Source organism: Phragmites australis, chromosome 5, assembly GCF_958298935.1.
Source record: "Phragmites australis chromosome 5, lpPhrAust1.1, whole genome shotgun sequence".
NCBI classification, from domain to species: Eukaryota; Viridiplantae; Streptophyta; class Magnoliopsida; order Poales; family Poaceae; genus Phragmites; species Phragmites australis.
In genome coordinates this window covers 6,340,478-6,411,941 of record NC_084925.1, presented here as the reverse complement: position 1 = coordinate 6,411,941, position 71,464 = coordinate 6,340,478, and the positions used below count along the sequence as shown (strand labels likewise).

Below are 71,464 nucleotides of genomic sequence, written 5' to 3'. Positions count from 1 at the left end.
TCCACAGGCAACAAATCTCATCGAGCCACCAACCGGGGTTTATGCATTTCACTAGTGGATCGATGACTTTGTATCCTCCAATGACCAGGAAAGGGTGGATATCAGGAAGACGTGGGATGAGGACGAGCTTAATTGGAGGTGTGAGAAAGAAGTCCGCACACAATCATGTAAAAAAGAGGCATAAAGTGACGATGATTGACTATGGTGCGACTTCACCATAGGCCGGATATTTACTTTTCCTAAGGCGTGGCTACATGTTATGATTACATTTTGTATGCACCATGATACCTAACGCCACAAAAATTGTAAATTTTTCTATGTGTATCGTATGGCAGTGCAACTGTGTTATGTAACCATACTCGAATGAATTATCATAGGCCGCTATTCTACAAATATTTTTCACCTCAAAAAATAACGATGAAACAAGGACCCAAGACCTTATCCCTGCTACAAAGTTAATTCACCACTCCGTTTATACAAGGAACCACTCTATGTTGTCATAGAAGATGCTCGAACGCGTGATGCATCACATCCAAGCTCTTTGTATGAACCTCATAAGCGTGGGATCCTCTCATTTTTCCTTCTATTAGCATCCTCCTTTTTCTTGTCCCCTCCCCCTTTGTCAAAGTGACCCCTAATTCTCTTAACTCTCCCTCTAGAGTGCATCTTATTTGGTAGCAATATGTTTATTTGGGAAGGAATAGCACAGCCAATGAAACCTTCAATTTCTTTAGCTTTGCTTTGTTGATTTGCAGGAATCTCTTGTTTGATTTTATTAATAAACTTTCAAAATTTATTTCTGATAATATGCATGGTGTCAATGGAACCTCCGGATTGTTGGAAGATTTGTTCCATTTTCTTGTGCATCTCTGAAGCCATCATTTTAAATTCAGTATCCTTACAAGTTCTCTCCTTTTATTCTAGCAAATTTCCATCTGCATCATATACAATCTCTCACTTGCAATTTTTCGTCCACCTTTTTAGGACATAGTGACTGGGTAGCTCATTCAGTTTTGCACCGTGTAGTACATATACAATGTGGTGGCAAGGATAACCAAGTCTTTGAAATAACATGCAAGAGCAGTGAGCAATCATGGTGGTTAAATCAAGGTTGACTTCTCTTACCTTAGGACCATCATCGACTATGGAATATATTTTGAACAACCATCATGCCTCATGCTATCAACAATACGTCCCTGGAAGCCAACACATCCTTCTGAAACTGCAAAAATATCTCATATGTCAGCACTTCACTTCCATGCTTCTCAATTGACCATCCAGTTTTCAATATTGGTTCTGTATGGAGGCTAGCGTTTTCTTGTATCAACTCTTTTTGTTGTTGTTCTTTGACTGCAGTATCGAACTGAACCTAGAACTCGATCAAGGTATGTTTGTAACCAATAAACATTTGAAAAGAGTTAGCACTCTCTGACCTTGAAGTTGTTCTAAGAATTTCACCCAAGAATGTGTCTCTGAAGTAAGCTGGTATCCATGATGCATGAATATGATACCGGTGAGCTAGCCATTCATTGCCTTCCAGTTCGTACTCCATAATCATTTTAGCCCATTCTGACTCAAACTCCTCAGCTGTTTCAGAGGAATATACGCAATGGTTCACACGCTTATAAAACTCTTTATCCTCCCTCACAGGTGAACTGACCTGTCGGAAACTTCATCAATATGTGCCACATGCATAATCTATGTACAGTAGTTGGGAACACCTTGGTGATGGCCGCCTTCATGCTAGCATCCTCATCTGTTATGATAAGTGTGGGTGCAGACCCCCCCCCCATTGCTTTCAAGAATGTATTGAACAACCGTATATATGATTCTATTGTCTCATTAGAAATCAATGCAGCACTAAATAATACACAACTTCCATGGTGGTTAACTCCAGTGAATGGTGTAAACTTCATGCTGTACTCATTTGTGTTGTATGTAGCATCAAAAGAGATCAACTCCCCAAAATGTGAGTAGTTCTTCCTGCAAGTAGTATCTGCCCAAATTATGTGTACCAACTTACCCTCTTCATCAACAACATAGTCAAAATAAAACCCTGAATTGATGGAGTTCTTTTTACCAAGAGTGTCAACAAACATCTGTGCATCCCTTGTCTTTATCAAATTTCTCATGCTACTGTGATAATTCTGCAGGTCTTTCTTCATACATCCTACATTCTCAAAACCCCATCACTGACACGAAGATATCTATATGCTAAGGAGGTTTCGATGCTAGCTTTATGGCAATCAAATAATGCCATCTTAGGTTTCTCACTTACTTGCCTATTTGATCTTAACAAGTGGCACCAGCAAGGTGAGACAAGTATGTGTGTATGGATAGGTTGGAACATCTCAACCCTGTATCTATTCTCCGTGGTACGTTTCAGGACAATCATGGCCTCACAACCACACCTAGTCAAATTACGCATGTGCTTCCTCTTCTTATTCTTATCAACCATTTGGAGTGGTGCATCCAACTTTTTCTCACCTTCACATCAAAATCCTTTTCTCGAGCAATAAATCGCTTCCACATTAGGTCATTGTTGACCTTTTTCTGTTGTCCAATCCGAACTGAAAATCCAGCTTCATGAGCATATTCTTTGTAAAACTTCTCAGCTGATTCTACATCAGCAAACTCCATCCCAATAGCTAGAACGAAGTGATCGGGCACTTACGGTGTGCATGTTACTTCCTACAATATGACACATGTATTGCGATCAGCTATGCACCAAATATACAAATCACAAATGATGGAATTATGATGCACATATTGCGATCAATTACTATGCTCATGTTAATTGCACTTACACGCTATGGAATTATGTGCTTTTGTGGAGTGTTGCACCCATCATCCTTGATTGGAAAACCATCTAGTGTCGATGCGGACAACATGGATGTGAATGGCATTGATGTGGCAAGGTGTTCATCACCGAGGTGATGTTCAGGCAAGGATGGCGGTGACAAGGTTGACGTCCAGTGTGTCATCGCTGTCGAGGCCGTCGTCGTCCAAGGGGTCACCGCCAAGCCTGTCTCTGCAGAGGTCGTTGCCTTCCACGATGTCGCTACCCAGGGCGTATACATCGACGCGCTTGAGGCTACCGAGGCCGTCGTGCCTGTGTAGCCAAGGCCAAAGCGCGTGTGGACGCCTAGGCCGTTGCACCATGCCCATCACCGTCGCGCCTCCATCAGCCGAGGCAGATGCGCCTGTGGCCGTCGAGTCCTCCGTCACCTTGCCCATTGCGATCCAATCCATCGTCATGACCAAAGCCGTCTAGGGTGTCGCCGTCGACGTCCAGGTTGTTGTCACGCCCATCCTCATTGAGCCCATCGCGATCAGGCACCACGCTGCCTAGGGCGTGTCCGTCGATGCACTTGTGGAAGCCGAGGCCGTTGCGCCTGTGGCCGCCAAGGCCGATGGCCTATGTTCGTCGAGGCCGTCTCCACCATGCCAGCCTCCGTAGTCATGCCCATCCTCGTGCCCAACGCTGTCCAATCCATCGCCGCCTCAAATCAGGACCAAATCATGAATAGTTGAAAAGGCGTGAGGGGTTTTCTACAAAAATACCGCGGCGGGTTGGTTGGATCGCCCGGAGCCGCTAGATGTGGATCGCATGATCCATATATGGAGTTTGTACACAGCAGCGAATTTGCACCAAATTTTTTGCATGTTTATGCGACTCTAGCAAAACTCTTCTTATCTTATTAATATGGGCATATCTAAAAACTGTACGGGCATGATTTAGACTTGTGGCATGTACACCAATTTTTAGTAAAAAAATGTTAGAATATAAGTATTTTATTTCATTTTGGGATTTTTTGCATCTAGACTTACAATATTTATCTGTGTCCTACTTCAATGTATGGCAAAAAACAGAGAATACATTTGATAAAAAAAAATCTGTTTGTTTGCTTTAAATGCGGTTATGTAAGTATTTTTGTGAAAAATTGTAAGTAAATTATAATATATTTATGAGCAATTTAAAAAACAGGTTAAGGCAATTCAGATCAAATATTCAACAAGTTTTGTGAGTAAATTAAAACAACTGAAACACAATATCAAATCTAGCTCCGATATATTTTTAATAAAAAAATGAGAATAATTTTGCTGTAAGCAAATTTCAAAAAAAACAAATTGATTCAAACTCGCAACTAATTTGGTATACTTTCAACTGCAAAATAGATATATATACCATAAGACTAAAACATATATGTGTAATTTTTAGATTTTACCTATTAATATATGCCGGTAATGTTTCGAATATTTTTTTAAAAAAAAGAAGAAGTGGATCCGCCAGGGCGCGTTGGACGGGTCGAGGATGCAGCCAGCGGCAAACCACCAGAACCCACGGTGCCGAGGGAGATCGGAAAGGCCCGCGGCGGTGCGTGCGTTATTCGTGCTGCCTGCGCGCGGTGGGTGCGTAAGGCGGGGACGCGCGGGTCAATTCAAGCGCTCTTGCATGCAGAGTTGCAACTTGCAAGGCGCCTGGACCTGAAAACAACTTGTCTTGCTCCATAGTACTATCATCATTCATCGTCCTCGACGCGAATTGCACCGAGTACCGAGCCTGCCCTGCTCGCAACCTTCTGCGTCGGGCGGGTAGCTAGTACCACCACCACTGGACAAGCGTTCCTACTCCAAAGGAAAGGAAGCCTTCTTGTCAAACGCTCGAGTTGCCGGCCCGTCCTCGCTGTCCTGATCCTCTCCGTGCAACGCGTCGTCATGTTCTTCCTCGCAAACGGCTCGGGCTAGCTAGCTGGTCAAAGGTTCCAGTACCTGTTTCTAGAACGGCGGCGACTCGCCTCCACGCGCGCGTCAACACCCAACGCTTCGACGTTTCCTCCTACTAGAAGGATCGCTTGCTGCTTCCCAACTGCTGTGCCGATCGACGTGATCTGCTATGCTCCGGTCGCCGAGCGCTGACGGTACGAAGTACTCACGCGCGATTGACAATAACCTGGTCGGATCATACAAAGCGAACGTCTGGAAGCTCGGATCTGGTTCTGGAAGACCTGAGCTGGGGCTAGTCAAAGTCTTCCTCCCTGCTTCCGAAAGGGACTTCACGGAAGAAGCTATGCACCGCTGATACGGATAGTGTATCGATACCGAGGTAATACTTGAATACTTTATTTTTTCAGAAAATCTAATACTTAATACGTTTTACTATTTTATTTAAAAAACAATAATAAATTACGTTCATGTTCTACTTAAGTTATATCATACAGGACATCAGGGTTGGCCCTGGAGGAGGGCAAGCGGCGCCCGCCCCGGGCCCCTCCTATATTCTAAGATCTAGGGGTTCCTCCCATATATGTATACTATTTATGATTTAACAAAATATAGCAATCTAAACTTTTAATTGACTGGCGAACGCAATTACATAATTGTGCATAGGCTTTGGTCTTTGGCCAGTTCAAAAGAAGCAGTTTTGCTGCTTTGGTTCCTTCGCAGCAGGTTAGCGGCAATTCAAATTAGCAATCCTCTCGTACGCAGAGAGGTCTATGAGATCATTTACTCTCGTGCAGTCATGTTTGTTTTGTTCAACGACAATCAGATTCAGCAACAAACACAGCAACATAAGCGACTCAGCGTAAGCTGTAAGTGTCATAATTGGTGACTTGATGATTGGCGTTACCCTAATTCACCTATTTGCATCCTTCTTTTCCTCCTAATATTTCTAGTTTCATAGCTGAATGTTGGAGTTTTTACGAATATTGGTGTTTCATAGCTGAAGAGTACACCTCTTTAGGACATGAAAAATCGTAGCACAAGACTTGTCTGACACTGACAGAGGATGATGGATGCCACCGATCATAGCTCATGCTTCAGCTCTAGATTTTTGTCTCTGCTTGATCTCACATACTAGGAAAGGCCAAATTGACACCTGTCTTTTCTCGTTTCTCCGTATTACTAGTCCAGCTAGTCCTAAAACAAAGCGACCAGTTCAAAGCAGTGCACGTCTCACAAGACAGCTAGTCACATTTTCCTCGATTCGTCCGAAGCATCCATTGCAACTAGGCAGCCAACATCAGTTTCTTCATCCTGTGAAGTTTCTGCAGTCAAAACTCAAACGCTGACTCTTCCTGCAGACAAAACCCCGTTCACTCCCACCACGATCTCTCCACCCCCACCATCTATCAACGGCAATGCTACGCATCTTCCTATTGAAGCAATCACGCCCCCCCCCCCCCCCCGACACCACACAAATTATTATTCTCTCCCAAAAAAATCCCCTCCTCTTCTCTTCTTGATCTGCCTGATCCCGGTGACTCCATGTCCTCGAGTGCCTCTCTCTCTGCCCCTACACACTCCCCCAACAGACCGGCGGTCGTCATTGGCGCTGTCTAGGTGCTGCTAGTTACTAAGCGTATTAGCGTATTTATATCCAAAAGTAAATAAATCGAAAAACTGCGACATCTTCGTGCACAAGTACGTGCATATTTGTCTTAATCCTCTCCCTTCCATGAGCCCCATAGTTCCATGTATATATATTGGGATATAAATCATGACAAGGTGAATATGTATTTTTTATATCAACTATTTATGACATCTCATCAATGGATTGGAGTATTTATAGCTATACCCTAACCACACAAGTTCACATTACAAGTCGGCGCGCCTGGAGGAGGTTTGGGGGGCGGCCACAGGTGAGGCGAAGGTGACGCGCGGGGAGGCAGCTAAGGCCAGGTGGTGGGAGCGCCACCGGCCGGGCGGTGGAGGACCGTCGGTGGGCGGCATTGGCGGTGAGGGTGTGAAAGCAATAGCCCGGTAACATCATGTTGGTGTAACATCCTGAGTTTTAGCATATTAAATAATAATAAGATTCACTACAAATGAAAAAATTATAGTTAATTAAACCAATTAAAATCAAAAATATATATATATATTTATATGTATATGTATGTATGTATATATACATACTCAAATGTATTACCCGGCTAAGTGTTCTAAAAATGCACTAGAATTATTTCCAAAATATTTCCTATATTAAAATGATTTTTATGCATTGATTTATGGTTTTTATGGTTCTTTGTGTGAAGATTTGAAATTGAATACCTCTCAATTTCAAATTTACTCTTAGTTTTCTCTCAGCTCAAATAGTTGGATTCAAATCCCTTGAATTCAAGTCCTCTTCCGAAGATCTTGATCCAAATCCAAATCAAAGTTTGAATATGTTCGTTTGAGTTTATCTTAACCCAAAGTCAAAAGCAAATTGAAATACCTCATTTGAATTCATCCTAAAATTCTTTCTATTTTTCTTTTCCATTTTCTCTCATGGGCTCAATCTCCCCTTCCTTCTCACTTGCGCGGCCCATGGCAGCCGGCCCAGCTTTCCTTTCCTTTCCCCCTTCCTTCCCACGTGCTGGGTCACAACCGTGTTGCCGGCCCACCTCACATGCGTGCTCGCCAGCCCTCACTCGCCCTCGCCCTCGCCCACACGCACATGGTCATCCACGTGTCGTGTATCGGCCACCCACCTGCGCCTCTTCATCCTCCTCCAGCACGACACCATGCCACATCATTCACTAGCACGATAGTCGCCTCCTCCTCCAAGAAATATCGTCGTGACGCCCCTCACACTCTCGCTCTCTCTCTCTCTCTCTCTCTTCTCTCTCTACCCTCTCAGCTTGTTGCCCATGCGCTTGCAGCCGCGTGACTTTCACGCCCACGCACGCGCATGGACGGCGTAGTGCGCCCATGCCACGGGAAATGAGATGGGCGCCACCTCACCACCGCGCTGCTCACCGATGACCGCACGGCGTCATGAGCACCACACCGCCTCACTGCTCCCTCTCCCTCTATAAATAGCATAGCCCCGGTCCCTCTCCTTCACTTTTTCCCCATTCCACTACCGCCGTCATTGCACGCCACTGCAGCTCATCGTCGTCAATCTGTCGTTCACATGCTGCACAGGAGCTCGAAGGGGACGCCGCCGACCCCTTGCCGCTTTCCATCGACTAGGAGCCCGACGGAGCCCGTCTGCGCTGGGAGCCGAGCCACTCTGCCGCCAACGCATCAACATATCGTCGATCACCATCCAGAAGATCGTCATTTCCGATCTTAGTGAGCTTCTCATCCCCTCACGCAACCCTCCTAGGTAGCATATCATCGCCTCCGTGCTTCTCTCCCTGCGTAGCAGCATGCAACCCCATGTTCTGCTCTGCCGTTGTGCGATTGCTCACCGCCAGTGTGCTTGTGTCCGTGTGTGTGGTCCAGCTTTCATGTCGAGTATCCCAGGGAGCTACAGGCCCCTTTTCTATGCAGGTTGACCGCATGTAGTTGAGTGGAGGTGTTATCCGATTCTTTGCCGTCGCCTCGACCCTCTCTGGCTATTGTCTGGCACCGCTCCAGCCCCAGCCTATCGTCGATAAGCCCTTAGCTGAGTTCCCCGTAATGCATAGGTAGTTGGCGTTAGAATCTAGTCAAGAAACCCCGGTGGAAACCTGTTTCCGGTGAGCTTGTCGGCACGGTGGATTGCACGCCGTTGTTTCCCCCTTCATCGTCAGTTCAGCTGGCGCGCTCGTGCGCTTGCATGCATCTGGCTGGGTCCGCTCGTGTGTCGTGCAGCCCACCCTAGCAGGCCACCGCTTAGCCCGCGCATCGCCGGCCTGCCAGGCCAATAATAACTGTTTCCAGACTAGCCTGAAGATGTCACCGTTTGAGGCATTGTATGGACGAAAATGTAGAACACCTTTGCTATGGTCAGAAGTAGGAGAGCAATCACTCTTTGGATCTAGACAGAAAGGTTATGCAAATAACCAAAGGAGGAACCTTCAAAGTTGGGGACTACGTCTACCTCAAGGTGTCCCCAATAAAAGGCACCTGGAGATTTTAGGTTCACGGAAAATTAGCACCTAGATATATGGGACTATATGAGATACTCAAAAAGATCAGAGCAGTGGCTTACAGGTTAGCACTTCCTGCAAAAATATCTGATGTGCACAATGTGTTTCATATTTCATAGTTAAAGAAGTGTTTGAGGGTTCCATAGGAACATGTTCCCCTAGAAATTATGAATCTACAACAAGATCTGCAATATAAGGAGAGACTCATCCGAATCTTGGACATGGCAACTTGTCAAACCAGAAGGATAACAGTTAGGTTCTGCTAAGTACAATAAAGTAATCATACGAAGGAAGAAGCTACATGGGAACGCGAAGATGATCTTATGAAGGAGTTTCCAAACCTCTTCGACGAGCTTTTCGAATCTCGAGGTCGAGATTCTATTTAAGTGTGGTAGGTTTGTAACATCCCGAATTTTAGCATATTAAATAATAGCAAGATTCACTACAAATTAAAAAATTTATAGTTAATTAAAGGGACAATTGCAAAGAAATCACTACTCTTGGTGTTATTACAAGCTTGCCACTGAAAAATTACAAAAATACCATTAAAACTGTCATTCGAATGGCATCCTTGCAAAAAATAAAAAACCAGGAAGATATTTGCAAATGCCCCTTAATTAAACCAACTAAAATCAAGGAAATATATATATTAATATATATACTTATATGTATATATAAATAATCAAATGTATTACTTGGCTAAGTGTTCCAAAAATGCACTAGAATTATTCCCAAAAATGCACTAGAATCACCCTTAGATTTACCTGTCATTATCTATATTTATGACGGATGACATCTTGATATCTAGCATGCTTAGGATTGAATACGCCTCCTCGAAGGCGTCGCTTTTAAAATACATCTCTCCAGAGATAACGATTTACTGCTATTAATGTTAACTCATATACCATGAATTCAGTGATGGTTGTGAAATCCTTGATGCCATGTGGGATATGGTGGAAGATGTGTAAAAATTGATGAAAACTGATTTGGCAGGGGCAGGTAGAGTAGTACTCTGGACGAGGATGCTCTTGGGGGCTTGAGTTACCTTTGTGGTATTTATTGTTGGAAGATACATGCCCTAGCCATTTAAGGACCGAGTCATTTCGCAGCCATGCCTTAGCAACCCCTATGCAACCATACGTGCTGAATGGGCAGAACTTGACTTTCCTTCACCGGACTGAGTTGGGCATCATACTAGGAGGCTAAGAGCAGCGAGCAGTCAAGTGACTATTTGTCCCTCTATTTGAAGGTTGCTAATACTGGCCTAGGCTTAAAAAGGGGATTGGCCTTCGGTATATGGACTATAATGTTTGGGGGTAAATCTCATAGAAAAGCCTAGCAGAAAAGGTAATTGGAGTGTCTCGATATGATTCGCTCCTCTGCTTGCAATGGTTGGAGACTGAGCATATCGCATGGGTACAGTATACAACCTCTATAGAGTGTAAGACTATTCGAATTGTCGTGTCCACGATCATAGATATGCGAAGGTAGAACTTTTTTAACTAGACTACGGGTGCGTGTGTTTTGATGAGTGAGTGTGTGGACTAGATATCTGTGTGATGAAGTTTCTGGCTCAATCTGCCAGAAGCTGAATGGTACTAGAGGTACACCAGATATGATGATAGGGATTACGGAGTGAGACGTAACCCCTCATAGGATCCATAAACCCCCAGATATAGCTTGTTACCTGGTTTTGAACTATTTAAACTGTTTTAAAGTCAATCATAGATGATACAATTGGATACCTGCATACACTACTTTACGTTTAAAACTAAATTGTAAAGCCTTATCCTTGAATTACCCCTTTATGCATCTATCAAATACCTTGAAGTAGTATAAGACTTGCTGAGTACCTTCCGTACTCACTTTTGTTGTCATTCAGATAAGGAAGCCAATGCCGACTTTGCGGAGATGAAGGCGAGGGTAAAGGGTAGTCTTAGAAGTCGTGTTCGCACCCTAGTTGCTTGTGGCTTTGGGTCTTTGCTTTCCACTGAGTTTTGCTGGCCATTCGGTCAGGTTTGTAATATACAATATGATTTGTAATCTTTTGTACTTTGAACCATAATACTTATATATGAAGTTTGATTGTGATACTACAACTGTAATAATATGCGTATTAGCTACTTGATCCAGGGATTGATATGGGTGGCACAGAAGATCCTGGGTTGGGGTCTTACAGTTAGCATGGTGGCAGGCAGCAGTCGTGGATCCGGTGGTAGGGAGCCGCCGGAGACGATGGAGGAGGGCGGAGCGGGGGTGAGCACGCTGAGGGTCACCGAAGACAAGGAAGAAGGAGGGACGGGTGGCAGGGAGCACGTTGAGGGAGCCAGAGTCAGAGATGGAGGCGACGACGGAGGCTTGTCGTTTAGTTGTCAGAATTCGCGCACGTACAGGGTAGTCACGCACGTGTGAATTAACGCGCCCCTTGGCAACCTCGCAGTGCACATCCTCCTATGGTCGCCAGCTAATGCTAATTAACCACGAAGACATGCAGCCTGCACGCATCAATGATCAATTTGTGCATGCGTCACAGGAATCAAGAGGTGATTCTTTGTCGTGATCAGTTCACTACATGAAAAACAGATAAAAAAATATTACATAAGTAACAGATCACTCGACACTTAAGAGTATATAAGTGACAGGTCCTGTTACAACCCATCATTTATGTAGTCTTAGGTCAGGGCCAGACCATTAACCGTCCCTTATGATAGGTAATCAGTGAAGGATCATAAAGTTACTCATCACTGATGACATTAGTGATAGGTGAAATTGTGACACATCACTAATGACCAACTCATCAGTGACGGGTTGTCCTAGGCTAGTCATCAGTGATGAATCATGGTACGGCCCGTCACTTATGACTTGTCATCAGTGACATGTCTTTCTGAGTCAATAATAAGTGATGGGTGATGTTACAACTCATCATTGATGACAAATCATAAGTAACGGGTCATGTTATGATTCATCACTGATAACTTAGCTCTGTTATTAGAACTGGCCAGGTACTGTCTTTTTTTACTTAATTTTTCCAACTAAAAACTAAACGTATTATGCAGATCTGAAAAGATATTATGCAGAAAGGTTACAACCATACTATAACTGAACATTTATGCATAAAAGCACAAATGTAAACACTAAACTTATAATCATGCTATACCTAAGATTCAAACCAAAGAGGTATGGGACTACAAACATTTACAAAAAAATGCATCAACAAGTTACAACTTACGTTTAGCCTATTTCACGAATTTCCATTTACACGTTGAACAAAACTAGTATAGGGTACGACAACGTATTAGACACAAATATTTTTTATTTTTCTCTTATTTTTTCTCACCACAGCAGCACTAGAATAGGAACCATTGTATATTTCTGCTCAAATTTGATATAAAGGGTGACAACTATAGACACAAACGTGTATTCCGAAAACAGTGCAGAAACTTCAAAGGACGAGAACTTAATCTTTCAAGCCGAATTTAGCCTCGAAAAATTTGTCGAACCCGATGAAGTGGGGGGAAACGGCTGTAACTTTTTTAGATGTCCGTAGAGCCAAAAAAACGTCAAAATTGGAGTCTATATGCAAAAATTATGTCTGTTTTACCAAAGGCGCTCCGGATCACCTTTGACAAAAACAGTCATCAGTGACAGATCAAGATTAGGACCCGTCTTTATTGTCCAGTCATTAGTGACATGTCACGGTTATGACCTGTTACTAATGACCTTTGGCAAAAAGGATAAAAGAATAAAATATTCGACTTCATCATAATGCACACGAGGGTGTGGTGGTAAGTGGGCTACGCGTGCAAGAGGAGGTTGCAAGTTTGATACCCACAGAACGTCGAGTGTAAAAACAGTATGAAAAATAACAAGTGACCCATGGCGAGTGGTGATAACCTCTGCATTGAGATTGTTCAGTAAAAAAAAATATTTTTTTTTGACTTTTTTCATGTTAAAAAATAAAAAAAACATTCATCGGTCATTAGTGACAGGTTAAGATTACGACACGTCACTTATGACTGAGTCACGGTTATAACATGTTATTAATACCTTTTATAAGTAATGGATCACTATTATAACTCGTCACTAATATGGTTATCGGTGACGGGTTATAACACGTCACCGATAATTAATTATTTGTGACGTGTGTGATCCATCACCGATAATTAATTATCAGTGACGTGTTTAAAGTAATAGGTATGATCACTTATTAGAGTCATCACTTATTATTGAAGACTTTTTTTCACGTAGTGGTTGCAGTGAAGATTAGCAGTTAACAAAGCAACGAGCACGTAGGGATTACTTGGCCTAGTAGGCATGTAGTATTGTTCTCTGGGATTTTGTTGCTGCATGCATGGACGGGACGCCCCCCCCCCCACCCCCCGCGTGCCACCAGAGCTTGCTAGGGTGGTAGATCCGCCCCTGGACAACACTGATGCACCTACCGAATGCATCCCCTATAGGTAGCCATGGCTTCACCTTTCAAATTTAGTTTGTTGCACTCCGATGCAAGAGAGCAGGTTGGGGGTGTTTTGCATGTGCTGTGCTAAGATTCATGCGTGAGGGGAATGCTTTAGAGTCAAGCGAGTCAAGCCATGTTTACGTGCTTGAAAGATCAATGGCTCTAAGTATTGGATCAACGTGATTTTAGTTATTAGTATCAACAGTTAATAAAACTAATATAGTTTGCTAGTATATAAGATTAGTCTCATAGATGCTATGTGATCATTTTAGGGTTCCAAACACATCAAATAGATCATCATCAAGGTTAAAAAAGAGTCTCATAAAGATATAATGACCTATTGTTTAGACAAGGCATCATGTATCAAGAGTATTAATTATGTAGATAAATTTTCTTTTTTTAATTGTACTATAAAGAAGGGTTTGAGTTTATTACATCGATATAGTGCCTTTAGGTTAGTTACCTAGTATGCAATGCACATCAAAGGGATCAATTTAGTTTGTGAAGCGGCTGCAAGCGTTGTGAATGAAATGAGTGACCTGTGCCGGAGCGGTGAAGCATTATCTTAGTGAAGACAATGATGAGCATTCGGATGCACCTAGTATGAGACACATCAGTGTGTGGGTAGCTTTAATGGCTAGAGCCACGGAGTTATCCGACCGGGGAGCTTAATCCTTACTAGGGGTTTCAACGTGGACTCGTGGTGAGATGCAATTCACCCATACCACGGAAAAAGGTCGTCATACCGAGTTTGTGCTCTCTAACTCATTTACATTCAACACTTATGTATTTCCTCATTTAATTTTTGAATTTACCTTTTATTAGAATTACATGTGTAGTTACTAGGATTAGAACTTAGAACCCAAAATTTTGGACATGTTTGGTTCGCACCTAAATTTATCATACCTAAGGTTAGCCAAGTGTGACTTTTCATAAAAAGTGTGGCTAAAAAATTTAGCCATAAGTGTAGCAAAGTTAGTAAAAAATTAAGTATATGACGTGTGGGCTAGAAAGCTAACAAAGTGTGGCTTGTCACAGGTTGTGACAGTCAATCAAACAACTACCTAAATATCTATGACGTGATTAACCTTAAACGTGATAAACTTAGGCACAAACCAAATAAGTTATGCTAGAGTAGTCATATAGGTAAATCTAGAGTATATTTAAATAGAAATTAATTTAGGTTATCTTGTTAAATTGAGCTAAGAACCCTAATTCAACCCTTCTGATATGGCGTCACCAGTTCTTACATAGTTGTGGGTTAATTAGGGTGTATTTGGTTAGAGGGCAATGATGGATGGGTTGGGTCCATCTAGTTTTTTACGGATGGAATGAACCAATTTTGTATTTAGTTGGTTAGGTGAGATAATCTAATTTTCTATTTGATTAGAGAGATAAGAATGAATAGAATAAGCTAGATTTCTATTTGGTTGGAGGGATAGGATATAATAAAGGTAAAATTATGTAGATACCATCGCAAAAGTGCTCATATTAGAAAATAACATCAGCTGTGAGGATGAAGTATTGGCATTGGACGTACATAATATCTTCACACCGATAGTATTTTTTAACTTTTACGATAGTACTCACAAATTTCCCCTATTCTAAATTGGTTGTGATGACCTCTTCTAATTAGATGGTGAACTTACCCCTAAGGGCAAGCACAAGTACAAAGCAAGTCGATTGATTAATGAGAGGAAACAATGCCCAGAGTGCAACAGGGGAGACTGCTTCCATTTTGTGCAATATGTCACAGTAAAAACAACATGGGATCCTAGGAGTATTGAAGGAAGAACCCTCCTCTTGCTTTGCTCCTCTAAGCACATCTCATCTTCATCAGATCACAACAATATACAGTGCCGCTGAGGAAGTTGTGCTGGTTGTTGTGCATTCAGACCTTGAAGATACCCTTACCAATGCCGATGTCATGTCACCACTCGTCGACAGCTCTTGCATCCGTTGCTTCTGCTTGGCGGTGAACTTAGTGCAGAACCGCTTCTTAGGCATCGGCAGGGAGGGGGGGCGCTCTCGATGGCATCAGCTTGGCTGCGAGCCTCTTGACCGTCGGCACCGCTGCGCCTAGCACACCAGAGCCAAGAGAGAGCAACATGTGCGACGTCGAGAGGAAGTACGGTGATAGAGGCTACAACGCCACCAGCGCCAGTACATGGTGCGATGGGGGCAGGGGCGGGGACACTAACCTCTCCTCATCGTACTCCGTGCGGTTGGCCATGAAGCATATTAGCCGGTACGAATGATGACTACAGTGGAGAGAGAGGATGGCTTGAGTGGAGGAGACGACGGTGGGGAAGGGAATGGATGGTGAGAAGAGAGGTGGATGTAGTCGAGGGATGTGAGACAAACAGGCAACGAGGATCATGGAAGTCACGGGATGAACTTGTCCAATATTTCTCACGGGATAAGCTGAGCCAGTATATGAGAATGATGTTCCCTCTACCTAAACATCTCATTCAAATTACTCTGCAGAGATCAGAGGTGTTTGCGCCGTGGCTTAATTAATCAAAAGGTGGGATGCGATCTACGTAATAAAAAACGAGTGACGATGGCGCGTGTGGGGGCTGGCGCGAACTATGGAGCGTGTCTATCAAACACGGCCCCCACTCATGCGGCTGTCGCTGACGCTGGCACCCGACCATCGGCCAGCTCATGAGGTCCCACATGGCCGTGAGGGACGCGTCCGTTACGAGTAGATACAGAAGGAGCCAGCCGCTCACACAGAACGTGCGAGGAAGTACCGTCCTCGATGCCCATCCGGCCGCCCGTTCGGACGGACGCCACCTCCATCCGGCCGTCTATTGGTCAACGCCAGCGTACGGCTGGCGGGCCGCCTCTCGTGCGCCCGGCCCGTCGCTGTCATGTGGGCCCTCCCGTCCTCCCCACCTTCTATTAAACCCCGGCTCCGGCGGCTCGCTCCCTCCCGAGTCCCGTCTCGCTTGCGACGGTAGGCGGCAGAAGAGAGGAACGAGAAGGCGAGAACCGGCGGCGGTGTCTCCTCTGCTACCTCCTCCTCGCGAGGCCTGGTTTCGATCCGAGGTTTGGTGTTCGAGACGCCTTTCCTCTTTTGTTGATTGATTGCTCGTCCCCTTGAGATGCCCATAGCCACGTTCTTGGTTTAATTAGAGTAGGGCAAAAAGAAAATTTTCTCTTAGTTTCTTCCATCCTGCTAATTTGGAGAAATCTCTTGTCATTTACTACTCGATTATATCAAGGAAAAGGAAAGCTGTCTTGTGTAATAGTTTCCTGGCCCCATTTCTGCTCTGAATTGTTCTTGTTTGGCACAGAAAGACAACCATGAACTCAAATTTGGTTCAGAACTATTGGAGTTTCATCTTTTTCTCGAGTTTCTTGGCCATTTCTTCACTCAGATGTATCTCAGTTATCTAGATTTCTCCGCCTAACACAATTATTCCTTTTTTCGCCGTTTTTCTGACCCATGTGTGCGCGATACAGGGCCATGGACAACCCCGCGCCACCGCCCAATGCCACTGCGGGCGCTGGCGCAACGGCGGCCTCGCAATCGTCGTTGCGGCGGCTGCCGGACTTCCAGCAGTCGGTGCGGCTCAAGTACGTGAAGCTGGGGTATCACTACCTCATCTCCCACGGGATGTACCTCCTGCTCACCCCGCTCATGGTGCTCGTCACCGTGCACCTCACCACGCTCTCCCCGCGCGACGTCGCCGACCTGTGGGCGCACCTCTGTCTCGACCTCTTCTCCGTGGTGGCGTGCTCCACCCTCCTCGTCTTCCTCTCCACCGCCTACTTCTTCACCCGCCCGCGCCCCGTCTATCTCGTCGACTTCGCCTGCTACAAGCCAGGGCCGGAGCGACGGTGCACGCGCGACACGTTCATGCGCTGCTCGAAGCTCAATGGCTCCTTCACGGACGCCAGCCTCGAGTTCCAGCGCAAGATCCTCGAGCGGTCGGGGCTCGGCGAGGACACGTACCTGCCTCCCTCCGTGCTCCGGGTGCCGCCCAACCCGTCCATGGACGAGGCGCGCGCGGAGGCGCGGGAGGTCATGTTCGGCGCCGTCGACGAGGTGCTCGCCAAGACCGGGGTGAAGCCCAAGGACATCGGCGTCCTCGTCGTGAACTGCAGCCTGTTCAACCCGACGCCGTCCCTGTCCGCCATGGTGGTGAACCACTACAAGCTGCGCGGGAACGTCGTCAGCTACAACCTCGGCGGGATGGGGTGCAGCGCCGGGCTGCTGTCCGTCGACCTCGCCAAGGACCTGCTGCAGGTTCACCGGGGGTCGTACGCGCTGGTGATCAGCATGGAGAACATCACGCTCAACTGGTACTCCGGCAACGACCGGTCGAAGCTAGTGTCGAACTGCCTGTTCCGGATGGGCGGCGCGGCGGTGCTGCTCTCCAACCGGCGCGCGGACCGGCGGCGATCCAAGTACGAGCTGGTGCACACCGTGCGGACGCACAAGGGCGCCGACGACCGGTGCTTCGGCTGCGTGACGCAGGAGGAGGACGGCGACGGCAACGTCGGCGTGTCGCTGTCCAGGGACCTGATGGCCGTGGCCGGGGACGCGCTCAAGACCAACATCACGACGCTCGGCCCGCTGGTGCTGCCGCTGTCGGAGCAGCTCTTGTTCATGGCGACGCTGGTCGCCAAGAAGCTGCTCAAGATGAAGAAGGTGAAGCCGTACATCCCGGACTTCAAGTTGGCGTTCGAGCACTTCTGCATCCACGCCGGGGGCCGCGCCGTGCTGGACGAGCTGGAGAGCAATCTGGCGCTCACGGACTGGCACATGGAGCCGTCGCGGATGACGCTTCACCGGTTCGGGAACACGTCGAGCAGCTCGCTGTGGTACGAGCTGGCGTACAGCGAGGCCAAGGGGAGGATCCGGAGGCGCGACAGGGTGTGGCAGATCGCCTTCGGGTCTGGGTTCAAGTGCAACAGCGCCGTGTGGAGGGCGCTCCGGTCGGTGAACCCAGCGGAGGAGACGAACCCCTGGATGGACGAGATCGACCGGTTCCCCGTGGAAGTTCCCAAGGTTTCCAAGGTTTCCAGCGGCTGAAATGGACTTGTTCGTCGCTCCTTGACTGGCATTGTGCAAGCTAGCTTACAATTCGATTTCCTTCAGAATTTGCAATTGTTGGGATTTCAGGATATGGTGGTAGGATCGTGATCAGGAACTGGGAGTTGTGATCAGAATTAACGCTTGTTATTTCCATATGACACTCATTTGTACCCGATTGTGACACATTATATGACCTTTTTGTACGCTCAACTGTTCTGAGCATAGTCACATGATTCTCAGTTGATGGTATCGAGCAATACGATGCAAAGATTTTAAGCAAGATCATATTGTTCCCATTATGATCTTCCCACGTTCTCAGAACGGGAACGACCTCCTGAGACGAGGAACGTAGCATGGTTTCATATTCCCGATGACTATGATTCCAAAAGATTTTGAGCAAGGATCATATTGTTCCCAAGAAACGCAGCATGGTTCTATATTCCCAATAACTATGGTTCTGAGACCTGTGATAAAATTCTTGGATGTCTCTGGACTGGTTGATGTTGTTCAGATGAGCACTTCGAGTGCGATCCACCATCTAACGATCGATCGTGGCATGCCGCGCCAAGAAGCCCATATAAACTTGTTCAACATCGTCGTTCTGTTTCCAGTTTGCACTTTTGTCGGACTGCCGATCGGCCGTCCATCAGGTTAACAATCATCGACCCTTTTTGCAGAAAATTCCGTTCGTACTCTGCTGTCTCATGCCCCAAGTGACGGGTGACCGATTGAAAGCTGATAAGGATAATATCCAACCGAATAGGTGATACATCCTGCAACGAGACCTGGAAGAATTTGCTGCTGTCAGGACGACAACAACTGCAACATCATTGCGTTTGACAACTAAACATTGTAATTTCTGACTTTCTTATATTTATCTTTTTTTTGTTATAAGAAATTGTCCTGTCTAGCGAACTGTAATTAGGAGACCCCCATACGATGTCCCACCATTTCGCCTCCAGTGCTGTTACACCAAACCCACCCATAAAAGGTAAGCACTTACACTAACGACAACAGACATCGGGAGAAAGAGAAGGAAGAGAGGAGCTTTTGAACAATCAACAGTCTCCCTGCAAGCAGCCAGGCACCACCAGGTCCATCAGGCACGAAAATGATGCATCCCTAACCCTCAGGCTGCTCGTCTTTAGGAATGTGGAAGCCCTCGATCTTGCGCGGGACATCATTTACACCAACCTTCATCTTCCCATTTGCATTTGGTGCCGCCTGCTCGTCGTTGTTAGCTGGGCCCAACTGCCAGATACGAATGGTGCCATCTTCTGATCCTGATGCATAAGATTCACCCACAGGGGAAAACCGGACGCAATGGACAGGGCCATGGTGCCCCTTGTTACATGCTGTTTTCAGCAGAAAGCAACACAGTCGTAAGTTTGATGGGAATAGTTAGGTGCATAATTTGTTGAATAATAAATTACATTAACGGCTCTAATGGATTGAACATCCCATGCATAATGAGAACAGAATGTTATATAGCTACTTAAATTGAATGTCCATAAGTTAAGGTTCAAATCCACACACGTGAATCACATTAGCATGGGATGGTCACCTATATGTCAAATAGCAAAAATTGCTTGACCATAGATGTGAACCATGAGGCCTCCTAAAACAAACTTTTTATAATATGGGTAACAACTTTACAGAAATGGTACCATAAACAGATTCAAGATCTGCAAGAAACTGGCTCTAATTAAAAAGGGAGAATTGTAAGAATGCCACTACTTTGAGGCCTTAATTTAAGATAGCCATTAAAAAAAGTGAGGTTGCATGCATGCCACTGGAATGGTAGGATGAAGCTGCCGTTTGCCACTGGTTTTTTAAATTTACCAAATCGGATGGCAACCTCGAGTTCCAGCACAAGATCCCTAGAGCGGTGGGATCGGCGAGGACACATACCAGCCTCCACTGTGCTACCTTTGCCACTGGTTTTTTTTAAATTTATCAAATCCCACATGAACATTAAGCATGATTCATTGCGGGCGTCAAGCTAATGTTGTTAATACAGGAAAAGGCTGAAACAAACATAACTCTTACAAGGAAAATGTTCTTACAGCAGGAAAAATCCCAAAGAATTTGTAGGTAGGTATGATGAGAAACAGCTATCAATTGAATTATTTTGACTAAACCGTTGAAACAAATAAACTTACCTATTTCTTCACCAGTGAAAAAATCAAAGACATGAACCCACATGTCTTCTCCACCAGTGACGAATTTGTTCCCATACTTTGGTTCAAGAGAAGCTGACTCCACAGCACATGGCATATTATAGCTCTTAACAAGCCCAAAGCTGCACAAGAACCAGAAAATATTTTGTAAGAAAATATTTAGCATTGCCAAGGTTTGATAAAGAAATATCTCACTGATTTGCATCCCAAAACTTCACACTTGGGCCGTCTGTTGTGGTGATATACCGGCCATCTTGGCTTACTTCTGCACTGGTAACAGGTGCCTTGGTTTCAAGTATTTGGACAATTTTTCCACTCCTTACATCCCATAACCTATTAAGAGGCAATACCAATTGATCAAGCAGAAAGAAAATAAAGATCTTAAATTCAACACATGTTATGACAAAGTATTAGGTAAAACACAATTCAGCTTACTGCTGTATAACACTGTTTTAAATTAGATTTCTTCAAAACAGTAGGGAAGTTTCTGGCAACCTTTTGGAGGCAAATAGTCGATCTGATTAATTCAGATTCCTATATCCAGCCCACTTGATTCCCGGATGCATGCGTCCAAATTGATTTTCACGTTGACACACATTGGACAGTGACATGCTTCAGACACAGGCTTTTCAATTAAAGAGAGAAGAGAGAGATCGGGATTTCCTTTCTAGGGAAATAGAAAATTGAAAAATTCCACTTCTGTAGTGCAAACATTTTAATTTTATTTAAAAAATTAATGAATTTGTAAAAGGTGGATCTTTAATGATGTCCTTGTGTTCACAATTTACCAGAGTCCGGCCCCACAAAACAAACAATTCTGTCCGGGCCCTCTTGGTAACAGCGTAACATGTTTATTTTATTCATAAAATCAACCTCTACATGGCATTAGTAACTAAAAGTCTATAACAGGAAGATAGAAATCAAATCTACAGCTAAACAATTAATACAGCTAACAATACATCAGACGAACCTCACACCACCCATATCCGTGCAGCAACTCAGTATAGTTTGGTCACTATGAAGCCAAGTGACAGTTCTTACAGAACCAGGCGATTTGTCGATTTCTCTTGGAGGAGCATCTGGGTGGTTCAGATCATAGATACGCAAAATCTTCTCAAAACCTCCAGTAAGCAACATGTGGGTATCCTGCAGAAACATTAGTGTTTTAGATGAAGTCCAAATCTATGCATCAGAAAAACTCTCACAATTAATGGAAAAAGAAAACTTAGATCGAAGCCAAACAAAGCTCTTTAGTAGGGAACTAGGCTTAAAATGTTTTTTAGAATTAGTCATAAGTGAGGTTTTCTTGAAGGTGGACATTTCTATAGCATATTTCACATGTTAGGTCATTGATCTTAGAAAATAAACCCTACACAAGTTTAAACTAGATAAATAAGTCAACCTTGCAACAGTTGAGATTCCAGAAGGTACCTAATCGGAGAAGTAGCTAAAACTACAACAAACATTAGTGAATATATTTAAGTACTAGTTGAAAGAACCAAACATAAATAATAAAATTACATATTCCACAAAAAAAAAAAGAAGAGACATGGTCCAACACCATGCAAAATTAGAAAAATCCAACTCGGGTCACATAAGGAGCTAAAATAAGAGGAAATATGGTAGCATTAAAGATAAGAAAAGATTGAAAGCGAACTGTTTCATCATAAACTTGTAACTTTCATATCCTGATAATTAAGTTAGGAGGACAATGCTTTAAAAGGATGTGGATCACTTCAAAGTTTAATATCAACTGAGCCCACTCTTCTATAAGATTGTTGTGATGACCAGGAATGTGTGCATTAGCAATTCAAGAAAATATTAATTTAGGGTTAGCTGATTGAATGCTAATAAACTTTTAGGCGCAAAAATAGTGTGTTTTTGGATACTTTCTAGCCAAAGATCGCATAAATCATCAATCCTAGTAACCCATGCAACCACACGAGCACCAAATGTGTACAGCCATTTTTTGGCATTATTAATAACCAATATAATCAGCCAGGCGTTTGAAGGTTAGAACCCAAAAATAATACAAATAATCATCATCACCCTCAGCCAATAAAAAAAAACAGAAAAAAGAACTGATCAGAACGAGGCGACAAAAAGTGCAATAACAGCAGTCAATGGAAGGACTTCATTAAGAGAGAGGAGCATGTATCACGCTTCAATATGGTAAGAGCATAACCTCAGAAAAAGCACATGCACGGACAATGTGCTTGTGTTCGAAGGAGTGCAGCTCCTCGCCTGTTAGTGCATCCCATACTTTACTGAAAGAAAGTTAAAGACATAATCAACGCCAATTCCCAAGAATGGAAACATAACACTCTAGGGCATCATGTAGAATTTACAAATGTCAAATGGTATTTATAAGTCTCGCGGGTTGTTTATACGGAAACTGATCTTATATGTTATTAAGTAAATCACTCAGTGTGATTTGGACAGTTCATTTCTCCATTTTCCGTTGCTAGTGCAAAATCCATCCAATCGACGTATTATTCTAGTTATAGAAGGTTGCTGTTCCTTAAATAGATTACCATCGACGTATAGGAGTCTTTCGGTCTTGTCACCAAGTCAAATCATCCATGTGAGGAGTTTATTTTGTGTTTCTTGATAGCATTTGTTTCTGGTAATCTGTGAGAATCATATTTGTTTTTGGGTAGCAGTTAAGTACAGAATTCCAAGACAAATAATGAATGCAATAAAGTTTAACCAAATTAAGTGACCCATTGAAATCAAGTCAGAAGCCCTAACTTCTTTTGGTACATGCTAACTGTTTAAACATCCTACACAAAGAAAATAAAGAACATATTACTCTCTAAAAGAAAAATGTAAAGTCATCACACAAAAACTCCCTGTACTCTTGCAAGGACAAACTTCCCTTGACACTTAACGCAAACATACCAATGTAATGTAACTGATTTAAACAAGCTACAAAAGGTGCCATGGCCTATCCTATTAACAATAGCTGTCGGTCTCCTCCAGGAAACAGCAACATATATTATAAGTAAATTTACCATGCCATCACAATGTATAACACGCCTACATTTATGTATCAGTAACACAGCCAAATGGAGATAACACCAGAAATTTTCCACCAGATAATGGTAAACATATGGCCAATCCACATGATACAATAAGATCTGCAGAAGGATTGTAATCACAGTTAACACCAAGGGGCTTCACAGAATGAGAACCATACGCTGAAAAGTCAGCAGAACCAGAGGCGGCACGCAGAGCATTGGTGTCAAGACAAGCGCTCCAAACGGCACCTTTGTGACCTTCAAATGTCCCAATCCAATCTCCAGTCTCACCATTGCGAAGCATTGGATTTGAGTCTGCAAACAAAATCATATTATCCAATATCAGCAACATAATGAGCAAGGAATATTAACACAACGATAAATTGACACTCACACAGTGCAGATCCACTAGAAGTGAACTACCATATAATAGTAAAATGTTTGGACCCAATTAATGCTAAAAAAAATAATGATTGCTCTGCAGCAAAAACTATAGGGAATTGATCATTTTTGTTTTACAAAATTGTGGAGCAGAGCTAAATGCTTCCATTAATACTAGAGATATTACTCAAAATAAGGAATTTAAATTAATACAAAAGCACAAAGAATAAGCACATAAAAAATTATTTGGCTTGAAGGAAGAGTTCCATGGTCTCCAACAGTCCAACTTTAGTGTCAGGTTCAGTTTTAAGCCCTGAACATTAGCAAGTAAGATATATCAGTCCCTCAGCTTTGCAACTAATAGGTGTGTCTCACTTGTCAATGACTCGAGGGTTTGTTTAGAAATTTAATGGACTTTTGATGCATCATATATAACATTTCAGGTCATTGAGCTACCTATTGATCACCCATAGTAATCTAACCCATGTAATGTGATGTCAGCAAAAAACAATGACAGAACTAAATAGCATTGCCAATTTATCAGGTATTTACAACTTGATGGTTTGAACTCACGTTTCAAGCAGCAACTGCTGGAAACTAAAGCTGACACGTGTAAGTGTAATAATCAACCAATCTAAATACAAATTCTGGACCAGATTTTCCCACACAAATCAAGCTGGTAATCAACTGTAAAGTGTGCACATTACCATTTTGCGCTAGGAGCAGCAACTACACCCAAACCATACCCTACCATGACGAACTACATATGTTGCAGCGAAATTAATCAAGCCACCATTATCTATGAAATAAAGCTAGATTCATCGCCATATAAAGCGATCATAACATGCCATGCAAATTACCATTTTCATACTGTGCAACCCACACACCACACCAAACAAACCCAGAGCAAGTAAGCGTTAGCGAGTCAGGGGGGCACGCACCCTTGCTGGCGCTAATGAGGAAGTAGCCGTCTGGCGTGACGGGGCTGTAGAAGAGGTCCACCACCGGCCGCGAGTGCCCGTGGCACACCACCGGCACCGCCACCTTCTTCTTATCCATCCCTCTCGCCCTCCCCCGGAAACAACCCTAACCCTAGCTAGCTGCTCGGCCTCACCGCCACCACTGCAAACCTAAAACTGCGGGGAGCACTAATCCTAACCTCAGCGCGATAAAAAAAAAGGCGGAAAAATCAGGGGAAAATTGGGGATCCGCGCGGGATTGAACAACACGGATTTCTACACAAATTATTTCTGGGTGGTGGAGAGGTAATTACAGCGATGGGGGTGGAAACCTACGGATCGGGGAGCGGTGAAATGGAGAGAGTGGGCAACAGGAGTTCTATATAACGGCCCGAGCGGTGGGTGGTGTTGGAGTCGCAGGCTCCGGCTCCGGCTCCGGCGCCGGCGACGGCGACAGCGAGTGTCGTCCACGGAAGCGGCAGGGGAAGCTGCGGGTTTTGCCGCTTGACGGAATGGCGGCGCTGTGCTGTGGCCGTTGGATGTTGATCCGGTGGTCAAAGAAACAAATGAAGTACATTATTTAGATCGTGTTTAAAACTCAGAAATTTCATATATTCGAAAAAGAAAACTCAGGAATTGTCGATCTTACCAGAGTTTGGTTACAAGGACAATTCTATTTGCTGGGGCGTTCCATAAAATCTTATGTACCGAATAGTCAAAATATGAGTACATAAAAATATGTAATTCTAACTTATAATGAGTAATAACGGAGTTATTCATAAGTCATATATGCTAAGATCAACTCCTGCAGAACTCTCAAATTCTATCGGCATCCATGTGCGCCACTGTAAAGCTCGGATTTAAGGTTATCGTATCCCTGTGCGCCACTCCAGCACTCCAGCAGAGTCCTTTTTCATTGCTACAGTGATGCAGCAGGGATTACTTACTTTAAATTTGTGGTACTCTCCTCTTTTAATAACTCTCTCCTCTTTGGAAGAAAAAGAGTAATAATATATAAAAAAATATAGTAGCTGCTGGAGATAAAAAAAATAAAAAATAATATAGATGACTAAAAAATTAGTTAACTTCCAATGTACCAAACTTATTCATAAATACTTACAACTTTACTGACTATATTATTAATTGACCTAAAAAGAGTTAGTTAGTATCCTTAAATTAATTAATTTACACTCCTACCGCTAGCAACAGAAAAAACATGAACTTGTAATAACTTAAGTTCATCTACACAGATTATATGTGTGCAATTACACTTAAACTAACCACCAATAGCTATTGTATTGATCACACAAACTAAATCAATTTATCAAGAATTTAATATACCACCTCGGAAGGGTGTACATGACCCCTACTTTTATTTTACTATGTTTTTTTAGCGACGCAAACAACCTTTGCCCCTGACTATCAAAAAAGCAAGTTTTGCCTCAAACCCATTCCGCAGATTTATTTCATTTCTCGCGCAGCTAAATCCAACTCAGTCTTTTTTTTTATCTACCCTTTGAATTCTCTCTCGTAGTTGAAAAAGGAGGTATTCGATTTATCAGATTTCGAGCTAGCTACCATTTTATTCCCACTTGCCACACGTGCGATAGGTAGCCTCAACAGTGGTACGATATTTCTGTACAAATAAAAAAATACTCTCAAGGTTCAAATGGGACCAAAGGAAAATGATGCTTTACGAATAAAAAATGCTCTTTTACTTGCATGGATTTTTCAAACTTTAATGGTTACAATCGCCAAATTGCTACTATTGACAGGAAAATACACATGAAATTTTTCATTTTTCATGTTTTTCCATCCAACCTTTTTCCATTTTGAAATATCCAACGAAAATTTTAGAAATAGTGCACGCCATTTTTTTCCTTTTTGAAACGATCGTCGGCAGGGAACGACTTTATAACCCGAGAGCCGAGCGCACCTGACCCAACCCAACAAGCAAACCCACCGCGCTGCCGGGACGAAAAGCTTTCTTCGAACGCAAGAAGAACCCAAACCGACAAGAATCAAAAAAAAAAAAACCGACCGACCCAACCCAGCCGGCGATGGCGACGGTGGCGATGGACGTCTCGAAGCCCGCTCCGGTGGTGTCTGGCGACGAGGCCGCGGCGGCGGCGGCGGCGAAGGGGAGGAGCGGCGGCGGTGGGGAGGGGCTGCGGCAGTACTACCTTCAGCACATCCACGACCTGCAGCTCCAGATCCGGCAGAAGACCCACAACCTCAACCGCCTCGAGGCCCAGCGCAACGACCTCAACTCCCGAGGTGAGACCCTACGCTCGATCCCGCCAGCCCCAAACCCTAGAGCCCATGTGGTGGTGCGGTTGCTATTGGATCCGCGTCAGTGGAACCCTAGCTCACGACGTGTCTGAATCGTAGCCTAAGGGGCACGATTGTTATTGAGTTTTTTTTTTCTGCGGGGAAAGTTATTGAGCTAATTGACGGGACACCCGGCCATCCGCTGTGCTGAAATATTTTGTTAAATTTTCTGGTCTGTTGCATGTGTTGTATTATGTTCACCATTCGCTGAATTGGTCTCGCAATTTCGATTTTGCAGTTAGAATGCTCAGGGAAGAGCTGCAGTTGCTACAGGAACCTGGCTCATATGTTGGTGAGGTGGTGAAGGTCATGGGCAAATCTAAGGTTCTAGTCAAGGTAATCTTTTTTCTATTGATTAGTACTGTGGCTGCGGCAAAAACCATGTTCTAAGATTTCATCAGTGCGCTCATTGTTAGTTGTGTTATGACTTCATTCATTTAGCCTTCTACACAGTGACAGTGAGTGTGCTCAGCTGCTTCCTTTATTTATGTGATACCTAACAATGAGCTTATGTTTGACCAGGATTAATTCTTAAATCTTACGATCAATTTATCTTCAAACATGGGTGGATGCACTGCTCCTAATCTTTTTCTCCTTTTTATCTCCACCTCCAGTCCATTTTTTCTTTGCCCTATCTGTAGTTCTGCACAGAAAGTGACGGGTTCTGTATTGTGTATCATCCTATAACTGTAGATTCTTACAAAGACTACCGTTTGTCACATGACCAACATAAATGTATAGAATTATGCACACATTTTTATTCCTTATTCAAAAACAAGTAAAGACTAGCAATTAAAGGAAAGTAAAGACTAACAATTAAAGAAAATAAGTGTCAAAATCTACTACTTCTGTAGTTGATGTTGCTAGATTAGCATCAAACCTTTCATTTTTTTATCTTTCTTTTGTGGTTATATATTAAGTCTTGGTTGTAAATTTTTTAATGTCCAATGACGATGAAATCTTAGTAGGCATACTAAATACCTGATCCAGCCTAGCTAAACTATGTTTTTATGAGTCCCAGTTTATTTCAACTTGTGAAATTCAATGTACAGTGAATTTTTTTTTTGCTCTCTTATAGCTTATTCTGCATAACAGGGGAGTTTTAGAATGTACGGAATTCATTATAGTGTTTTTACCAATATGCAAGCTCAGAAGAGCTTCCTGATCCTAGTATGTTGTCTTTTGTGAATTCATGGGTTTATAGTTGTGAATGATGGATTTGCTAGTTGTTCGTGATTTTCATATTTTTATTTGGATTTATTGACCTGAGAGTGCTGAATGAAACTTCTAACTTTCTGTTTTCCAAGGTGATATACGGATATTAACTTCTCAAATACAATTGCTCAGGTGCATCCAGAAGGCAAATACGTGGTAGACATCGATAAGAGCATCGATATTACAAAGATCACACCTTCAACAAGAGTTGCTCTTCGAAATGACAGCTATATGCTCCATTTGATCTTGCCAAGCAAAGTTGATCCATTGGTCAACCTTATGAAGGTTGAGAAGGTTCCTGATTCTACTTATGATATGATTGGAGGTCTCGATCAGCAAATTAAAGAGATCAAAGAGGTCTGTGTTGAACTTCAAATTCAATGCGCTATTAAATCATCAAATTTTACAGAGTCTGACCTGTTAACTTTCAGGTCATTGAGCTTCCAATCAAACATCCAGAGCTATTTGAGAGCCTTGGAATTGCCCAACCCAAGGTTTGTTTTTCTTTCGAGATTATGTTAACGATTCAAATTTTTTGTATAGCAGAAAATAATTACTCTTGTTGCTTTTTCAGGGTGTCCTCCTCTATGGACCTCCAGGCACAGGAAAAACATTACTGGCACGTGCAGTTGCTCATCACACAGACTGCACCTTTATCAGGGTGTCTGGTTCTGAGTTGGTTCAAAAGTATATTGGTGAGGGCTCCCGGATGGTTCGTGAGCTTTTTGTTATGGCTAGGTAGGCTGAGTACAACTTTCCATGCTTGTCTCTATTATAGCTGAAGCACTACTGGCTTGTAATTTGAAGCATAGTTTTGTGTATACATTCTTTTATCTCAATGTGGCTTAGTTATATGGTTTTCTTGTTGCAGGGAACATGCACCATCCATTATATTCATGGACGAAATAGACTCTATTGGGTCTGCTAGAATGGAATCTGGAACTGGCAATGGTGATAGTGAAGTGCAGCGCACCATGCTTGAGCTTCTGAACCAACTTGATGGTTTTGAAGCATCAAACAAAATAAAGGTATTATGCTTCACTTATGTTTCTGTGTGCTGATTTATAATTGTGAATGAACATTGTTGTGATGCATGAAATGCTTCATGCAGGTTTTGATGGCAACAAACAGAATAGACATCTTGGATCAAGCTCTTCTGAGGCCTGGCCGCATAGACAGGAAGATTGAATTTCCAAATCCTAATGAGGATGTATGTGCTGTGTAACTTATCATATAGGGCTTGTTGACTTTGCATGAGCACTTGTGCTGACTGTGTGCTTGATGTTTTTGCCCTTCCAGTCACGATTTGATATCTTGAAGATTCATTCAAGAAGGATGAACTTGATGCGTGGTATTGATCTGAAAAAGATCGCGGAAAAGATGAATGGGGCTTCAGGAGCTGAGCTGAAGGTGTGTTTAGTCTCTACTCACAAAACTGACAAATTATGTGCTAATTTATGCAACTCCCCCCCCCCCCCCATTTGAGTGTCACTGTTTATATCAGCATAATATTGCTTTCAGGGCTTGTTTGGATGAGTGGGGTTAGCCCCAACCAAGCTGAGAAAATGAATTAATTTTCCAGCCAGCCTGAGGGGATTGTGTCTAATCTGTGTCTATCCAAACAAGTCCTCTGGCATGTTCAATCCTTCCAAACCAAATATTTCATCATGCACCCGTGCTCATGATGAGAGACTTGAGAGTTGACAAGCATGCTCACATAACAGAGTTCATGCCTAAACACTAGTGGTTGAATGACATTATTGTGGCAATATGTCTGCGCTACTGTGGGAGGATCCACTGAAAATTCAAGCACAATGTTCTGTCTAGAATCCCCCTCCATATGCTCATGACAAGGCAATCAAATCCATATAAACAACATTATAATTTGCAAAACCTTGTATTTCTGATGTCAGCGCTTAGGATCTTCTGATTTGTCAGTGCACGGTTGAGTTTCAATCAGCTCCGTATAGTATTGCTTGTACTCACCTTGTGCCTTGTGGTGGCGATGTGAAGAAATTCACGCTGTATTCCATTTTTGTTGTCAGGCGGTCTGCACAGAAGCTGGAATGTTTGCCCTCCGGGAGAGAAGGGTGCATGTGACGCAGGAGGACTTTGAGATGGCGGTGGCGAAGGTGATGAAGAAAGACACGGAGAAGAACATGTCCCTACGCAAGCTCTGGAAGTGAAATTTCCATGCCGTTCACTGCATTGCTGAAGCAGTTGAAGCCTGTACCCATATGTTGCGGACTGTTGCCATGTGTTTTAAGTTATGCCATGCATGGCCATGTTTGAAGTTCAGCTACAGTGGTAGTATGAATGTATGATGTTGCAAAGTTTTATTTATCAAATTAGCTGGGCACGTACTAGTACATTTCTAACTCTGCAATGTACGCTACAATGCCTACCGGTTTGCAATTTGCTCACTCCTAGTGAACGCTACACTGCCTGATGGTTTGCAATTTTGCATACCATACCGGTTTTGCATAGTTTGTTATGCGCGCGGCTGGTTATCTGACTGCGGCAGCCTGGCTGGAAACTGTGATCTTTCTATGCCAACCTTGCCAACCTGCTGCCTACCAGTGTTCGTCTCCGTCTGAACTCTGAAGTTCGTCGTAGTCTTGCAGTTGCTCACTTTGCCAGCAATGTTAGATTCTCCAGATCAATGTGCATGACCATGGAATCAGATGCACCGGGTTGTCGAAACTTAACCTGCTGGTTTGGATCGATCCAGATTTGGCCAAAATGGCATGATTTTAGTTCTCTTTCTGTTAGGGGTGAATGAAAACTTGCGGTTTCAAATCAGATTGCTTGTTTGTATGTCCGAGACGAGACTTCGGAGTTTCCAATCATATTTGCCTTCATCTGTTGAGCTGTCTGGGACGTTGGGCGTGCATCTCCTTTGCCTTGTTTTGAACACAAAATCTTTTTTTTCTTCGAAAGACCCGTTTTGAACACAAAATCATTTAAACATCTCATCACGGATAATAGATGACGTCGAACATCCCCGTAGGCCAAAAAGATGTGCATGATCCGTTGCCCCTGCTCAAAAAAGAATCGGAAAAGAAAAGACCTGTGCGATGCCAAAGGTGGTTTGGTGTGGGGCCTGGACGCCAGTGGCAGATCTTGAAGCCCAACAGGCTGTAGAATATGAGCATCTGGATGTGGCTCCTGACGATCTCGTGCCATGCCTGCACGCAGAGCCGGTGACCGACGAAAGAAACTAGACTGCCCCATGCCCCCCCCCCACCCCCATCCATGTAAGCAAACGAACGGTAAACCAAGCCTACAGCATTCCATCGTCGATTGCCGATGAGCCGTTGAGCTATGCATCGCCAGTCGCCAATCGCTCCGATGGCAGGTTACACGTCAGTGAACAGGAACGTAATGATCTCTTCCCTTTGCAGTTTGCATGTCTGTATCTGTATGATACTAGCGACTTGTTTACGACACACGATCGTGACTTGCATGTTCGTCGCACGCAGTAGCCGAACATGGCTTTAACGATGATGAACAGGGGAAAAAATCAAGTGTAGGACTGGATCAGATTCTGAAGACTAAAGGAAGATGCTTACTCCTCACTGCTCACTGCTGTGCTGTGGCTGCCCTTCCTGGATGCTATACGAAATGATATGTTGTGTGAGTATTTTTTTCGTTAGCGAAATAAGTGAATGTTTGAGGGTTAAAATGGATGGCCACTGACGTTTGTATGTTCGCAACTGACGGAAAATTTCTACTACTTGCTACTGCCTGCAAGTAGTATAATATTGTAGCTAGTGCCTACGTACTGTAGTGAATCCGGCACAAGCAGCTGAACTAGTAGCAGAAACAAAACCTGTAAGTCATCAAAATATATTTTCAGCAGGACCTGAAACTGAAAGAGTTCGCAGATGCTGTACTTGTACTGTTGTATTCAGAATTTTATTTGGAGGTAGATACAGTAAACACATTATCCAAGGAGAGAAACGGTAAGAGGTAAAATTAGGGGTGCAGAAGAACACAAGTACTAGCATTTGTTCTTGAAGAGAAGAAAGTACTACAGGGATGATGTATAGAACACAGACTCACGGAGTGGAAGGAACCACTGATTGGGTGTGGATTGCAATGCATACACTTCCCCGTGACCATAACAAATCAGGCAAGCCCTTAATGCACAGAAGAAAGAGTGGAGACAACACAGGAATTCAGATTCTACAAAGCTACAACATGCCATGCATGGACCCAAGTCACCCAACCCATCAGTTACTCCATACCTGTCCAATCATTCAGGAAATGAACGTGGCCTGATCTCATCCATTATGTCCAGGATTCATCTTGCATACATTCATTCTCAGTTTCAGGGCAAGCTATCAAGCATGCACTGTAGATACATGTACCAGCTTTGTAGTTAGTGCATCCTCCTACCTTCTGTTGAGTAAAATAATGCCTTATAAAGAGCATATACCTTATTCCAACTATAAGTATAACATACCAAATAATAGAGCTAACTGTACACATGATTAAGCTGCTGAAAGACATGAGAATAACAGCAGAAAATACCTCTAACATGTGTACCAACAATAGCTGAATATCAAGATAAAGCAAATGAGTATGATCTGCACAGCATACTGATAGCAGGAAATAAAACATAAATACAGTGCTCTCAGAATTATGTAACAATTGGCCCCAAGACATGTGAGTCTTGCTCCCAAATTGTTCTTTCCTCAATATTATCGATTGGGCTATTAATGGGTTTTCAACTAGCTTAGAGAATCTGGACAGAAATTAAATTAGCTCTGGACAGTGACTGAAAAGAACCCTTTTACATAATTCTTCTAGCCATCAAAGGATCAACCAGGTTGTCCATCACAAGAGATAATAACAGAATGGAATGACTGGATATCTCAGAATATATCAGCATATATATTCATCACAGAACATGCTAAGAAGATACTGACAATGTCGCAAGCGCAAGAACTAACAGATGCGCATAAAATTGCAATCAACATACACCCATTCCTGCATACAGGACTGCCACAACTATCTCTTACTCAGAAGAATTATGACAAGATGAATACAATAGGGATTTCAGCACACTGCCCAGATCACAAATCTCTAGCTATTGTACCCATCTATTAGCCCAATCTCAATATATTATCATCACAGAGCAAGCTAATCAAAATTGGAGGCAGAGAAACTCACAGTGAAAGTTTTGATCGAAATCAAAGAGAAGATTGGCTAGGCGCCGCTGACCCAGAAAACCAATCACCCTCCGTAGCCGGCGGTGAGAGGAGATCGGAGATACAAAGCCTTGCACCGAACTGCCACTGCAATCCGGGTGAGCCTCAGCGTTGCAGCTCCGGCCACCAACAAAGCATTCACTCTCGGGTAGAGCACCAAAGGACAAACACAAGAGAAGACTCAGGATCTAGTTTCTGATGCAACCCCGAGCCAGAACACAACAGAAGTAGTCAGCCACATTTATGCCGTCGCACTCAGAGAGCTAGAGAGAGAGAGAGAGAGGTTGAGATAGGGGCCTTATCCTCAATGCAGAGAACCGCCGCCTCTTCCCTGCGAGATTCCCGTGGCCACCCACCGATCCATCGCCTCCTGATGCTGCTGCAACCAACCCCTCCGCCAAAGAATCGGCCGGAGCTGTTGTCGCCGCCAGCACCCAGGAGCCATTGGACGGAGCAGCCAAGGAAAACCACTCCAGCCCTCTTTCCAACCCTAGAAAGAGCGCATATATACGGCGCCCAGAATGGACTGGGCCGAAACAGATAGGAGGCCCAGTCCTGGCTGCCCAACACGGCCCAAAAGCAAAACATTAAAGTTTGCATAAATTCCAGCAGTCCCCACCCAAATTTTAATGTTGGTAGAGCACGATTTTATATACAGGATTTGAGTAGTGAGTACCTTCCGGGTTTGAACACACTACCTAGTCATATAGATTTTAACCCAAACAGACAGAGGAGGACTACACCTTGATCCTCTATCTTGGTGCATGAGTTTTCACCTATACAACACTCTGTACTTGGCTGCTAAGCCTTTAGCTCTCAATTTGGACGTTATGGTCATGTCCTAGTACCTTTTTATTCATGAGTGCCACCTAGAGGGGTACCTGGCTCCTCTAAGATTGCGACCACACAATCGCACTCACTTAGGTGAATTCTCCTAGATGTCTTGTAGGACGATATCTAAGGCCATTCGGCCTTGAATTCATTAAGAGCCAGCAGCTCAACCTTCCCTACAAAAGAGCATAGCAGCAAATGGGATCGATTTGCTCTTGTATCCACATAACTTGTTTTCCTAGAACCTAGTTCACGGGATCTCCGATCTACTAGGATAGGTTACTGTCGATGTGAATCTTATCTGAGGGTACTAATCCCATTCCTCTTGACGCTGCTTGAATGACTGTTCTAGCCATTCCTTTTGTGAAAGGATCAGCAAGATTTCTTTCAGACTGAATATAATCCACAGCGATTATACCCGTCTCTAGGGCATGCCTTAGCGACTTGAGTCGCCGTTTTATATGCTTCGAAGACTTCATATTATCTTTCCTACTTTTGACCTTAACCAGAACGGTTTGGTTATCACAGTAGGTGAGAACAGCTGGAATTGGTTTATCCAATATCGGCAGGTCAGAAAGGAGTTCTCTAATCCATTCTGCCTCTACGGCTGCTGAGTCTAGTGCCACTAGCTCGGCCTCCATCGTGGAGCGAGTAAGGATGGTCTGCTTGGATGACCTCCAAGATACTGCTCCACCTGCTAGAGTGAAAACATATCCACTCGTAGCCTTCATGTCATCCGAGTCACTGATCCAGTTGGAATCACTGAATCCCTCTATGACTGCAGGATGGCCAGAATAGTGAATCGCAAGGTTCTTTGTCCCCTTCAGATACTTGAGAATCCTCTCCAGTGCTATCCAATGATCATCTCCTGGGTTGGACGTATAACGACTTAAACTGCATACTGCATATGAGATGTCAGGCCTAGTTGCACTGGCCAAGTACATAAGAGAACCTATCACCTGCGAATACTTTAACTGGTCTTTTCCATGACCTACATTCTTCTTCAGCTTAGCATTTGGATCATAGGGCGTGGCTACAGGCTTACAGTCTATCATACCAAAACGTGTAAGCACCTTGTTCACATAATGGGATTGACCGAGAGTTATCCCATTCTCGTCCTTTAGGAGCTTGATGTTTAGAATTACATCAGCTTCTCCCAGGTCCTTCATATCGAAGTTCTGAGATAGAAAAGACTTAGTCTGGTTAATCATTTCCATATCTGTCCCAAATAGCAATATGTCATCCACGTATAGACATAGAATGACACCTCGACCCCCACCATAGCGATAATACACGCACTTATCGGCTTCATCAACACAGAAGCCGACCGAAGTCAGTGTAGTATCAAACTTTTCATGCCATTGCTTAGGGGCCTGTTTGAGACCATACAGGGATTTGATTAGCCTGCATACTTTACGCTCATGTCCTGTTACCACGAATCCATCTGGTTGTTGCATATAAATCTCATCATCCAGCTCTCCATTAAGGAAAGCGGTCTTGACATCCATCTGATGCACAAGGAGATTATGCGAAGCTGCCAGTGCTAAGAGCACGCGGATAGTAGGTAATCTGGCTACAGGAGAATAAGTATCGAAGTAGTCCTCTCCTTCCTTTTGCGTAAAACCCTTAGCCACTAATCGGGCCTTGTACTTTTCTATAGTACCATCGGGTCTCCGCTTTCTCTTGAAGATCCATTTGCAGCCGACCGGCTTGCATCCAACTGGGAGGTCTGCTAACTCCCAAGTTCCGTTAGTGATGATCGAATCCATCTCACTACAGACTGCTTCCTTCCAGTACTCCGCTTCTGGTGAAGCGTATGCCTCTGAAAGGTTTCGTGGTTCATCATCCACGACATAGGTGACAAAGTCATCTCCCAGTGATTTTCCAGTTCTTTGCCTCTTGCTCCTCCTAAGTTCCAGATCAGGAACCGTGTCATCAACACTCTGAGGAACATGGTTATCAACTAAAAGATCATGGGAACTAATCTCCTTTGCTTGCATCGGAAAGATGTGCTCAAAGAATGTCACATCTCGAGACTCCATTATCGAGTTAACGGCAATGTCTGAGACCTCGGAGTGGACCACCAGGAATCTATAGGCTGTGCTCTGGTGTGCATATCCTAGGAAGACACAGTCGACAGTCTTTTGTCCTAATTTCCTTTTCTTCGGCAGGGGAATATGAACTTTAGCCAAACAACCCCATGTGCGAAGATAGGACAGATTCGGTTTTCTCCCCTTCCATCCTTCATAAGGGGTTACCTCGCGATTCCGAGGAGCGACCCTGTTCAGGACATAGTTTACTGTGAGAACAGCTTCACCCCACCATGAGTTAGCTATACCAGAACTTTGTAATAAGGTGTTAATCAAATCACAAATTGTTCGGTTCTTTCTTTCGGCTACTCCGTTGGCCTGTGGTGAGTATGGTGGCGTAAATTCATGGATTATGCCACTTTCTTCACAGAATTCGGAGAAATCCCTGGGAATATATTCCCAACCTCTGTCAGACCTCAGTCTTTTTATTGTCTTTCCCAGTTGGTTTTCCACCTCGGCCTTATAGATTTTGAAGTATTCTAATGCTTCATCCTTTGTTCTCAGCAAATAGATATAGCAGAACCTAGTAGCATCATCTATGAGAGTAAAGAAGTATCTCTTGCCACCCTTGGTTAAAATTCCATTCATCTCACAAAGATCAGAATGAATCAGCTCAAGTGGCGAAGTGCTTCTCCCCTCGACCGTATGAAACGGTTTACGGGGCTGCTTAGCTTGCACACACACCTCGCACTTATGGCTCTTATCATATTTATATGAAGGAATAAGGTCCATCTTGCTCAAACGCATAATTGCTTCATTATTAACATGACACAAACGAGAATGCCAAATATCAATGTTCTTATTAGAATACGAAGAATAGAAAATGTTTGCAGAGCTATCAAGAATAGAAATACGGAACATGCCTCCACAATCATAGCCTTTCCCTACAAATGACCCACACCTGGTCATCACTACTTTATTCGACTCGAAGACTAATTTTATTCCTTGTCGGCATAGCATCGATCCACTGAGTAGATTGCGGGTCATGGCATGTACAAACAGTACGTCCTTCAGGATAAGAGTCTTGCCAGAAGTCAACTTCAGGCTCACTTGTCCTACTCCGCGCACTGCTGCCGAGACCCCATTCCCCATCAGTACGGATCCACCATCTGCGCCCTGAAGAGAAGTAAAACACGTCTGATCAGCACAAATATGCCTTGTAGCACCTATATCAATCCACCAACTTATTAGTGAATTTGCCGTATAGGCCTCAGGTTTATACCCACTAGTGGAGTCGCCTTTGCCAGTATCATTGGCCGTTGCAACTGCCACATGAACTTGGGCCTTGGCTGCCTTCTGCTGCTCAGGTGTTGGCCCCTTGCCCTTACGATTGCGGCATCTGTTGGCTTTGTGATCTGACTCGCCGCAGACGTAGCAGACAATCTCGGGTTTTTTCTTCTTCTTCATTGCATTAGCCTTCGGTCCCGAAAAACCAGGCTTGGTCTTCTCTTTCTTCGCATTCTTGCCAGGATGATTCTTGTGCTCGACAAGGTTTGCTTGAGCGAGCGCCTTCCCCCCACCATAGCCTGCCTTGGACTTCTCCTCAACATTTATCGCAGCAATGAGCTCATTAAGAGTCAATCGCTGCTTTAAATGCCGACGTGCAGTGACAAAGTCACGCCAAGAAGTAGGCAGCTTGGTCAGAATGGCATTAATCTGAAAGTTCTCCGGGAGGACACAGCCATACTGGCCTAAGTCCCGCACGATCAGTTGTAGCTCATGGATTTGTTCCATGACTGATCTGCCATCTCCCATGCGAAAGTTCAGGTAGCTTGCCACCATGAAGGACTCGTTGCCGTTGTCGCTCTCTGCATACTTGTCATTCAGCTCCGTCCACACCTTCCACGCTTCCCCGAAACCCACATAGATGTCAAATAGCCTGTTCGACAGGATGGCTAAGAGACGTGCCAGGGCTGAGGCATTTGCCTTCTCCCAACGGGCCCTTAACGCGTCAAGACGCGTTCTTTCGACCTCGTCTAACACGGCTTCCCCTTGAGGGGCGGGCGGCTCTTCAGTGAGGACCCAGAACAATCCGAGTTCCATCAACCATAGCCTCGTCCGGGCTTGCCAGCGCTTAAAGCCGGTCCCATCAAAACTCTCAGGCTTGATTGCATCCGAGGATGACGGAGGAGGACCAGAGGAGGAGGAGCTAGCCATAACTGAAGCACTAATTGGTTTTCTGGAATGTTGAGTAAAATAATGCCTTATAAAGAGCATATACCTTATTCCAACTATAAGTATAACATACCAAATAATAGAGCTAACTGTACACATGATTAAGCTGCTGAAAGACATGAGAATAACAGCAGAAAATACCTCTAACATGTGTACCAACAATAGCTGAATATCAAGATAAAGCAAATGAGTATGATCTGCACAGCATACTGATAGCAGGAAATAAAACATAAATACAGTGCTCTCAGAATTATGTAACAATTGGCCCCAAGACATGTGAGTCTTGCTCCCAAATTGTTCTTTCCTCAATATCATAGATTGGGCTATTAATGGGTTTTCAACTAGCTTAGAGAATCTGGACAGAAATTAAATTAGCTCTGGACAGTGACCGAAAAGAACCCTTTTACATAATTCTTCTAGCCATCAAAGGGTCAACCAGATTGTCCATCACAAGAGATAATAGCAGAATGGAATAACTGGATATCTCAGAATATATCAGCATATATATTCATCACAGAACATGCTAAGAAGATACTGACAATGTCGCAAGCGCAAGAACTAACAGATGCGCATAAAATTGCAATCAACATACACCCATTCCTGCATACAGGTCTGCCACAACTATCTCTTACTCAGAAGAATTATGACAAGATGAATACAATAGGGATTTCAGCACACTGCCCAGATCACAAATCTCTAGCTATTGTACCCATCTATTAGCCCAATCTCAATATATTATCATCACAGAGCAAGCTAATCAGAATTGGAGGCAGAGAAACTCACAGTGAAAGTTTTGATCGAAATCAAAGAGAAGATTGGCTAGGCACGGCCAATACGCCGCTGACCCAGAAAACCAATCACCCTCCGTAGCCGGCGGTGAGAGGAGATCGGAGATACAAAGCCTTGCACCGAACTGCCACTGCAATCCGGGTGAGCCTCAGCGTTGCAGCTCCGGCCACCAACAAAGCATTCACTCTCGGGTAGAGCACCAAAGGACAAACACAAGAGAAGACTCAGGATCTAGTTTCTGATGCAACCCCGAGCCAGAACACAACGGAAGTAGTCAGCCACATTTATGCCGTCGCACTCAAAGAGCTAGAGAGAGAGAGAGAGAGGTTGAGATAGGGGCCTTATCCTCAATGCAGAGAACCGCCGCCTCTTCCCTGCGAGATTCCCGTGGCCACCCACCGATCCATCGCCTCCTGATGCTGCTGCAACCAACCCCTCCGCCAAAGAATCGGCCGGAGCTGTTGCCGCCGCCAGCACCCAGGAGCCATTGGACGGAGCAGCCAAGGAAAACCACTCCAGCCCTCTTTCCAACCCTAGAAAGAGCGCATATATACGGCGCCCAGAATGGACTGGGCCGAAACAGATAGGAGGCCCAGTCCTGACTGCCCAACACGGCCCAAAAGCAGAACATTAAAGTTTGCATAAATTCCAGCACCTTCTTCAGACTGCCTTTACTCCCTTTGCCTTGAAGGCTTGAAGTTGCAGAACAAATAATTCACAAAACTATCATTGGCGTACAACTACCATCTTAACCTTCCAATTCATGCCAAGTGCTATGAGCTCTCCGATATAGGACGCTACGTGAGAGGTTGTACATATAGCAGTGCTTCAGAAACAAAACAAACCAAACGGAAAACGAAAAAAATGACACTGCAAAAAGTGTAAAAGTTTGTGCTATCCAAGGGGGTCTTAGGCTTTTTTTTAATTCTGATTATGGATTCTAGCCTAAAAAATAAAAGAAAAAACAAACCATCGCAATATAAAAACTGATTATTATAATTCATAAGCCAAGTTGTACTACAAAATCACATAATCTACAATCAGTGGGAATGAACTATGAATTCTACAAATTGGAATGTATTCTCACAATCTAAAGCTAAAACAACATGCCCTTAGAATAGGAGAATTGCAAGCTCGTGCAATCCTCAATCATGTCGGTGTCACTGGTCCAAGAACGGACGCGCATCAACCAAATTTAATCGACTACCAGCTCACTTGATCAGACATCCATCTCGATGGAAATTCAGGCCGGGCATGGGGCAAAAATGGACACATGCACACATGCAAGTGCACATGCGATGGCCCGGCATCTGCCCCCTTTTGCTCACCTCCGGGTCCGGGCACATGACGAGGCCAGAAGCACTCACATGCCTGCCGACCTGCGTGAGGGATTAGAGAAGAGCAATAATTCCTGATTTGCAAGCTCATTAGGAGAACAGCATGATAACTCATGAGGAATACAGCGCCACAGTGGTGTGCTCCTGATTGTCAGTATAGTATTCCCTCAATAATTGCAGAGTGGAGTATCTCATCGTGCTCTGAATGTTTAGTTTTTTCCAGGGATTTCAATTTTGTTTTACAATTTTTTTTCGTTCACTGACAAAATTCGTGAAATTTTGCTGAAATTTCGGTCATTTTTCGTCCTCTACTCCGTGGAACCCACGTGTCAGTGAAAGAAAATTCTGAAATTAGATATTTCGCTCCCCTCTGAAATTTCGGCGAAATTTTAATCCCTGGTTTTTTTTTCCAGATGTAGGAATTTTAGTACTCTGAGAACTTGGTAGATTAATCGATTAATAGTGCATGGACGCCATCAGTGAAAATTTTGTAAATGTTAAGAGAAATGGGGTAGATTTAATTGACAAGAAAAAGAAAGACTCCAGGACGGACATGCTTGTTGACTGTTGAGAGTATTGCATGAATATCTCAGATTACTGTAGGGTAAATTTCAATTTAATGAAACAGTCGGTGGATGTAATCATGCATGGAACAAAGGTCTTTGGCATCATCACATGGAGTACCCAGAACTGGCCATACAACGAAGGCAAAACCGCCAGTTCCCTCAGATTCAGAGAAAGATGATAATAAGGTTGATGCCCACAGTTACTGTAAAACTGTCCCAAATTTAGGAGATCTGTACATCAATTTTAGCATACGCAGAAAAATAACCGACAATGCAGCAAGACCTCATCATAAAGAAGGAGCTATCCAAAAATAAGCCAGAAAGGCATGCCGATAAGCCAACTTTTCTAGTCAGTTCCCAGATGTTAGCAACTTATATATGCAATGCATCATGTTGGATCTCATCTCAAACCTACTCAATCATGAAGCAATTTCACCTCAAGCTATCTAAAGCTTGACAGCTCCTATAAGGTCTGAAAGTGCTATATACTTGCATCAAGATTTGTAATGTCACGAATCTAACCCAAGAAAAGCATACCGAGATGTTGACTTTTCTGACGGTTTGTCACTGACTCACTGCAAGAACTCCAGGAGACTGATCTACTGAAAAATTTATAGAACTAAAAAAAGGTGCTTGCTCAATTTTACATATTATAAGTTGTTAAAAAACATTTCTGGTTGATCTTGAACATGGAATCGTGTTCTTGACCCTGCCACATTATGAAGACCGCATGTTGCAGGTTCAGACAACTGAACCTGGCCAAGGTAACGCCTCAGTGGCAGAACGGTTAATTGCGCGCAAATCGAGGTGCGGTCCGGGAGGCCGGGTTCCATTTAAGAGCACCGGGCCATCTTCACTCTGCAGGCTACATTGATCGATCAGAGCTGCATGATTCAGAGTGCAGAGCTCTTCATTTGCTAGGTCGAGAAGTGCCGCTCGCCGTTCTTGGTTTCTTTTACATTGGAGCGAGATGGGAAGGTTAGCCATAGCTGGGTCGGTGATGCTGCTGCTGCTGCTGTGCACAATGTGCAGAATGGCGCTTGGAATTACTGACGGTAACGTGCTGATTTATCGTTCAAGTTCTGAATTCTGATGCGTTTGCGGCTGGGTGATGTTTCTTGGCGTGATCTTTGATTGATTCTGCTATGGCGTGCGCTCGCAGGTCTGCTGCCGAACGGCAACTTCGAGCGCGGGCCGCTGCCGTCGCAGCTGCGGGGGACGCGGGTGGTGGGCGCGTCGGCGATCCCGTCGTGGCAGACATCGGGGTTCGTGGAGTACGTCCCGTCGGGGCGGAAACAAGGGGACATGGTGCTGGTGGTGCCCGAGGGCGCCTACGCCGTGCGGCTCGGGAACGAGGCGTCCATCCGGCAACGGCTCCACGGCGCCACCCGCGGCGCGCGCTACTCACTCACGTTCAGCGCCGCGCGGACGTGCGCGCAAGCCGAGCGGCTGAACGTGTCGGCGTCAGGGCAGTCGGGCGTGCTCGCCATGCAGACCATGTACAGCAGCAACGGTTGGGACTCGTACGCCTGGGCCTGGGTCGCCGACGCCGACGAGGTCGAGGTCGTCATCCACAACCCCGGCGTCACTGAGGACCCCGCCTGCGGCCCGCTCATCGACTCCGTCGCCATCAAGACCCTCAACCCCCCTCGCCGCACCAACAGTGAGTACCAGACCGAGGTTCCCTGCACCATATCAGGTGTAAATGTCGGCACGGCAGTGGCTTGACACGACGGAGTCCTTGCATGTCTGCAGAGAACCTGGTGAAGAATGGTGATTTCGAGGAGGGACCGTACATCATCCCGGGGACGAAGTGGGGGGTGCTGATCCCGTCGCGCGTGGTGGACGACCACTCGCCGCTGCCGGGTTGGATGGTGGAGTCGCTCAAGGCCATCAAGTACATCGACGGCGACAGCTTCGCGGTGCCGCGCGGGAGGCGCGCCGTGGAGCTGCTGGCCGGGAAGGAAAGCGCGATCGCGCAGGTCATCCGCACCGTGCCCGGGAGGCAGTACGTTATGTCCTTCACCGTCGGCGACGCCAGCAACGCCTGCCGCGGGTCGCTCATGGTGGAGGCCTACGCGGGGAGGGAGTCCAGCAAGGTGGCGTACGAGTCGTCGGGGCGGGGCGGCGTCAAGCGCGCCGTGCTGCCGTTCCGCGCCGCGTCGGCGCGCACGCGACTCGTGTTCTTCAGCTCGTTCTACAGCACCAGGAGCGACGACCTCAGCTCGCTCTGCGGGCCGGTGCTCGACGACGTCGCCGTCGTCAGCGTGCGCGCGCGGCCGTTCGGCCTGCCGAAGCGCAGCTAGAGAGCAAGCAGCCGGATCGGGGCCGGGCGGGCGTGAGAGATGGAGATAATTTTCTTGCTGTTGCGAGCGCGGTTGCTTACCGTGTTGCTGCTCGTTGAGCTGACATGTGCATCGAGAAATTGTTCGAGCCAGGAAGCCTTCTGACATTCCATATGGTCTTGTTTCATGGTAGAACGGATCAGGTTTGTTATAATCCACTCGAGCAAAAAATTGAGTTATTGTTCTCACGCCTGGATTACATCGAGATTAGTGCTCAGCCACCGCTAGCAGCGATACGTTAAGGTTATAGTTTAGGTTATATGAAGGTTTTTATGGTTCACTTAGCCTAGAGCCGGCCTTGACATTTCGGAGGTCCGGAGTGAAATAAAAGGTAGAGGCTCTTCACTAAAAATAAACACAATTTGTAGAGGCATAGGGAGGATGCGATGGCATTCGTCGTGGCACCTTGGCCTTTTTTTCATGCTATGGATTAATTTGAACATCTAAACACACAAATCGGGTATTCAAATGTATCGAACTAATTAAAACAAGGAATTTTGAAGCTTTACAACAAATAAAATTTTGATAACATGTAATATAAAGCAATTGTATGGTCTATCACCTGCTCTTGTCAAAGACACCTTTTGATTCTTACCTCTTCCAGAAGAGATCGCACCATTTGCTAATTTGTCCAGAGTCCTTCATGATGCTTTTGCTATAGTGCATCTTTTCTTTTACAAAGAACATCTGCTAGTGAAATTCCTTGAAATAAAAACTACGAAATCAAATTACAGGGCAAAAGCAAAGAGGGAACATCCCTGCAGAGCATAGGTGACTTGTGAGATATGCATACAAACCTGCTCCTTGGCGTGCGTGTCGTCCCTGTGCTGCTGTGCTGAGCACCGGCCGCCTACAAGCCATGCCATGGACTCACCCTGTACCGCCTTTGTTTCTCACGTCGTCGCCACTCGCTCACACGCTGTGCTACTGTGCTACACTAGGATTCGACGGCCTCTGCTTTTGCTCGCAGCTCGGGTTGACCAAGCATCCGAGGCTCCGAGCAACATTGTGTCCCAGTTGATTGGGCCAGACCAGTGGGCTTATTTGGCTAGATAATTGGGCTTGCAAGAGGTTAGGGAGACCACGCCACACGGACGTATCTTCTCAGCTGTGACATAGAGCATGGCGCTAGGCTGTCAGCAATTGCATAGTGAGATGCCGAAGGCGGAGGTTGGAGGACATGGGGTACTTGACTTTGGAGGGCCCTAATTTTGGGTGGCCCAGGGTAGCCGCCCCGCTCATCCTGGGGCCAAAGCCTGACTTAGCCTCGGATCCTACAACTAGATGTGCGAAGACAATCCAAATCCAACGATGGGGTAGAGTAGACTATGGCAGCGACGGATCAATCCAGGGTGGGTGGGTGGGGGACCTCTAAGCCCCCTACCCTCTAAAGCACTTGGGATCCTCCCACCCCCACCCCACAAGCCCCCTTCAATTTTTGGACATGAAAAAAGAAAAGGATAAGAGGAGGAGGAAGGAGAAGAAGATAAAAAGAGAAGGAAGAAGGAGAGCCCCCTTATTTCATAGCTTTGGATCCGCTACTTGGCTACGGTGATGAGTTGGATTGGTGGGAAGTGGTTAGCGACTATAGAAGGGAGTAGCGAGGTGCTAGAAAGCTGAGAGGGGGACAATGGTGTGTGTGCCCAGACAGGTACTGGTGGCTGCATTGGGAGGCAGTGGTGGGTGAGAAGGCAACGAGGGTGAGAACAATGATGTGTGGTTTTTTTATAGGCCCCGTCTATACCATACACGAGAATTTCACCAACACTCGAATTTCCTTACCGTTGGATCGAGATGTCTAAGGGATTTCTTCTTTCTGTGTTCTTCTTCTTCCTATGTTCTTCTTGGTGCTCTGGATTTCTCCTTTCCTGTTGACGAGCTTCTCCACCACGAGTTGTCCCCGCTCTTCCCTCTTGCTCTAGTCTCTAGAGGTTCCTGCCATCGGATCCGCGACCATGGGCCTTCGTCATGCCCACTACCCTCTTGCCTCTCGCGGCTCCGATAGTGCCACCACCACACCACCGCCAGTCTAGGCACCGACCTGACTTCTCTCTAAGCCTGGGGCATAGGAAAGCCCCGGGACCTAACCTTCTCCATAAACCCTAACCCTTTTCCCTTGCCTGAGCTTATCAGAGATATAGAGGATGAGGTTTGATCTGGCCAAAGACAAAGAAGATGGGTCGGATCTTACCATAGACGAAGAAGATCAGTCGGATCTCACCAGAGTTGGAGAAGAGGGTGGGAGAGAAAAAAAAATCAGGGGTTGGTTAGGGGAGAAATACCTGGGTAGAATATAGCTTCCCTTTTTTTCTGGGCGTAGGGGTCAAACGGAAGGAAAGACTAGTGCAACACCAACCATAGAAACCTTACGTGCTGATGTGAAATGACCAATTAAAAGGTTTCACGTCAACATTTTGGGCAAGATCATTACTATACACGTCAGTATGTAAGTAGGATTTCTATAAGATTATTTATAGATGTAGCATTACTTAGAAGGAAAATAATTTTATACTCAATCAAATAACATGAAAAAGGGAAAGCTGGGTGTGAATTTTTTTATTTTTAAATAAAAATTGCAATTATATGCGCCTGTTTTGAAATATTGCAAATCTAGACTCTTGTCATCCATTGGAAAGACTATAGCTAGATATATTTTTAGAAATTTTGTTTTTGAGAAATTTAAAACGATTAACAAAAATATTATTGAGTAACTGACCACCAAAAAATGTAATTGCACTTCCTTTTTCAGAAACATCAGCCTTTTCAATTATATTTTTGTAGGCTGAAGAGGTATAACGACTTCTTAGATACCTTCAGAAGGAGGTTCTTCATGTGTCCAAACTATGAGTATGACCCATCGGAGGGCACCATCTCTAGTGGTTACCGCCAAGTTAAAACTTGTGGCTAAACTATATTACAACTATCTATCATTTACCACTAATCATTCTTATCTCCGTAGGTAGTCTCAGCCGTCTCTATGTGAGTTCATACAGTGGATAATATTTAGCAATCGTAAGCAAATGTGTTCCATCTATGCAATAAGCATCGGGTAGCATGGAGATGATTCGATCAAATAGAAGAGAACGAGAGAAGGGAGGCTAAGTGCACACACATGCAGGAGGAGCTAAGGAAGCTGAGAGAGGAACATGCTTACTAGAATGACGAGGCCATGAGGCGAAGAGTGAGAGGAAGCACTAGAGGGTATGTTGGTCGCGGGAAGATAAACTAGATGTTATGAGGAATGGAAAATAGCCTCTATCAAGAATACATAATAAGCTTCATTACTTTTGTATTTGTGCTAACATGTTTTACTCCATAAACCACTTGCAGACTACAATGACATCATGGCGTAAGATGGCCTCACCGGGAGGAGCGTAAGACAGTTTGGAGGAGCTACATTTGTAGTGGTCACCCGATGCAGTGTAAGATGGCCAGTTTGGAGGAGCTACATTTGTAGTGGTCACCCGATGCAGTGTAAGATGGCCTAGAGGATTACCGCCGTAAGGCTCACCCGTAGAAGTGTAAGATCATCTGGAGGACTTGCCGCCATAAGGCTCAGCGAGCGTCAGATGTAGTGGCGGTGGAGCCGTAGCTATGAGAGTAGTGGTGGTCATCGTAGCAGTAGGGCGAGGGGGCTGAGCAAGAGCCGGTCGAATAGCATGGGGTCGAGAAGCAACGTCCTCAATGGATCTACAACCGAACATCTTCATGATCTTCTACACCTTCTCGTAGATCATGTGGAATGCCCCACGTGTCTCAGAGGCATGGACATCTATCTCATTGTCTAACTGCTCGTGGTTAGTACTAGCCTCCACTAAGAATTGGAACATGAGATTCTTATGGGAAAAAAATGTTACGTAGTATGAACATAATTCTTTGTTAGTAAAATCAGTGCCACGAATAGATGTATGCATTGAAGATATGTACCACCAACGACCGAGTCTGGTCCTGTTCAATGTGTAAGTGTTTCGCATATGCGCCACGTGAGTTAGCACCTTGGACTGTGTGTATGTCACACAGGTCCACGTCCGGGGTAGAAACCAGTTGAGGTACTACCTAAATGCCTCCTTAGTGTGTGGCTGGTCCTCGTTCAGCATGTCATCTACCACACTATCCCAGTGCTCTATCCACACCTCAATATGTTGTGCCCACAGGGTAGTAGACCACATACCTTTTTGCGTCATCTTGCAAGATTAGTTAATACATCATATAAGGTGTGTGACTAATGATTAATAACAATGAGTTGTACAATTTACTTGTGCATGTGAGCATATATGGTCTGGACGGAGGGTAGGGAAAATGCTGGTACCGACCAAATTGATGGTGAGGAAACGGACAGGTGGGATCCGTCTCCGCGTCAAAAGAGACAAGTTTGAGTTTAATTCGAATTTAACATGGACGAAAATAAAATGCATCAGGTATTACGAGTACATTACTTTCTAAATTCATATATTTACTTAGAAATTCAGTTAATTACATCTCCATAGAGAAAACCCCTGATTAAGAATTTTAACATGAAGACATAAAAGGAAGATTACAATATATGACTATTTCAAAACTATAAAAGAAAAGAAAAATCTTCAGTCTTGCCGCCATGGATGAATGCTCGTCGAAGAATTTAGTTTTGCATTTTGTTTAGATGTCAACATGAAATCAGTCTATTTTTCACGATGCTAGTGCATGCACTTTCTTAATATTTTTGCATGATTTATTAGAATTTCACCATGCGTATGTTTCACTTCGCCTAGCAATCCGAGATGTAGGGATGACATGTTTATATGTTATATACAACAGATTGCATGATTTATTCATACATGATTATATCATTCGGATTATCCATCATGGCATGGTATCATTCGGATTAGCCATCATGGCATGGTTCTCAGGAAGATGGAGAGCTCATACATAGTTTTTAATCCAAACAAGGTTGATTTGTTTATTATTTAACAAGTTGATATCACAGCTCATGGCATGGCATAAATTGGTATGATTTCCATGCGCAGAATATAATGTGTGTAATTTTATAGATTTTGCCTAAGTCAATATTACTCACGACATGTTATGATGCACGTGCACATAATAGTAATATGCAGTTAGTTGATTTTATCAAGCAGATGCCAGCTAATACTCATGACGTGGTGCATGCAGGCCGTGATGCAAGATTTAATCGTCTTTGTTATTGCCCGTGACATGGTATTCGTAATGAAAACTCATGTGCTAGCAAAATAGTGCAGACGAATGCTCATGTACAAAACACAATATGGAATTTTTGGCGAGTCAGTAACTATGTGACGTGACTTTCATGGACTGCTGTGATTATAGCACATTATTTGCTAACCTTCCATACATTTGACGTGGTATTCTTGAACTGGTGTCCACGTGCTAAGCGTGTTAAGCAAGATAGGATTATAGATTCATGCTATATGCAGAGGAGTGCAAGATTTATCCCTCTCGGTAACGTGACCAAAACCGATGCAATTTCTTGTATAATTTTGGCAACGCCAGCTACTACTCATGGCCGGTATTTGTGATGATCACAGATCGAACCCATACGCGGAGTGCAGCCAAGACGTATTTTAGTTGGCTTTTAAAAGATGATTTTTTTAAACATTTTTTCTTGATTCGTATCAAAAGACCGAAACGAAGAAACAAGGTTCTTCTCATCGTGGCATTGTATCATATGACATACGTGGTTTGTACTAATGGAACAAACCAGCGAATGAGACTTTTGTGCTGCTCTTGATTTGTATCAACAGACCAAATCAAAGGGAAACGAGAACAAGAAACAAGAGAGTGGAGGGAGGAGGATAGCTAGCTCCTTGATTTGTATCAATAGACCAAATCAGAGAGCGGCGAAGAGGGTAAGAGCATCACCTTATATAATACCTTTACGTGCACGGTAACTTTCTCCCTGGGCGCTCCTCCACTGGCCTCTCCTTTCTCCCTAGTATCTGCCCTCCAGTGCTTGTATGTATTTGCCAAGTGCTTGTTTCTGCAGAAGCTCCCACGCGTCGAATACTTGGCGTGCAGAAGCCTTCTCAAACCGGCAGCCTATTAGTGCTCTCCGGCCGAACTCCTCTCGTTGTCTCACGCCAACAGCCTGCCTGTGCTCTGCCCAAGCTTTTTTTCTCTCCCTCTGCCGCTGGCCAGGCCATCTATTTATAGAGCAGGAGCAAAGGGCGGTTCATTTTGGCCAGTTACGGCAACTCCTCTCACCTTTTCTCATTTGTTTTCTGCTTTGTTTATTTGCTAATTGAGCCATTAAGTGGCAGCGGCACCATGACTTGCAGTTGTTGTGCACGTCGAGCAGTTTATGGAGGTTTTTGCTTCTAGTCACGTGGATTTGATCTGTATTTAATTAGAGACGTTCAAGTTTTAGAGGCTGAGTTGTGGGTCAGCTGCCCTTTATTCCTAATTATAATGATTAAAGCAATGCTTAATTATACACCAGCATGCAACCACACCTCATGCGCGTGCTGTTATGTTGGAAACGTGGATACCTGGCTTTGTTGGCCTCAGCCAAACACACACATGCACGCATATATGCATTTGGGAAAGCATGGCTGACACGTGAGGTCCTTGACTAATCCATCATCTGCTTCAGTGTTTAGCTAGTGTGCACAAATGGCAAAACATATATGAGCATACATGGTTTTATTTTTATTTTTGGGTAACTGACATGGCCATATTAATTGACTAATTATTTGATTAGGTAACTAAATATTTTGGTCTCATATATTTTCCATATTTTTTTTAGATAATCATCCGAGAAGCTACGTATTCGGGCGACCATGTCATATACCCATGTTTGATGTTACATGTGGGTACCAATTCCAGCATTGCTCGTAGAAATTTGATATGGAGAACTCTCAACAATTGCATATCAAGCGAGTCTCGACAACTATGTGTATTTTTAGTTCTTGAGCGTGCTTGTGTTTTGCAGCCGACGCGAGATTATACTAATTCCTTTCTTTTTTTAGAAATAATTATGTTAAAGGGTTTATTTATTTCATATCTCATGGAATTTAGCCACTAACATTATTTTATATGTTATTAACCACATATTGCCAAAATTCATGTCAACAAATGCCGCCTCGAGGTCCGGGTGCGAGAATTCTTTATTTTCGGATCCGGAGCTCGAAATATGAATATATATGCAGTCTTAGTCCGCATATTTTGTTTTAGACATGGATAAGATTGTACGTATGATATGGTACACGAATTCTATCAGGTGACTGAAAAGTCGTTTTGCACCATTGTAACGTGCTGATTTAATTTTCCAGTTCTACGCCCCCCCTTTTCTTTTCTTTTCAATAGCTTTTCATTTGAAACTCAAATCCGAAATTCTAGGAGCTAGTGGGGTATTGTTGGCTTGTTTTCAGAGGTTGTTTAATGGATAAACGCCTCTTAACCTCGCCGACACTCTTCTATCGATCAAACTCTGGCTCGTTTGGGGGCTCCCATGTTGTGGTACGCATCTCCTGTTCCTTTTCCTTTTTACAACATCTGCATCGCAGCTATCCTCACGTAGGCATGATCGTAGTATAATTGCTGACATATCTCGCTGCTTGTTAGTCTCCCAAGCGCGGAGCGCTGAGTTCAAGGATTTCTACCTATACGAGGACGCGCGTCGGTTCTTTGTTGCGACGTTCGACCGCGCAAAGGTATTATCCATGTTTCATTTCTCAGATCATATATCATCAAAGCATTAGTCTTTATATAATTGGGAATCACATAGCGCGGTCATTCTGAGAGTCTTCGATCATTTGGCATGGTCCCTCGTATGGCTATATAAAGTTTCTTCTTCTTCTTTTTTTTTACGTATAATGAGTTGGACATTAACAGCCATCAGATTTTTTATTTTTTTATTTTTAGATGGCATAACCACGTTACCCCTTTCCTGTGTGGCTCAAACTCAAATATATGAACCAGCAACTAGTGAAGCGGCTAATCCTGTTATAAAAGAACAGTAGATGATGAAAAGCGAGATGGATACTAGCGAGCGTGGGTGGAGATCGGCCTCTAATTTTTTAGCTCGCTGTTTCCACCCGTTTGCACCTATACCTCAATCTGACAAAGCTCTCACATTGGGAAATAGAATAGTATCAGAAGGTCTTGGTTGGGAGAACTACGATATTGAGTATATCTCGCTCCCTACAGGATACATTGAATGGGGAACTGCGGTTTTAGAGAAACATTCTTTTAACTTGAGAGGGGATGGTGAAGGCACTGATTATATTTATAGAGCCATTTATTGCTCCTTAGGTAAATACAATGTTCCACCCTCCTTGCTGAAATCTTTATTGGAGAGATGGAATCCACAAACGAACACATTCTTATTTCGATATGGTGAGCGCACTATAACCCTTTTGAACATGCATTGGGTGGTGGGTTTACCATTGGATGGAGAATTTTATGAGGAGTTTATCCCGCCTCAAGATGAACTGGAATCCTCTCTTTTGCCGAAGTGTTTATCACATCTCTTAACAGTATGGGCAGACCTAGCAATGGGTAGCAACAAAGTGTCATTCCAACAGTGGTGTGACTATTTCCATAATGGTCCTGGTGGTCCTTTTCATCCAAACGATAACGAATCCTCACGACTCTATACCGCTGCCTTCTTGGCACTCTGGCTTTGCGGTTTTGTGGTCATCGGGGGAGGATCATGTATTAGACCTGGCACATTGGTGATAGCTTCATGGATGGCATTAGGACGTCGGTTCGCCTTAGCTCAGCCGGCCCTATGCTCTTTGTATTATTCTTTAAGGCTGATTAGTACCCATCCAGCTGATCCTTCTTATATGAAAAGAGCTTGGCCTGTTCAATATGTCATTGTCTGGATGGGTGCATATCTGAAAGGCATATTAGGCCAAAAAATGAAGAAACCCCATATTCCTTTTTTTAAGCATGGTGCGCGAAAACCAACTATGGTGAACACCATGTTCAGACCTGCAAACCACTATAGCCCCAAAGAATCATTTGAATTTTTATGCAGAGATGTCAATGCTACATGGTATCCCTACAATTTAACAAAGCCACATAATACGAATCGGCCTATACTATCTTCATTTGGTGTTGACAGGATATTTTGTCTATCTATTCGTTGCGGTATGCTCCCTTGGCGGCGCTGTGAACTTTATATTGCTGAACCATATCATCCGGATTGTGTAGCCCGACAGTTTAGATTTGATCAGATCATATCGTACCCCCGTTAGCGAGTTTGTACACCGAGGAAGACTATGGAATTGCATATGCTCATTGGACGCATCTCTTCCGCCCGGTGCAAGAGGATCAAAATATTATCCCAGATGAATCTCATCGTGATAGTTGTTCAGTGCATTGGTGCAAATGGTAAAAGGAATTCATGGATCCTCTCACCTTAATTTTAAGTAGACTTAGTCATGGTAACTTGCTTGGCCTGTGTGCCTCTTGATGACAGGATGAAAAGTACACCAGCAAGACACGTTTTGCCCCGCAGGCTTGCCTCTCATGATCTTTTTGTGATTAAAGAAGTGACTCACGAGTACCAGCAACAACGCATCGCACTCATTAGAAAAAGAGCAGCAGCTATCGATGGGCCTTGGAAAAAGAATATTGCACGATTTTCTGGGCGTGAGAACCATCTTTCCCATCCAACCCAATCTGGTATAGTTTTTCTTTTCTTTATTTTGGTTCATTCCAGTTAATATTTATGTTAGTTACTGTAATTTATGTGATGATTTACTTTCCATCTTCTTTCGGTCGATTTTTTTTTTATTTACAGCAGCCAAAGAATGACTCCCGCGAAGACCATGAAATAGGCTCGTCGTCAAACCCCTTATTGATTGATAATCCGACAGCCCAAGAGAACTTGCTGGATAATCAAGTTATCATGCCATGCACGAGTAGTGGGAAGCGACAGCTTTCTCAAGTCATCCCTTTTGGAGTAGAGTGAGAACTTCCAGCAAAGAGGTCACTGAATTTTAATGATCAGAGTGTGGCTGCTATCTCCATATCAATGCCTAGCTTTCCAATCGGTATTTCAGTCGGCCGTGAAGAGCTCAAACAAGCATTCCCAAATAGAACATATCTTGAAGCGGATGATCCTTCGATTTTCCAAGGTCTTGATATAGCGGGGGTGGGAGGAAATCATTCACAAACACTCCCTCTGATATTTCCTTTGCTGACGTAGCTGGGTCGAGCGGGTATTGTCCACGGCTTCCCGACGTCATGACTCATGACCCATAATATACCCCTTATCGCTGAGTCGAGTGATGTCGTAGCTTCCTATCTCAACGGTAGTTCTGCATATATTTGTTTCAGATTTCTTCTTACAAATGTGTACTGCTTGTCTAAATAATCATCTAATCCCTTTTCTCTTTTCAGATCGTGATCAACAACTAGGCAACTTGGCGGCCAGCAGTGTGGCCATGCTAGCCAAGGACTCAGTGATGGACTTTCTTGATAAAGCCTATCTTGTCGCTACTGATGTGGTACTAGAAAAGGCTATTGAAGGCCTTGACGCTACTTCATTACGTGATCCAAGTCGACGCTTTGTCTTGGAAAAAACTTCCGAGAAGCTTCCAACAGACATCCCAGGCGTATCCAAAGCCAAAGAGCTACTGCTTCAGCTCATCACTATTTCGCAGCAAATGCAGCTAGCGCAGGATGTGTTTGAGAGCAGTTCTGGGCAAAAAACTCAACAAGCTTGCGAGGCTAGACTTGAGCTCGCGTCCCTTACGGAAGCTACCAAAAGTTCTGCTCAGACGGAGCAACTTATAACTGATCGGCGTTCCGAGAAGGAGAAGTTGGTGGTATTACTCACAGCTCAGCTTAATTAAGCTACCAATGCCCTGAAAGAGCTCAAGTTGGAAGAAGAGCGGATCCAGAAGGTTTGCTTTGACAAAGAAGCTGAGGCAAAGAAGTGGAATGACGTTCTCCTTAATGCCACAAAGGGGATTGATCAAGCCAACTCGGACCTTCAAGCGAGAACCGCCGATTTGGAGCGGGCAGCTGAGGAGCTATTTGCAGCTCTAAAGAACTGGCGGCCTACTTAGTGCTTCTATCACCTTATTTTCCTTATTCATGTTTCAGAACATTTTATTTGATCATGTAATACTAGGGTGATTTTTTTTTATGAGCTCTGAAGAGTTGCCTTACCGTTTATTCAGAAACATTTTATTTGGCCATGTAGTCATCGAATAGTTCCAGACTTTTGTTTGATCAAGATTCCATTTATTTGCCATGTACTGAAGGGGAGCTTTTATGCACTTCATTTATTTCTTTCGCTGCCAAACGTATACACTGGAGCTCCCTGTTTGGAACTTTGATTCGTCCAGAATTGAATCATCCGGTCATCATGGTTGGATATTATTAAAGACTCATGTACCTGGTGTTTATCGCTCTTACTTTGTTCTGTATGTAAGCAACAGCGAGGCGGCAAGCTTCACTTACGTATGCCGTATGCGTACTGAGGCTTATTAGTATTTTCCTTTCACAGTCTCGTGATGTGCTGAGACTCTGTAAAAGATTTTTTTTTTACGGAGCTTCATAATATTTTTTAGTCGCTTGTAATTTAGGCTCATAAAGTGTTGGAGCTTGATTATTATTATTTTTTTAGCTTGCAGTTTAGGCTCGTGAAGTGATGAGCGTAATTATTTCTTCTTCTTTTTTTTTTTCGCTTACAGTTTAAGATCGTGAAGTGATGGAGCATAATTTTTTTTTTTTTTTTGCTGCTTGCAGTTTAAGCTCGTGAAGTAACGGAGAAGGTCTTTTTGGTCGCTTGCAGTTTAGGCTCACGAAGCGTTGGAGCTTGGTAAGCTTTTAGTTTATATATGTGTTTAAGCATAGTAACGCTTTAAGAATTTTCCATTTATCGGTGGCGGACAGTACTCGTCATCTGGGGAAACAATTCTATACGCATCGTTGGAATAAACATCCTTTACGATATAGGGGCCTTCCCATTTAAGCTCAAATTTTCCTTGCATCCGGTGTGTGACGTTCATCGGGCGAATAACGCTGAAAACCAGGTCTCCTTCTTTGAATGACCTTCTTTTCAAGCGCTTATCAAAAGCCCGAGTCATCCTAGCTTGGTACGCTTCTAAGTTCTGCAATGCTCGAAGTCGTTTCTCCTCAAGGCCATCTAATCCTTTCAAGCATAATTTTGCCATTTCATCTTCCGTGAGCTTCTCATGGATAGCAACTCGTAAAGAAGCGATTTGTACCTCTAAAGGTAGGACCGCTTCTCCTCCATACACAAGCGAATAAGGGGTTATTCCGGTTGGTGTACGTGTTGTGATTCTATATGCCCACAAAGCTTCAAGTAGCTTTTCATGCCACTGCCGTTTATTTTGTGAAACCACTTTCTTAAGCAATTTGTAGAGCACTTTATTAAACGCCTCTGCTTGTCCATTGGCGGATGGATTATACGCCGTAGAGAAGTGGTATCTAATTTTAAATTTTACGCATAACTTCTCTATTTGTCTATTTTTGAACGACGTTCCATTATCAGATATGATTCGAGATGGAACGCCGAAGCGATATATAAGATGGGCCCTTATAAAATGCTCCACATTTTCTGCTTTGACTTCCTTTAATGCAATGACTTCAGACCACTTAGAAAAATAATCGGTTGCGGCAAGAATGAATTTATGCCCTTTGGCTGATGGAGGCTGAATTGGTCCTACTACATCCATTCCCCATATTCTGAAGGGCCAAGACATATTTGTGGGATGTAAAGGTTCATGTGGTTGGCAAATAAAGTCAGCGTGTACTTGACATTCGTGACATCTTTTTGCAAATTTCGTGGAGTTCTCAAACATTGTAGGCCAATAATAGCCCAAATGCTTAAGTTGGTAATGCAATTTGGGACCAGATTGGTGTGCACCACAAACTCCAGCGTGGACTTCATTCAACGCTTCCATCACCTCATTTCCGGCGAGGCAGCGAAGTAGAATTCCATCATGTGACCGTCGATAGAGTGTATCGTTGATACATGTGTAATTAACTGACCTCTTTCGGACCCTAGTCCTTTCGCATGAATCCAAGGGCAGGTAACCGTGAAGTAAATAATCAAGGAAGGGTGTTCTCCAATCCCCTACCTCAATTTCACATATATCTGCAGCCATGGCCAAAGTGGACATTGTATCTTCTTCCTCGGTGAGTATTGGGAGAATTCTCCGTTCCTCAACACGTACAGTCCTTGGTTGGTAAGAATTTAGTGACATGCTGGCCGCTAAACTTGCCAAGGCATCGGCTTTTTCATTTTGGCTTCTTATAATATGCTGAATATTCAGATCATCGAACATAACCAACAACTCCCTCGCTCTTAGGAAATATGGTATTAGTTCCTTTTTCTTTACTGTGTATGTTCCCAATAGTTGGTTAACTATTAACCGGGAATCACCATAAATTGATATTGTATTTAGCTCCATATTTCGAGCTATTTCGAGTCCAATGATTAGAGCTTTGTATTCAGTAGCATTATTCGAAACTGCCGAGGTTAACGTAAATGAGTATGGAATGATCGCTTCATCGGGTGTAACGAAGACGATGCCAGCCCCTACTCCTGACCTTCGGCAAGCACCATCAAAGTACATTTGTCATGGCGAGTTAGCCATGGAAGTTGTAAATACTTCCTCATCAGGCAGATCATCATCAATGGGGAAATCATCGGGAATGGGGTGTGCAACTAGGAAATTAGCCAAAGCTTGACCCTTCATAGCCTTTTGTGGTACGAACACAATATCAAACTGTGAAAGGAACATCGCCCATTTAGCTATTCTTCCCGATAGAGTCATCTTACTCAAAATATAGCGGAGCGGGTCCGCTCTCGAAATCAGATGGACTGTATGCTCTAGCATGTAGTGGCGAAGCTTTTGTGCTGCGAATACAAGTGCTAGACCTATTTTCTCTATATCAGGATAATTACATTCAACCCCCAATAGGGTGCGACTAAGATAATATAATGACATTTATTTTCCATCATCATTATTTTGTGCTAAAAGGGCACCTAATGATGTGGGCATAGCTACTGTGTAAAGAATCAGTGGCCGCCCTTTAATTGGCGCGGACAAGATGGGTGGATTTGTTAAGTATTTCTTAATATCCTCAAATGCATTTTGGCATGCTTGATACCAATGAAATGGGACACCTTTCTTCATGAGTCGAGAAAAAGGTTTGCATCTGCCTGATAAATTCGAGATGAACCTCCTAATATATGCTAAATGGCCCTGGAGGCTCTTTAGTTCATGAAGATTCTTAGGCTGTGGCATGTTGATGATCGTTTTAATTTTAGTTGGATCAATTTCAATACCACACTTTGTGACTATAAAACCAAGGAATTTTCCTGAGGAGACTCCAAACGCACATTTCATCGGATTCATTTTCAACTTATGCGTTCTAAGCTGTTCGAATACTATGGCTAGATGTTTCAAATGATCTTTTTCGTGCTTCGACTTCACAACAATATCATCTATATAGCATTCAACTATTTCATATAGAAGCCCATCTAGGACAATGGTCATGGCACGCTGATACGTGGTACCAGCATTTTTAAGTCCAAAAGACATAACTCTATAACAATATATGCCTTTGGATGTTCGGAAAGCAGTTAGATCCTCATCTTCTGGTGCCATTTTAATCTGGTTATAGCCAGAAAAACCATCCATAAAACAGAATATTTCATATCCCATAGTAGCATCAATGAGGATTTCAGATATAGGAATCAGAAAATCATCTTTTGGACATGCCTTGTTTAAATCTCTAAAATCCACACATACACGTGTTTGCCCGTTTTTCTTTTTCACGGGTACAATGCTGGAAATCCATTTAGGATACTTAACCTCTCTAATAAAACCAGCAGCTATGAGTTTGTCAACTTCGGCCTCTATTTTTGGGAGGATCTCGGGTCGAAATCTTCTTTGTCCTTGCTTCACTGGAGGAACATCTTTTTGCACGGCCAGTCGATGCATCGCGACCTCTGGATCCAATCCTGGCATTTCTTCGTAAGACCAAGCAAACACATCTCTATTGGCAGAAAGAAATTTATAATATTCTTCTTTACTTTCTTTACATAAGTGTTTACTAATGAAAATTGGGCGCGGATCATCGAGTGTCCCAATATTGATTTCTTCTAACTCATCAATAGTTGGCTAATTTCCATCCCCCATCTATGGGGACGCCAGCGTAGCATCAATAGGCTCGGTAGAAGTCATATGGACTTCATAACCTAACCCATATTTCTCTTCTTTCAACGTCTGATCCTCATGCAAGGCACTAATTTGAGCTCGTGACAATGATTTTTCAAATGGCGCGAGCTCCCCCCGACCATCGCATAAAGAAGGGCCTGTAGCAGTATCATAGCCCATCTGTTGCATCATGTAGAGAACTTTGTTATCATATAAGGAAATTGGCAAAGTGTCATCATCTCTATTTGATAAAGTAATTTCTGCGACCACTTTATTTTTATTGCGCCGCTCATTGTCAGCTTCTTTTATTTTGCGTTGTACTAAGGGAGGTAAAGGTGTTGAAAATTTAATACCTCCATCATGTGATGGTTTATTTATGATGTGAAATATTGGATCGCCTTTCTTCCTTTGATTGTTTGGTATGTACTGATATATCTTTTGGCTTGACAAGGACTCTCCACCATCTTTCTTTTGTAGGTTTTCTTCTGGTGGTGATATTGACTTTGATTTTGAGATTTTATCCACAGGCTCAAAGTAGAACTTTGCATCTGCATAAAAAGATTCTGCCACCGTGAATGGTTTTTTATCGGCAAATATCCGCATGACTTCTCCTGATGGATCTTTGTATTTGATGCATTGATGGAGAGTTGATGGTACTACTTGATTCTCATGCGACCATGGGCGACCCAGGAGAGCATTATATGAAGTAGTCACATCGATCACATGGAAAGTTACGTATGTCATGAGCTTTTCCAACTTTAAAATTAAATATATCGTACCCATGGCTTCCTGACCAGATTGGTTAAAGCCATAAATAACAACATTAGATTGACTCAAATCCTTTATAGAATACCCTGTCTTCTTGAGCATACGTAATAGCAACAAGTTTAGAGCGGACCCACCATCAATCATGATGCGATTAGTGGGCAGATCATCTATCTCGCCGAACATGAGGAGAGGTCGGTTATGCTTTTTGTGTCCTAGCAGTAAATCTTCATCGGTAAATGTCATGTTTAATACTTCAGCTAGCTCTGTTTTTGCTTGAGACACTTCAACTCTATAATCTTCAGGAAATGAGAGCGCGGTAATAAATGCCTTGCGCAAATCAGAAGAAAGACACAGAGCATCATACACAGAAAGCATAGATGGTATTTTCTTCAAGTGTGCGATTACATCATACTTGATCGACATAGTGTGAGGATGGTCAGTCACTTCATTCAAAGTTACACTTTTGCTTTTGGGCTGCCTAGCTTGAGGACCAGAATCAAGTAGTTGGCGGCCTGATCTAAGCTGAATTTTGTCAACCTCTGGATCTTCTTCATCCGAGAAGTGAAGAGGCTCATCATCATCCTCAAAGACTCCGATGGTGAGAGTCGCGCACTCTTCGGGAAGCTCATCCTCACGCTTCTTTATATTTTGGGAGAAGCACGGGACCTCACCCGTCGATATCACTTGTTGCAGCATGCGTCGTCTTGCGAGTTGCTGTCGACGCTCTCGTGGTCTTCGGGGGGCTAATGGCCCCCATCTTGGAGTGTGGATCCACTGAAAGAGAGCCTTACTTTCATTTTGGCACTTAATTTTGTGTTGCCGAGTATATCCTGAGAAAGCCATGTTAACAAACTCAGGTTCTGACATCATCATAATTTGATTATAAGTTGGCCTCACATCTGGAGTTGCACAACTCATCAAATGATCTTTGAAAGTGGCAATGTTTGATGTAGCCATTTTCTTGCGTTTCTTCAAGTTTTTGAGAAGGTTGGCGTCTATGATTCCTTCCTCAATCATTTTTTGCATGATGTTCTTCACCATGAAGCAATCTTTGAGTGTATGACCCAAGATGCGATGGTAATGACAGAAATTTGGTTCATTAAACTTGGCCAGCTACGTGGATTGAGCTGGTTAAGGCCCATATAAACAAAGCCTAAATATATATCAAGAAATTAGAAAAAAGGGTGGCCCATCCCTAAATAGGCCAGCCCAGCCTTGAGCATTTCTGGCTCTGCTGCCCCATACGGCACAGGCAGCACGTCGAGTATAAGGTTGTTTGTTTTCCTGAATTCTAATTCTGTATCGTGGATTATAGAAGTTTATCTTAAGTGGATTGTGCTATAATTTAGACATATATTTACAGAATCCACTTTCAGAATTTGATCGTTTGTTTACAGAATCCACAATCAAGAACAAACAAACAAGATGACTTCTTATCTCGAGAGGCTCAGATGTGGTCTTGCTTCCATCTTCATATTCTATACCATCAGAGGCGGACCGCCCCTTATGAGTGGGGCAGCTGCCCTAGCTACCTGGCGGCTGCCTCATTGGCGGGTGAGCGCGGTTCAAAAGCGGGTGCCGGTGCCAGCCAAGCTCAAGGTAACTGTGTAACCTAAAATTTTGGGTACGATCCACTTTTGTATACCATCTAGGGTCGCCTAAAAAACGACAGAACATGCTGAGATGTAGCCGTGTAAGCACCATGAAGAAGAAAAAATTGTGGTGGGAACATGTGATGAACCATTGTATTAAAGCTTACAGGCAACATAACGGCGCGAGTTGCATGCAGAGTATGCGATGATTCCCGTGTCGGGCCACTAATATTTTAGCCTGAGTTCACTACGATTTCCACAAGAAACTGGGGCACTGGGCTCAATTAAACACATTCTAAATTTCTTAGGTTTGGGCTTTCTATTCTATCGGAAAAAGGTATGGGCTTCCTACAAATTCTTCTGGGCCGCTAGTCTTTTGTCTAGACCATTGAACGTCATCGCTCTTGCTTTTTATTTTATTTTATACAGAGATTACCATTCTTCACGCTGCTCATTATCCAGGTCATATTCAAGACTTTTTTTCTCTCCTTTTCTTCTGCGAAGGTCACTGGTAGGGAGTAAGTTGATCAAATGGAATGAATTAGTTGCTACAAATCCTTTGGTATTTGAATAGAGCGGTCATTCTAACAAAGGACAACTGCCTGCAGCAAGTTGATTCAACATTGAGGTCCGCGCTGCAATGTCCCACGGCCACATTTACTACTCTGCTCCCCCGACCGAGGAAGTGGATTGTAAGTTGATTTAATTTAAGTGAAGTATATGTGACAGTGATATTGGTTCATAGTTAGAATTGACAGTGATATCAGTTTATAAAAAATAGCCTGGAAAGTAGGATAGTGATAACCATTGTTACTGCTAGTTATTATTGAACTGACGGTGAAAAGGGATAAGGATGGCTCTTTTCTGTAGCAGTGAGATATTTACAATTAATATCTTAGAGATGACTATGATTGATATATTCGTTAAGTATGGGTGAATATTTACTTAATAGACTTAGTTTGTTGAAAATATATGTACGGAGACAAAAGGACCACTGAAGACGGTTGAGAATATAAGTATACTTATCCAAAGTTCTGGCTTAGAGACAAAGCGATTGCTCAGGCGGTAAGTCACTAGGTGTGTGACTCGTTGGCCTGTGTTCGAGTAAAGCTCGACGCATGTACTTGTATGCGCCTGAGATTAAGTTTCTCGCTCGGGTTTGGATCCCGAGTAGTTAAGGCTACACAAGCACGTATTCGAGTGTGTGTAAAGGGATGTGCATGCACGTGTGTACGTACGTGTGTTAGTAATAGAGGTGCATGTATAGTTGTGCGTGGATATGTGAGTCTTGGTTGTACCCTCTTAAAAGAAGTTCTAACGTACTTTCTAGACTATTTTTAGTCTGATGTTATTTATTGTATTATTATCTAAGAGGAAAAAAGCCACAACGTTCACAATGAATGATAATCAATGGTTACCTTTAGCAACAGATCACAGTTATACACTTGTATACAATATTACGCATCCATCCACAAGGCCTCATATTATAATTTTGTTGGGATCAACTCATGCAAATAGCAAACGGTACAATAGTTCATAAGACACAAAACATAATGGAAATCAAATTAAGCACTAAAAATCCCACAATGATGTATAAAAAAACGTACGAATTCCTATGCCGCCTGCTCAACTTCTCTCGAATGCCTTTAAATTTCACTCGATGGCTTATCTCACTCACTCTCCCTCTCAAACTCGATCTCTTTCCTGCCACCACCACGATGGATTACCCAACACCTTCTCCCGCTCCGTCGCCTCCACCGCCACCTTCTCAGGCCACGCAACCCACACCCGTGCCGTTGTCCAATGACGAGGTTCCGGCCCTGCCAAAGAGCTCAGACAAGGTGTAGTCCTTGGACTCCGGTGGATCGGTAGGGTCCCCCCTCTGAGGATGATGTTTGTGACTACTTTCTCGATGAGCCGAAGGCGAAGAAGCCTCGGAGCAGTTCGGATGAGAAGGAGGAGGAAGAGGAGGAGGAGGAGACCGATGCGCAGGAGGAAGCCATGGATGACGACAAGAATGACGACGAGGACAAGGATCTTTGTCATCGTGGGTGACTTCAAGTGGTAGACGGGCGCGGGGGGTTTAGGGTTCTTTTGCGTGTGTGGCTGTGTTTTTTGTTTTTGGTGTACAATGATAGAGTTAGAAATTATTAGCGACTTAATTATATATTAGTGTGATATAAACTAGTAATTCTGGATATTAGTAATATAAAGCTCAGTTAAATTATTGCATGCTTGTTTAAATTTTAATTTTTCCCCTTTGTATTGAGTATCACTGTTGGTTCGAAGCTAAAGCTGACAATGATAAATATATCAATCGGCAAAATTAGCTCAAAAACTGATAATGGTAGTTTGTATCACTGTCGGTTTACTGTCGTTCATAACATGAACCGACAGTGATATTCATTATCAGTGGCGGTCCTATATTCGGTAGTGATAATCATATATTATTATTGTCGGTTCAATAACCAATAGTAATATAGTTTTTGATGATTATTACTGTATTAGTGTGCTGTAACAATATTCAAAGTTGTTGCGTAAAATCCTACTCACGCACGTACGCCTTTAGTTACTATTCAGGACACTGTTACTATCCATATCGTACCCTGGATTCCTTCCTCGCTCGTCATATATCTCACACATGCACGCCCCAAACATTCAGACAAGGTTAACTAATCAGCAGAAGAAACGGGACATGGGGATGTTCACACGAGCAGTTCCGATTCCCGACACCGGGGAGTGGGCACAGTTGCTACCGGAAGCTAGCTCGTATCCATACACACACGAGCTGGTACGACTCCCGGCCACACGGGCCACGCTTGCAGGTATGTTTACTCGCTCGCGCGCGCTACAGATCATCCGCCCAACGCATGCATGAAGTCGCGCCCGCACCGCGCGAAGGCCCCGCCGGGACGGCCATCACGCGGCGCGACGCGCGGTAGCACGCAGATTCCTCCCGCCCGCGTGCGGTCATTTCACCCACCAGCCGGGCGGCGGCCGGCTGATCGGTCGCGCCCGCACCACCACCCCCAGCACGATCATGATCACGATGACACGATCCCGCCGATGGATTCGTTTCGGCCGGACGGGCGTGCCGCTCACAGAGTTGGACCGTCTCATCGTCGCGTGGCCGCAGCCGGCGCCTGCGTTCGCCTCGTGCGCATATGCAGTGGCAGACCATGCGTGGCGGGCGCCCATGGCAGGGACAGACATCCGCGCCGGCCTTACCGCCGCGCGCCATCGTGTCGGGTACATACGAGCACACGTACCTGTACGTACCGGCAGCGGCCGGGCTCACACGGCTCTGTTTGTGCTGGACGGCACGCCGCTGCGCCTCTGCATGCTCACACCATCATTTCGTTGATTACGTGTACGCAACGCGCGCGCAATACCGAATCGAACGCCCGTGCCTCGCGAACGTCCTGTTACGGGACTCCCGTATCCAATGCATGGGATAACGTACATATGTGGCGCCTATGGGCTATGCCTTCGCACGTGCCACGGCATGTGCCTGATTCTTCGTCAGCTTAATTTCATCGGCGGGCACGATGTCTGTGTTGTAATATCACGTTGCCAGTAGTCAGCACTTTACCGTTTTCATCTCTCGCGATCAACACAGCAAAGTATAGATCAAACACAACTAGACACATGTAGGGACTGACTCTTTTTCTAATGGGGTGGATCCAGTCTAAAAATAAACGGGCACAACAGTGATTAAACATTTGTAATTTTATGAAAAAATAGCTAAATGCATTGAAGTCCTCTGGAAATCAAGAATTTGATCGCCCGCTTACTCAATGCTGGGTCCGCCTCATATATATATATATATATATATATGGACCTACTGGGTACTGGGTACGTAGAAGTTTTACTAGGAGTTGGTGTTTCGGTATGATGTCGCTAAGTGTCCTTCCCGCGTACAGTTTCATAACAATATGCGCCGTGATGCATGGCAAGCGGGTGGTGACACGGATCGGACCCAGACCGCAGGCCATGGGTTAGGTCTGGGTCGTTGCGTTGGTGCGCATGGGGCTCGGCCCGGCGAGGCAGGCGAGAGCTCGAGCCGACAGGCACGGAGACCGCTGGGGATGGCGGGCGGGCGCTGTCTGGCGCCCGGTCACCGGATTGAATGGCCCGTGTCCGGTCCGTGGGCTACGCGTGGCCCCCCGGCAGTTACATGCGGTCCGGCATGCATGGAACAAAGCAAAATGGAAATCAATCCAAACCGTCACTCAACCTGACATGTGCCAATCAGTTCGGTTCATAATGGCATCAATCAGCACCCATTTACATATTACAGTAGTACTCCTACTGTACTAATCATTTGGCTAGAAGTGAATTATAAGTTCAAATTACCATATATATACGCCACATAGACTTGGTTTTTTCTTTGGAGCAAATAGATACCGAGTTGAATTTGAGCTGGATGTACTGGAGAATTGACCATCACATTTCTCCTTTGTAACCGAGGCGATGACTACTTTTTCGACACGACCTTCCCCGACCACTCTTACCTGCTCCAAACCTGTCGACTAAAAGTGTGTGCTCATCTCTGATCGCCACCAGATCCATGCCACGCGAAGCTTCATCTCTGACGCGTAGGCGCAGCCTCCTTCAGGTGACCACACTAGTTTGGTATTTTGCTGTCGCACAAGCAGCAGAAACACAAGTCCAACTTAAACAATCCTTAACCACTTCCTGATGTCTCCCTTCTCCATCGGTCTGCTTCTGTGTTCTTTCACTCGGTACACGAAACCAATCCGGCCTCTGCGCCTTTCGGATGCCTTTGGGCTCCACGCAACAACGCGTGATCGCCATCTGCGCCGGCTGTGTCGTCGACCAGAGAGACAAATGCGAACAAAAAGCTAAGGGTCGCAACAGATCGAGCTCGATTACAATATGGTTTTATACTTTTGATTCGATCGGTTTCATATGTATACCGGACCGGAGTGCAGGCCGTGTCTTTGTAGTGCAGGTAGGTACGTCAAAAGATAAGCATAGTATATATGGAAGTACAGATGGCTGAATCCTTCTCTGGAAAGTGGTAATCAAAGGGGTTGGAGTCGTTTCGCTTGTCTCTTGAAATGGAAAAAGGTTTCTTGGTTTGTTACTCGTGGCATTGTTCGTAGTTTCATACGTCTTTTCTATAAAAAAATATTTGGATTGATTGCTTGCTGGATGATTAGTTATTTTTCCCCTGGTCATTCATGGCGGCTCGATCGAGTTGCATTGCAATGTTCCCTCCTCATTGACGTGTGAAAATGAAAGCCAACCGGCTCCCGTTGCCAATCATTTTTTGTAGAGTATAAATTTGCAAAGACCCATATGAACTATATAAAAAGGTTACACGAATTCGCACGTTTGTTAATGACAAGACGTCTGTTGTTCAACCTAATAAAAACAAAAATATCTCAATTCGAAAGATTATTTTTGTCCGGCGAAAAGCATGCATGTCTCATCTTTTTCTTATAACGCGTATCAATGTAATGCAATCTAGACAAAACTGGAACCGTCACCTGGACGGCGAATTAAGCTGCTGCCGGAGCTGTCAACATCTCTTTCAGGAAAAGGGTAGACGACTTCTAATGCCAATCTGCACGAGAATTAGACTTTGGTTTAGTCTAAAGACGTGACGTTTTGACTAAGTAGTTCGTTAAGCTTGCAGCAGGAGTCCGTGTACATATGTTGTTTACTTATGTATTATTTTTCTTTTCAACGTCGATATGTTTGGTCCAGTCAAACACGTAAAATCTATACTTACATCATAGATACGACCACTGTCCCCAATACGGATGGAAGATGTCAAGCAAGTCTGCTAACGAAAAGAATGAATACAATTTCTTGCACTGACAACTAATATATTGGGAAAATTTTGTTTTACAATACATAACAAAATATTTCGACGTAAATCTTGAGCCTTAATTCAGGTAATGCAGCAAAGGAGCAGCAGGATATATCCATGGCTGAATATATTAGCGAGGAAAATGTAATTAAGTGATAAAAAAAATGAAAACAAAATGAGATAATTTTCGTCAGGTATGTCATACGATGTGCGTGCCAAGAAACCCTAGCATGTACAGAAGTACGACTGTACAAGTGGGAAAGGTACAAGTTAAGGATTTAGCTTAAGGTACCACTAACCCTTTCTTGTAAAATATTACCATGAATTCATGATGATTGCGTACATAACCGAAAGCGTACGCCCCTTTTGGAAACTAAAGTGAGTTCAACCAAAGAAATTATTGGCGGAACCGGACCGGAGGCCCCCCAGCTCTGGACTGATTCCATGTCAAGCAACTAATCCACAAGGTACTAATGAAGAACTAATCGGTCAGAGATAATCTTCTCCTTTTAGGGTGATGAGACTTTTGCGACAAAGACATTTCTACATTTTTGTGCCACAAGTGAGCCATTGCCACGTTAATTTGCAGATCCAGCTATGCTGTTGTGCACACAGGGAGTTAACTTCTCAGTCAGTAACCAGGTTTCTTGGATCACAAGGCCAATTTTTTTAATGCAAAAGGTACTAATGAAGAACTTAAAAAAGGTAGATCCAAGAACCGACTAAGAAATTCTGATTAAAAAAATATCGACTAAAGCTGCAAAGTTAACCGTTGAGGGTGCGATAAAAACAATTATTAGCTGTGTATGTACATACAAGAAAAATAAAACAGTAGCATGTGGGTTTGTCCTGAAACGTATAAATTTGTTGTAAATATACTCTTTGTAATATTTGTCAAACTAAATGCTCAAGGTCTCATTCTCGTCATATATACAGACCACAAGGGAAAAAAAACTCTACATTATTCGGAACAGATGGCATGTATAGATGAGATGATGACATTTTAGCTGTTCCTTCATTGTGATTCACAAGAAGATTTGTAGAGGCATCGATGGATATAGATAAACACAATACATGCAAAGGAATTGGGTTCTTTGGGCACTCTTTCAACACGGAGAGAGTATTATATGTGATCTACCAATCATGCAGAGTCACGACCATACTCATATGTAACTAACTAGCTAATTTGCATTTATTCTTTAGCAGAATCTATCAGTCTGTCGGATGAAAAATGATAAGAAAATGTATCTCGACTCGTGAAACTCATCTAAATTAAAGTTCAGCACCTCGATCTGGTGGGGTCTTTTCAGAATATGAATCCTATGATCTATCAGGCCATGCTAGGCGCATATGGATTTTTTTTTCCCGAAAGGGCGGGCACTTCATTAAGTCATTGGAACAGTACATCCCCTCTTTACATTTAGGACCCTGGAATACAAGAAAGTAAAAGGGAAACAACCCCTCGCATTTTGGCTTCCAAACAATATGATTTACACTCTTTTTTATCTGTAACAATAGATGTGGTGAGAGTTGGTTGTGGGAGAGGGGAGATTCATTTGATCGTGAGAGAGGAACCTTGCACCACATGGTATATATGACCTACGAAAATAGGCGCGTACATATCACGGACTAACTTATTAAAGGAACAATCGGTTCTTGTATTCTTCCATGAAAGGTGAATAATCAGAAATGCTTCTACATCTCAACCAAAAATAAAACAAAATAAATGCTTCTACATCGCTTTCAAAAAAGAAGAAATTTGTCTAAGTACTTTTCTCATTTCGGATGTGTGCCATAATAAAGTTTTGTTTCCCTTGCAAAAAAGTAATAAAGGTTTTTAAAATTTTGCCTATCAATATCTTTTTGGATATTAGATTGGACATGTGAAAATGACATATGGTTGAAAAGTACTTTCATAAATGGTCTATTTTTACAAGTTAGGTTTCATAAATACATTTTTCATGTCCCGTTATATATACACACATTATATAGATCTGTATCCAAATTTGTGTTTGAGGGTGAATCCATGTCCAAACCTCGTTCATTCATTGTTGACCAAGGGAGGAGTAATGAAATGGCTATATACAAGCTTGCAGAAGCTTGACATTTGCACAACACTGTGATTTTCTGGAGAAATTAAATGATACGCTAGCACAATGGAAAAAAGAATTGAACACCTGTTGCCCTACAGGATACATGTTGTTCTCTTCTTCTGTCACGCGCGCTTCACGTGCTAAATAATTCGGTTTATTTAATTTCCTCTCAGTGCAACGAAAGAAATACTTAAAAAAACTATTTTTTGAGACATACAGAATTTATTTATACAAACGGTTCATATGACAAATCACCTAAGTAGTAGGCTAGGGCCTCGTATGATTTCAGGCCGCATGTGAAAATTAATTTTCACATGCAATTACTTATGTTAACCGTCTATAGAGAGCTATTTTTACAGGCGGTTAATATAAGTAACTGTCTGTAGAAATGAATGATTTCTAAGGCGAAGGAACCGCATATAGAAATGCTGTTCATTTTCTCAGACGGTTAACATAAGTAACTGTCTACGGAAATAAAATATTTTTACCGGCGGTTCCTTATGTAAATTACCTGAGAAAGTAAACGTCATTTCTAGGTTCACATAAGGAACCGCCTGTGATAATCTCTCTATAAACAGTCCCTCCCAGTGGGGAGCTCTCAGCACATCTAAGGGTATCTAGATTCTTGATAAGGCTATTGGCAACTTTATTCTGTGGCCCAGACGAGATATCATCTTCAGCCATCAGTAGTAGTCACGATCGCTAGTGTCACGGCCACCCCCATGCCCAGCATCTCCACCTTATGCGGGCATCTTTGCATCATGCTTCACCGTTTGCGACTCCGGTACCTTCGCCTCCAGAGCCTCCAGTGTCTGCGACTCCGGCATCTCCGCCTCTAGTGTCTGTGCCTCTGGCACCTTCACCTGAGCATCGGAGAGTCCCTATCATGGTTACCATATACAAAAAGATTCTAACATCATCGGTGAAGAGGTGGCTTCTGTCCTCCAAAGTAAAGACATCATCCACTCAAGAATCTCCATCGAAGGGCAATCTCATGAAAGAGACCGGCAAAATATTAAGTACCCCTCAGTTAGATTTCTTGCCCATCGGATGTTACTGAGAAATATAAGAATAGCAAGCCATTTCTACTATTGTTTCAACTCCAAGAAGGTCCATGCGAGATGAGGAGATTCCACGAATGGTACATGAGGGCATGTCGCAAGGGGTTCTTGATAATCACTGCTACTATCCACGCTAACATTTTTCTAAGCGAAGATTCCTATCTCATGATGGATTTTAAGGACATACACACTTTGTTCCGCCGCAATAAACTTGACATCAATCTCATAAGCGTGCGGTGCATGTAAGTGCCTACAATCTACCCCTATGTTCGTCTACCTACTAATGTATGCTATAGAAGCTAATGCCTAGTGACTTGTTCTATAGAATGCAATTTAACAATACGGAAAAGTTGAAGTTACCGGTCGAATTCATTGATCCGCAACGAATTTTTCAGCCCATCTTGATTGTAAAGTTGAGGACTGATGCTCCCAAGATTAAAGGAAAGAGTAACAGGGAGAAAGCAAGAGTCATAAGAGAAATGACCAAATCACGCAGGCTTGATACATCAATCTACATACAAAGGGCTATGCTAGAAATGCAAGACAAGAACTATATTATGGCTCGCTACAACTTTAAGTAAGTTTGATACGTCTAGAACCTAACATAAGTATTCACTTAATTGGTCGATCAAGAACATAACATAAATATTTATGTAGCGACCACTTTATTTGTATAATACTGATTCCAAAGCGGAGCAGACTCATGGTTCTTGACTCAGCCGATCTCCTTGATACGTCAATCTATATAGAAAGGGCTATGCTAGAAATGCAAGACAAGGACTATATTATGGCTCCCTACAACTTTAAGTAAGTTTGATACGTCTAAAACCTAACATAAGTATTCAACTTAATTGGTCGATCAAACACCTAACATAAGTATTCATGTAGCGACCACTTTATTTGTATAATGCTGATTCCAAAGTGGAGCGGACTCGTGGTCCTTGACTCAGCCGATCTCCAACCATCATCATACCACGATCCTATCGATGTTTTAAAGAGGTAAAGAAAATCCCAATATATAAAATTCTTATAAATCTTTTATGAATTGATTATTACTTATTGGTATTCGAATAGGGTCTACAAGTGGTACGTAATGAAAGGTGGGATACACGATATGGTCAAGCCGGATGCGATGATGATTTGTACACACTTTC

General features: G+C 43.7%; 5 protein-coding genes across 5 annotated transcripts; 3 read left to right on the top strand and 2 right to left on the bottom strand.

The window, feature by feature from the left end:
- Positions 1-16,222: 16,222 nt before the first annotated feature.
- Positions 16,223-18,580, top strand: LOC133918600 (3-ketoacyl-CoA synthase 11-like). The gene is made up of 2 exons (XM_062362550.1): positions 16,223-16,356; positions 16,774-18,580. The coding sequence occupies exon 2, from the start codon at positions 16,778-16,780 to the stop codon at positions 18,347-18,349; it is 1,572 nt and encodes a 523-aa protein (XP_062218534.1). The 5' UTR covers positions 16,223-16,356; positions 16,774-16,777; the 3' UTR covers positions 18,350-18,580.
- Positions 18,581-19,202: 622 nt separating this feature from the next.
- On the bottom strand, positions 19,203-25,435 carry LOC133918601 (uncharacterized). The gene is made up of 7 exons (XM_062362551.1): positions 24,875-25,435; positions 23,732-23,867; positions 22,718-22,799; positions 21,503-21,678; positions 20,728-20,865; positions 20,515-20,654; positions 19,203-19,707 (listed from the first exon to the last, which is right to left on the bottom strand). Exons 1-7 carry the CDS (start codon positions 24,990-24,992, stop codon positions 19,475-19,477), a joined length of 1,023 nt encoding a protein of 340 aa, XP_062218535.1. The 5' UTR covers positions 24,993-25,435; the 3' UTR covers positions 19,203-19,474.
- A 1,463-nt stretch (positions 25,436-26,898) lies between these two features.
- LOC133918599 (26S proteasome regulatory subunit 8 homolog A) lies at positions 26,899-30,804 on the top strand. Its single transcript, XM_062362549.1, has 9 exons — positions 26,899-27,169; positions 27,462-27,559; positions 28,571-28,795; positions 28,870-28,932; positions 29,013-29,176; positions 29,310-29,466; positions 29,550-29,648; positions 29,738-29,848; positions 30,484-30,804. Exons 1-9 carry the CDS (start codon positions 26,953-26,955, stop codon positions 30,622-30,624), a joined length of 1,275 nt encoding a protein of 424 aa, XP_062218533.1. The 5' UTR covers positions 26,899-26,952; the 3' UTR covers positions 30,625-30,804.
- A 6,738-nt stretch (positions 30,805-37,542) lies between these two features.
- Positions 37,543-38,750, bottom strand: LOC133917407 (uncharacterized). Its single transcript, XM_062361310.1, has 2 exons — positions 37,798-38,750; positions 37,543-37,691 (listed from the first exon to the last, which is right to left on the bottom strand). Exons 1-2 carry the CDS (start codon positions 38,730-38,732, stop codon positions 37,667-37,669), a joined length of 960 nt encoding a protein of 319 aa, XP_062217294.1. The 5' UTR covers positions 38,733-38,750; the 3' UTR covers positions 37,543-37,666.
- Positions 38,751-42,250: 3,500 nt separating this feature from the next.
- On the top strand, positions 42,251-44,010 carry LOC133917406 (BIIDXI-like protein At5g11420). Its single transcript, XM_062361308.1, has 3 exons — positions 42,251-42,497; positions 42,605-43,105; positions 43,198-44,010. The coding sequence occupies exons 1-3, from the start codon at positions 42,413-42,415 to the stop codon at positions 43,746-43,748; spliced, it is 1,137 nt and encodes a 378-aa protein (XP_062217292.1). The 5' UTR covers positions 42,251-42,412; the 3' UTR covers positions 43,749-44,010.
- The last annotated feature ends 27,454 nt before the right edge of the window (positions 44,011-71,464 follow it).

Excerpts from the sequence above, each read along its gene's own strand:
- LOC133918599 (XM_062362549.1), top strand. The coding sequence starts at position 26,953 with ATGGCGACGGTGGCGATGGACGTCTCGAAGCCCGCTCCGGTGGTGTCT. Across the intron at positions 27,560-28,570 it reads AATCTAAGGTTCTAGTCAAG|GTGCATCCAGAAGGCAAATA; the intron begins GTAATCTTTTTT and ends ACAATTGCTCAG. Across the intron at positions 28,933-29,012 it reads TTGGAATTGCCCAACCCAAG|GGTGTCCTCCTCTATGGACC; the intron begins GTTTGTTTTTCT and ends TTGCTTTTTCAG.
- LOC133917406 (XM_062361308.1), top strand. The coding sequence starts at position 42,413 with ATGGGAAGGTTAGCCATAGCTGGGTCGGTGATGCTGCTGCTGCTGCTG. Across the intron at positions 42,498-42,604 it reads GGCGCTTGGAATTACTGACG|GTCTGCTGCCGAACGGCAAC; the intron begins GTAACGTGCTGA and ends GTGCGCTCGCAG. Across the intron at positions 43,106-43,197 it reads CCCCCCTCGCCGCACCAACA|AGAACCTGGTGAAGAATGGT; the intron begins GTGAGTACCAGA and ends GCATGTCTGCAG.
- LOC133918600 (XM_062362550.1), top strand. The coding sequence starts at position 16,778 with ATGGACAACCCCGCGCCACCGCCCAATGCCACTGCGGGCGCTGGCGCA.
- LOC133918601 (XM_062362551.1), bottom strand. The coding sequence starts at position 24,992 with ATGGATAAGAAGAAGGTGGCGGTGCCGGTGGTGTGCCACGGGCACTCG. Across the intron at positions 22,800-23,731 it reads GGTTCTGCTGACTTTTCAGC|TAAAGTATGGGATGCACTAA; the intron begins GTATGGTTCTCA and ends ACTTTCTTTCAG. Across the intron at positions 21,679-22,717 it reads GTGCATGTGCTTTTTCTGAG|GATACCCACATGTTGCTTAC; the intron begins GTTATGCTCTTA and ends ATGTTTCTGCAG.
- LOC133917407 (XM_062361310.1), bottom strand. The coding sequence starts at position 38,732 with ATGGCTAGCTCCTCCTCCTCTGGTCCTCCTCCGTCATCCTCGGATGCA. Across the intron at positions 37,692-37,797 it reads AAAGGCGACTCCACTAGTGG|GGCGCAGATGGTGGATCCGT; the intron begins GTATAAACCTGA and ends ACTTCTCTTCAG.